Below are 72,089 nucleotides of genomic sequence, written 5' to 3'. Positions count from 1 at the left end.
CCTGAGAGCATTACCACCCAAAGAAAAATTTTCTGTCCTCCAGAAAAAAGTACAGGTTTTAAAGAGATATGTGGATACCGTCCGCAAAATGTGTTGCTAATAGATTTAGTAACATAGACGTATTAAATTTAAACGTCATGCATGATGCCTACATAAACAACGAAAATAAAGTAAATGATAAACTTCTTCCTTTCAATCCTTTTGCGGGGTTTCCAGGGAGATGGTTTTAAGTTATGTGTAAAGTTTGCTGCAAGTCAGTAAGTGCACTCATTCTCAAATTCGCTCGTCGTGGACTATATTACGTTTAGCCCACCCGGCTAGTCGTGCAGTCTAACGCACTGCTTACCGAACTGGAAGGCGTGCCGGTTCTAGGCACGAATCCACCCGACGGATTTGTGTTGAGGTCCGGTGAGGTGAGGTGGTTTTTACGGCGGTTTTCCATCTGCCTCGGCGAATGCGGGCTGGTTCCCCTTATTCCGTCTCATTTACGCTATGTCGGCGATTGCGTATACCATAATTACTCTTCCACGCTAGCATTGGGGTTACACTCGACTGGAATGAGACGGTCTCGGAGGGGTCCACTGGGGGCCGAACCGCACAATCGGTGTGGGGGGCGGTGGGGTGAGTGGACTGCTGTAGCCTGTTGTGGGGTTATGAACCACTGAGGGCTACGGCAGGGACAAAGCCTTTCCATAGTTTCTAGGTCCCCAGTTCAATGCATACATACATTACGTTCTCACCCCTACACCCACTCCTGTGATAGGTAAGTGGTTCTTACCTCCACAGTTATTATTTGCAGACTTTAAATGATAAGTAGACAAAGTTTGGTTGAAATCGGCGAAGGAGTTTACGAGGAGATGTGGAACATACATACATATATAGAGCAATATTTATAATTTGTGTAGATGGATGGGTTGTTATTCACCCTCTTTTCCATTCGCGGTGCTTATTGCTTATTACCAGTTCAAAAGATTTGGATTCCTACAGGGCATAGATTAAAGAAAATTTTAACACTTTCTCGCGATTCAGAGCGACAGTGGCGATCCTACTACGTGATCAAAAGTATCCGGACACCTAGCTGAAAATGTCTCACAAGCTCATGGCGCCCTCCAGCGGTAATGCTGGAATTCAGTATGGTATTGGCCCACACTTATGCTTGATGACAGCTTCCACTCTCGCAGGCATACGTTCAGTCAGGTGCTGGAAGCTCTCTTGGGGAATGGCAGCCTATTCTTCACAGAGTGCTGCACTGGGGAAAGGTATCGATGACGGTCGGCGAGGCCTGGCACGAAGTCTGCGTTCCAAAGCATCCCAAGGTGTTCTATAGGATTCAGGTCAGGACTCTATGCAGGCCAGTCCATTACAGGGATGTTACTGTCGTGTAACCACTCCGCCACAAGCCGTGCATTATGAACAAGAGCTCTATCGTGTTGAAATATGCAATCGCCATCACCGAATTGCTCTTCAACAGTGGGAAGCAAGAAGGTGCTTAAAACATCAATGCAGGCCTGTGCTGCGATAGTGCCACGCAAAACAACAAGGGGTGCAAGCCTCCTCCATGAAAAACACGACCACACCATAACACCACCGCCTTCGAATTTTACTGTTGTCACTATACACGTTGGCAGATGACCTTTCACCGGGCATAAGCAATACCCACACCCTGCCATCGGATCGCCACATAGTGTACCGTGATTCGCACTCCACACAACGTTTTTCCACTGTTCAATTGTTCAGACTTTACGCTCCTTACACCAAGCGAGGCGTCGTTTGGCATTTACCGGCGAGATGTGTGGCTTATGGGCAGCCGCTCGACCATGAAATCCAAGTTTTCTCACCTCCCGCCAAAATGTCATAGTACTTGCAGTGGATCCTGATGCAGTTTGGAATTCCAGTGTGATGGTCTGGATAGATGTCTGCCTATTACGGATTACGACCCACTTCAACTGTCGGCTGTCTCTGTCAGTCAACAGACGAGATCGGCCTGTACGCTTTTGTTCTGTACGTGTCCCTTCTCGTTTCCACCTCACTATCACATCGGAAAGAGTGTAAATCTCGCGTACAGACGTATGGCCCAAGTGAACCGAATCACTTGACCACGTTCGAAGTCCGTGAGTTCCGCGGAGCGCCCCATTCTGCTCTCTCACGATGTCTAATGGCTACTGAGGTCGCTGATGTGGAGTACCTGACAGTAGGTGGCAGTACAATGCACCTCTGGGGGTGTCCGCATACTTTTGATCACATAGTGTATATGTGTAGCAGTACACAGAATTGATCTGGATTCGCCAATGAGCCGGCCGCGGTGGCCGTGCGGTTCTAGGCGCTCCAGTCCGGAGCCGCGCTGCTGCTGCGGTCGCAGGTTCGAATCCTGCCTCGGGCATGGGTGTGTGTGATGTCCTTAGGTTAGTTAGGTTTAAGTAGTTCTAAGTTCTAGGGGACTGATGACCACAGCAGTTGAGTCCCATAGTGCTCAGAGCCATTTGAACCATTTGATTCGCCAATGGGCGTTTTCGAGAAAGTTTCTGGAGCAATGCGTGGCATATTTCGTCTTGCGTGCCGCATTGTGCTAAGAGGCCGCGAGGATGATTTCGCACTTTGACACGGAAGCTGCGACGAGGGAAGAGAAGGAACCTCTTAGATTACGTGGTACCGCAAAGCGATATACTTGCGGGTGTGTTTCATTTCGACAGCAATGTCTAAGTGCCTGAAGACAAAGCCATCAAAACCTTCAAAAGTCGATTGAAAATATGTAAACAAGAAGAAAAATAACCTGTGTACTCCCAGGCAAAAACAAATGAGAAAGTAGAACCGCGTAAGGAGGCGTTGGTGCTCTGTTTCACGTTTGCTCCTGTCCTCAATGTTCGGTGAGCCGGAAAAACACAGGTTCTTTTTTCTAGTTCCGATGGGCATGCAGTACCGTTCCTGCAACCTTCCTTACGAGAGTCTTGTATTACTCCATGCAGTTACATGCCGAAAACACGCAACGTGTTACCGTTTCTGGACTAAACGTTGACCAAGATACTTGCAAATCAGCTTGTGATACAGGGGGTGAAAATTTAATTCAGTAGCCTCTTTGTGAACAATCGAGTGTAAAGACAGAAAATTATCTTGTCACTACAGTTATGCCGAAAGAGATCGAGTCAGTTAGATTTGATGTCCGAGACTCCTAATAACGTTTTAATTCAACCATTCAGAGAAGAAAGCATCGGCGTCTATAGCTTGCGTCTGGAAACGTATGTAATCATTGGCGGAATATGAAATTTCGGAGACTTCAGTAACTGAATTGTGTAATGCACTGTATAAAACTTCAGCAAGCAGAACTCTGTAAAAAACGACATTCTATGTAAGGGGACGTGATTGACGTATTATAAAGTTTTTAACTCTTTTTGACGCAATCAGTTTTTTATGGCACACGACATAACCGGTTTCCGCCTACACTGCAGGCCAAACCTTTCATAATTGTGTCATAAAGAAGTAACTGGGTCAAAAGTAATAAAAAGAACTTTATAATGGAAAATGTTTTGCTGTGTTATCATTGACTGTGAAATGTGACGAATATTAACGTGTAAGTTCCCGTCGACAACGAGGTTATTGGAGACGGAACACAAGGTAGGAGAGGACAAAGATGGACAAGTAAATCGGACGAAGCTCATTTTTTCTTGTTGGCGAAGCGACGTGCAATTTGAAATTGTATGGGCAATCGGGGATGTCGGTTCCGCTCTCCCGAATAGCAGTCCAGTGCCTTGACACCTGCGTCGCCTCGCACGGTTGTTAGCCTTGAGTTACTGCTGTAACCGGTTCCTTTCTAGTGCTTCAGGGGGCACTGGATAACAATACCACTCTGCACTGCAAGAAATACGTTTCAAAGATACGAACTGAAGTCTGAAATGAGCTCTGGCGATACTGTAACGAGCTGCCTGTAGCGTAGCGAGCACCTTTAGACCTTGAAGTCAAAGTGATGTTCCTACTTACTGGCGTGCGAGAGGACTGCATAGATACAGTAGGTACAGAAAGAGAGAGTTCTCGACGAAACACCTTGTTCTGGTAAAAATCTTAGGCCATATATGATACAGACAGCGCATTGCGTTATTATGTTGAAATCAGCATGTCATTATTGTTTTTTATTACTACAATGGTGAAATCTTGTGTTTGTTTGGCTGCACCGAAAGACATAAGATTCATCAGGAGAAGTTGTATTATAAACACACACAAAAAATTTGCGAACAGATTTTTCGAGATCAAGTCAGCGAGTTTACAGGGCTGAAACTAAGGAGTGACATCTTAACAACGGAATACGAATGGTCTTCTGTTTGAGAGTTTTTATTTGTGTCTAAATATTGCGAATCGGATGAACAGAGTAGTGTTTCGACCGTTGCTCTGAGAAGGGAAATTTTAAACAAAACGTCTACATAACGCAATGCAGCAGACATCTTTCAGAATCCTTGCAGAGATATTTTCACGAAATGGAAGTTACGCTGTCAGATCAAAAACTCGACGAATGACGAACATTTTCAGACGACAGAACGTTAACATGTAGCTCACTACAACTGCCTATGACAGAGGTTTTCTTTTCTTGATGTCCTTTCGGTATCTGTACTGGTTAAGCAAAAATCTTAAAACATAAACGTTTATACTGTCAGAAATCCGGCTATTATGAATACAAATGAATGTTATTTCGTGTAGAAGCACGATAAACTATACGGGGCGATGAAAATGTTACCGTTGCTGCAGCGTATACGCAACGTAGCGCGACTTCGATGCAGGTGCACAAGCACCAACATGTAACCAAGGGATCAGGGTGGCGTTCGTGTCTTTCCGAGGTGCATGCGGTAAATGCGGATACGTGAACTACGGCGATATTATTACCATATGCGTCAACACGGGGCCAGTGTGCTGTTACGGTAATCGGTTCTTGACTGCCGAAGGACAAAGCGGCAGACATCCTTCGGAGAATGTAGAATGTGTATGGGGCAACACGTTTGCCGAAAACCAAACGGTGTCGAATGGTGCGACGAGTTCCACACGCAAGATGCATTCATATCGCAAATGTCGTAACGCAGAAGTTACGCAACTCAAGTGGGAGACAATCGAGCACCCTCCTAGTAGTCCAGATCTCTTCCTGGACGATTATCACGCGCCGGCCGCGGTGGTCTAGCGGTTCTAGGCCCTCAGTCCGGAACCGCGCGACTGCTACGGTCGCAGGTTCGAATCCTGCCTCGGGCATGGATGTGTGTGATCTCCTTAGGTTAGTTAGGTTTAAGTAGTTCTAAGTTCTAGGGGACTGATGACCACAGCAGTTAAGTCCCATAGTGCTCAGAGCCATTTGAACCATTTTTTGATTATCACGCTTTGTTCCGCTAAAAAACGCCTTGAATGGTCGACAATTCCTGTAGGACGAAGATTTGCAGCAAGCAGTTACAGTCTTCTTCACGCAGCAGGATACGGTTGAAGCAGCAGGACAAGGTGTTTTACCAAACGGATATTTTTAACCTGGTGCATCGGTGGGATGGCTGACTCAATGCTAACAGCGACTTTGCCTGATTGGGATAATGATTCTGTACTGTAAGGCCTTCGAATGGAAATTGTTTGATCGCACCTTATATTTCGCACTTATTGTTGAGGAACTATCAGGCAACATAATGCTACCGTTTACACATATATTTCGACTTTTACTCCGGTGGAAGCGGTGAAGTAAATGACTCACACTGCAACAAAAACGGGCATTCACTGAAGAACTGTGATACCGTCATCTGTAAAAAGAAAAAATCTTATCAGTAAGATGTTTACAACTGTTTGTTAGCCGTTCGTCTGGGCACATGTAAAAATTATAACTATCGCATTAGTACGGGGAATTCCGGAAAGGTTAATAGACACATGATATTTACTAACAAAACGTGTCGTTCAGTTGTTAAAAACGCTGCTTGATTTCAACTGTAACCGGGAAAAATTGCAAATGTCGACTACACTTGTCACAGTGCGTAATGACAGAAACTCGACTTTTTACTCGTCGTGAAGTGCCTTAGATGTTGGTTTCAAACCTTAACGCAACACAGACAGTTAGTGCCGTGTGCAGTCTGTATCCACCATCACTAGTCCCCATCCGTGTCATCAATGCTTGCTAATTTCAGATTCCCGCTGGAGGTGGAACGAAATTTGCCTGCGCACTGAAGGCTGTGGGTTCATAGCCCATCAAAACGAATCAGTTATATGAATGCGCCATGAAAGAACAGTCGCCACGCATTCATATAATTTTATTTAGTATTGCGATGAGGCATTTTTCGGTCAGCATAACCCTCTTTACTTCGCCAAAATCGTGATTGTTGTACTGTTTTCCCTTCACTACTTGTCCGTTGTATGAAGGATGTTCAAAGGTCCAGTGGCTGTTTCCGCAAAAAGAGGCAGTCTAGCGATATATCGTCATACGCCTTCAAAAGTAGATGGGAACGACCGAAGAGACAGATGAAATTTCTCAGTGTCTGTTACGCAATTGCATAATCTACGGGTACCACAAATTAGCAAAAGTCAAGGGGCATGCCTAGTAGATTTTTCGATTTAAAAACCTCTAATTTTGAAGGGAAGAGGACTGCAAGAAAGAAAATTAGAACATCCGGAATGGACTGCAAACCTTACATTTCAAGCGGACTTGCGAGATGCCCACAGTTAGACATTTCAACCAGAGAAACAATTCGTTTCTAATTTTATGGGGATGCATTTGAAAAGAAAATCGCGTTGTAGACGTGACAAATCCTCACAAACACAGCCCAGTTCCTTATACTCACTGGCGTTAACGAAAACGCAAGGGTCGAATAAATCATTTTGCAGTTGAAAGAATTTCAAGGATAGTTTTCTAAAGGTTTGAGGACACTGTCAACCTTACATCTGTTTTAGAGATCATTTGCCGTTTCATTTGTAAGCACTCCTTTGCCTGTGCATATGTAACTGACTGATCTGCAATATAATAACCGTTTCAAAGACAAATCCTTTCACGTTAAAACTGCCCAAGACGTCTCCATCGTTATTCTGAGGTAGTGTTTCCACGTCTCCGTAATGAGGTTGCAAAAGTGCTACAATTTTTCGATCAATATGTATGAGTGAAAGACCTTTTTCGATTATGAAATTAAATTAGTGACGGTTACGTCGCAACCTGAGTGTGAAAATCTGTGAAATTGTCTGCGTCTGACTGTATGCCGACAGTCTGCCCCAGATAAAAGTTGCGTCTTTCAGAGCACCAAAAATAATTAAATAATATTGAAAATATGTGTTGTTTGTGATCTACGTTGTTGAGAATCGTGAAATGTAAAACCATGTAGTATGCAGTGCGACTGCATTCCCTTTCAAATGCTGCGCATTCGCAGTTTTCCCAACTTCCCCTTCCTCACGCTCAAACAGCGTGCCGTGGCCGTAGGGGAAATGTGCAGCAAAGCCACGACTCGTGAGCGGAATTTTTTGGCCGCCACTAGTCTAAGGTACGACTGACCTCACGCTACGGGTAAGTTTAGTACGCTTCCCGGTTGCTAAAGTCTGGGATCACACTTGATTAATAATTATAATACAAATTAATATCTCCAGTTACCGTTACATTTTCAGCAAGTACACCAAGTCCTTTCATCCACACATGAATTTTTTCATCGTCATTAACTTTTCTACAAGAGCGTGTATATAATGTAAATGGCATGTTACTATAAACATAGATAGGTCTACTTTGGGTCTTCGGATCAATACCACAATCCCACGTCTTGTAGGCGATGACATCTCGATCGGCGGAAGATTCAAGTCCAGGAAGTGAGGCGTTCTCACAACGAACAATTGCTAGCGTGAACCAGATCACTGATATCCCGCAGCCTGAATTCGTTTCATCGCAGTTTTGACAGAAGTTGCGGACAGAAGTTGGCCACCTTAACTAAATAATGCCGTGTGACGAGGGCCTCTCGCCGGGTAGACCGTTCGCCTGGTGCAAGTCTTTCGATTTGACGCCACTTCGGCGACTTGCGCGTCGATGGGATGAAATGGCGGTTAGGACAACACAACACCCAGTCCCTGAGTGGAGAGAATCTCCGACCCAGCCGGGAATCGAACCCGAGCCCTGAGGATTGACAGGCCGTCGCGCTGACCACTCGGCTACCGGGGGCGGGCTGACCTAACTTGTTTGGTGGGAACTGGCCCATTGGCAGATGTCGGGAGTTTCCGTTCGGTTTATTCCACAACTGTGTTGTTCTGCTTGCTCTCGTGGAAGCTGTGTGGTAATTGCATTGACGTCAATCACGCAGCAGGTCCAGTGGCGCCGAGCTGCGCCGGGGCTTAGCTGGCGGTTCCGCCGCATCAGCTGTGCGGGCGCGGCGTCCTTGTACCCGCGTACGCAGGCAGGGCTGACCCACTGACTGGGAGCTGGCGTGCTCCCGGCTGCCTGTCCTTGGCAGACGAACGCCGTGCTTGCGCAAACGGCGCCGCCGGCTCGTAGCAGTTCAGCGCAGCTCTTCCACAAACACTTCGCCATTCGCCGGTCAGCAGCGGATCAGCTGGCCACCTGTCAAACGTCTCTGCGCCCGCCACACATATATACCTGCACTCCAGCAACTTGTCCGCCGCTCGTGGTCTCGCGGTAGCGTTCTCGCTTCCCGAGCACGGGGTCCCGGGTTCGATTCCCGGCGGGGTCAGGGATTTTCACCTGCCTCGAGATGACTGGGTGTTTGTGTTGTCCTCATCATTTCATCATCATCCAGGAAAGTGGCGAAATTGGACTGAGCAAAGATTGGATAATTGTACGGGCGCTGATAACCACGCAGTTGAGTGCCCCACAAACCAAACATCATCATCATCACTCCAGCAACTGCGAGACGCACTCCTTGTCGGTGAGGGACAAAAAAGATGATGGAATCAGCCACTTTTTATGCCCCGATTTTAATGTATCCGGACAAATCCCTGAACTTTCGGGGAGGTCGTGTAAAGAGTCGTAAAGAAGAGTGAGGAGAGACGCTAACAAGGTGACCGTACATACTCGTAATCATTGATTTCGTCCAAGTTTATTGTATACAGGGTGGTCCATTGATAGTGACTGGGCCAAATATCTCACGAAATAAGCATCAAACGAAAAAAACTACAAGGAACGAAACTCGTCTAGTTTGAAGGGGGAAACCAGATGGCGCTATGGCTCGACCGCTAGATGGCACTGCCATAGGTCAAACGGATAGCAACTGCGTTTTTTTTTTTAAATAGGAACCGCCATTTTTTGTTACATATTCGTCTAGTACGTAAAGAAATATGAATGTTTTAGTTAGATAACTTTTTTCGCTTTGTGATAGATGGCTCTATAATAGTCACAAACGTATAACTACGTGGTATCACGTAACATTCCGTCAGTGCGCACGGTATTTGCTTCGTGATACATTACCAGTGTTAAAATGGACCGTTTACCAGTTGCGGGAAAGGTCGATATCGTGTTGATGTATGGCTATTGTGATCAAAATGCCAAACGGGCGTGTGCTATGTATGCTGCTCGGTATCCTGGACGACATCATCCAAGTGTCCGGACCGTTCGCCGGATAGTTACGTTATTTAAGGAAACAGGAAGTGTTCAGCCACATGTGAAGCGTCAACCACAACCTGCAACAAATGATGACGCCCAAGTAGGTGTTTTAGCTGCCGTCGCGGCTAATCCGCACATCAGTAGCAGACAAACTGCCCGAGAATCGGGAATCTCAAAAACGTCAGTGTTGAGAATGCTACATCAACATCGATTGCAGCCGTACCGTATTTCTGTGCACCAGGAATTGCATGGCGACGACTTTGATCGTCGTGTACAGTTCTGCCACTGGGCACAAGAGAAATTACGGGTCGATGACAGATTTTTTGCACGCGTTCTATTTAGCGACGAAGTGTCATTTACCAACAACGGCAACGTAAACCGGCATCATATGCACTCTTGGGCAACGGAAAATCCACGATGGCTGCGACAAGTGGAACATCAGCGACCTTGGAGGGTTAATGTATGGTGCGGCATTCTGGGAGGAAGGGTAATTATCCCCCATTTTATCGATGGCAATCTAAATGGTGCAATGTATGCTGATTTCCTACGTAATGTTCTACCGATGTTACTACAAGATGTTTCACTGGATGACGGAATGGCGATGTACTTCCAACATGATGGATGTCCAGGACATACGTTGCGTGCGGTAGAAGCGGTATTGAATAGCATATTTCATGACAGGTGGATTGGTGGTCGAAGCACCATACCATGGCGCGCACGTTCACCGGATCTGACGTACCCGGATTTCTTTCTGTGGGGAAAGTTGAAGGATATTTGCTATCGTGATCCACCGACAACGCTTGACAACATCCATCAGCGCATTGTCAATGCATGTGCGAACATTAGGGAAGGTGAACTACTCGCTGTTGAGAGGAATGTCGTTACACGTATTGCCAAATGCACTGAGGTGGATGGACATCATTTTGAGCATTTATAGCATTAAGGTATTATTCACAGGTAATCACGCTGTAACAGCATGCGTTCTCAGAAATGATATGTTCAAAAAGGTACATGTATCACATTGAAACAACCGAAATAAAATGTTCAAACGTACCTACGTTCTGTATTTTAATTTAAAAAACCGACTTGTTATCAACTGTTCGTCTAAAGCTATGAGCCATGTGTTTGTGCCTATTACAGCGCCATCTATCACTAAGCGAAAAAAGTGGTCCAACTAAAACATTCATATTTCTTTACGTACTACACGAATATGTAATAAAAAATGGGGATTCCAATTTCAAAAAACGCTGTTGATGTACGTTTGAACTATGGCAGCGCCATCTAGCGGGCCAACCATAGCGCCATCTGGTTTTCCCCCTTCAAGGTAGACAAGTATCGTTCTTTGTAGTTTTTTCGTATGACGCTCATTTCGTGAGATATTTGGCCCGGTCACGATCAATGGACCACCCTGTATACCTGCACTCCAGCAACTGCGAGACGCACTCCTTGCCGGTGACGGACAAAAAAGAAGATGGAATCAGCCACTTTTTACGCCCTGATTTGATTGTATCCGGACATATCTCTGAACTTTCGTGGAGGTCGTGTAAAGAGTCGTAAAGAAGAGTGAGGGGAGACACTCACAAGGTGATCGTACATACTCGTAATCATTGATTTCGTCCAAGTTTGTTGCATATAACGGCTTAGCCAGAAATGAAATTGGAGCTCCAGGCCAAATGTTTAGAAAAAAATTCGGATAGTGCGAGTACGACAACCGCACGTACGCTTCCGTACAAACTTGATTACGAATAGAGGGTGTTTCAGAATTGACGGTCAATAATTCACAAATGGAAAGTACATGTCAAAAGTAACTAAATGCTCTAGTAAACATCCTCCCACAAATCAATCGTTGTCGAGATACAACACACATGGTTCAAATGGCTCTGAGCACTATGGGGCTTAACAGCTGTGGTCATCAGTCCTCTAGAACGTAGAACTACTTAAACCTAACTAACCTAAGGACATCACACACATGCATGCTCGAGCAGATACAACACATCTTCTGTTGCTATTCATCAGTGTCTAGGAACAAATGGCATCTATAAACGTTAAAGTAGGTGTTCCATGCGTCTGAATGCAACATTGAACTTGTCTCTGAAATGAGTTGCGAATCCTCTCAGGCAGTCTAGTAGAATGCTGTAAACGCTGGAAGGCTGCTTCAATCCGAAAGCCTAATTCCTAGAGAGAGTTGACCTTGGTAACGCAGACTAGGCTTTTGACGTGACCCCACACACAGAAATCCATGGCATTGAAATCCGGAGACCTTGGGGGCCATGGCACAGGTTTTCCTCTACCTATCCATACGTCCGAGTTATTAACCGGCGCACACGTAAATGAAAATATGCTGGGGCCCTGTCATGGACGAACCACATGTCTAGGCGTTGGTTCAGTGGGAAACCATCATGTACGAATGGAAATACAGTCCGTAGAAACCGCATATACTACTTTACGATTAGTCTCTGTCACAGGGAGTGGGGTCCAGTTATGCGGTCTCCGAGCGGTCCTAAAAATGGCTCTGAGCACTATGGGACTCAACTGCTGTGGTCATAAGTCCCCTAGAACTTAGAACTACTTAAACCTAACTAACCTAAGGACAGCACACAACACCCAGACATCATGAGGCAGAGAAAATCCCTGACCCCGCCGGGAATCGAACCCGGGAACCCGGGCGTGGGAAGCGAGAACGCTGCCCAGACGTTGAACGAATAACGTTGTTGATGTCGTGATACGTGCTTTGCATTAACATTGACATCGTCCCAAATGTGACAGTTATGGTAGCTAAAATTACTGTCCCTGGTAAATCCAGCCTCATCCGTAAACAGAATCTTGCTTACAAACAGGGAATTCAGGGTAAACTGTTGTTGTGCCCATCGGCAGCAGTTCTTTCCAGGAGGGAAGTCTGCACTGTTGACGGCTTGCAATCGCTGGAGATCATATGGCTAGGTTACGTGCCGATGCAAAATCCGCCACATACTGCTATGTCTCAGGACACGCACTTGGGTAGCAATCATCCTTGTTGAAGTACTCGGCCGTTCGTGTACAATGCGTCACATCTTTTCTCCAACACCGGGTATTACGGATCTGGGCCGATCTTCTCGTTCATGGTGTACGAAACCATGGGGCCGAGTCGCTACTTACAAACATTTTTAATTTGCGCAGTGATTTACTGTTCCGTCTGATCTTGGTAGAACATTTTATACACTGTGAATGAAAACGCACACGTCACTCGTGTACCATTTTACAATGTTTATTATTTATTCTACAAATCGTTTTCGGCTGTAATGCTATCAGCAGGTGGAAAATGATGGCGTAACAGCCTAAAACCGTTGAAATGAACATTGCTGGAAACAATCTTTGATGAAATTTAATTATCTGTTGATACTTCTGAAGAAAGAGTACAACGTTTTATCATAATTTGAACACAGCAGCTTTACTCTGTGAATTATTGAAAATAAAGAGGCCTTTAATTATTCACATTATACTAAGCAGAGAACACGCTACCAGTGGAAGACGGTACTATCACAAATAATGGGCCGGTCCATCCCAGATCCCGTACATCGCTTAAAGTGTTTAATGATTGAAGGGTCACAGCCGATTGCCTTTCTCTACTCGAGCTTGTCCGACCCTGAGTACTTGGTCGTCTACGGATGTTAAGCCCTTCCCAATTCTGATAGTAAATATGAGGATTTGCAGAGGAGGTTCTGCGGCGAAATCTTTTTAAGCCCTTTAAATATCGTTTTTGTGGCAATGCAAAGACAAAATACACTGAAACGCCTAGGAAACTGGTATATGCATGCGTTTTAAAATACAGAGACACGTAAACAGGCAGAATACGGCGCCGCGGTCGGCAACGCCTATATATGACAAGTGTCTGGCGTAGTTGTTAGATCGGTTACTGCTGCTACAATGGCAGGTTATCAAGATTTAAGGGAGTTTGAACGTGTTGTTACAGTCGTCGCACGAGCGATGGGACACAGCATCTCCGAGGTAGCGATGAAAAGGGGATTTTGCCGGCCGGAGTGGCCGTGCGGTTCTAGGCGCTACAGTCTGGAACCGAGCGACCGCTACGGTCGCAGGTTCGAATCCTGCCTCGGGCATGGATGTGTGTGATGTCCTTAGGTTAGTTAGGTTTAATTAGTTCTAAGTTCTAGGCGACTGATGACCTCAGAAGTTAAGTCGCATAGTGCTCAGAGCCATTTGAACCATTTTTTGAAAAGGGGATTTTCCCATAAGACCATTTCAAGAGTGTAGCTTTAATATCAGGAATCCGACAAAACATCAAATCTCCGACATCGCTGCGGCCGGAAAAAGGTCCTGCAAGAACGGGACCAACGACGACTGAAGAGAATCGTTTAACGTGAAAGAAGTGAAGCACTTCCGCAAATTGCTGCAGATTTCAGTGCTGAGACATCAACAAGTGCCAGCGTGGGAACCATCCAATGAAACATAATCGATATGGGCTTTCGGAGTCGAAGAGCAACGCGTGTACCCTTGATGACTGCACGACACGAAGCTTTCCGCCTCGCCTGGACCAGTCAACACCGACACTGGACTGTTGATGACTGGGAACATGTTGCCTGGTCGGAAGAGCCTCGTTTCAAATTATATGGAGCGAATGGACGTGTGCGGGTATGAAGACAACCTCATGAATCCATGGATTCTGCACAACAACAGGGGACTGTTCTAGCTGGTGGAGGCGCTGTAATGGTGTGGGGCCTGTGCAGTTGGAGTGATATAGGACACCTGATACGTTTAGATACGACTCTGACAGGTGACACGTACGTAAGCATCCTGTCTGATCACCTGCATCCATTCATGTCCATTGCGCATTCAGATGCACTTGGGCATTTCCAGCAGAACAGTGCGAGACCCTACACGTCCAGAACTGCTACAGAGTGGCTTCAGAAACACTCTTTTGTGCTTAAACACTTCCGCTGACCACCAAACTTCCCAGTCATGAACATTGTTGAGCATATCTGGGATGCCTTGCAATGTGCTGTTCAGAAGGGATCTCCACCATCTCGTATTCGTAGGGATTTATGGACAACCCTGCAGGATTCATGGTGTCAATTCCCTCCAGCATTACTTCAGACATAAGTGAAGTCCATGCCATGTCATGTTGCTTCTCTTCTGCGTGCTCGCGGGGGACCTACAAGATATTAGGCAGGTGTACCAGTTTCTCTGGCTCTTCATTGTAAAACCAACATCTCACTCACGGAAATGTCGCACTTCGTTCTTACATGTATGGAAAGGGTACTGAAACACGTGGTCCAATAAAACTTACCGTGTATCACATAATTTGATTTGATTTTTAGAGTATTGATGTATGGACGACAACTAGTCCCCACAGCCAAGCAATTTTATGAACCAGTACTTCTTTTCTGTCTTCAGTGCTCAATAGACATTTCCTTCTGTGCGTTATGGACTAGCAGATCTAAGAGAAAACGATGCGGCTGGGAAGAGCTTTGCGCCGCTACGTTGTGACTGTTTATGGAATGAAACTTTCTCTAAGCGGCAGAGGTTATGCTGTAAAGAAAGTTGCTGACAGATTAACGCTGGCTATGGGACCGGTACCCGAACCCGGACGTTAGCCTTTTGAGGGCAACGCTCTAGCAGCGGACATAGCCGAGAACACCAAAGGACTCACCCTAGAGATCCAGTTTTCCTACTATCTCTTCCAAAGTTAGCGTTGTTTTTGTGTTGTCGTCGACGAGTACAGTATGAAAGAGAAGAACAGAGTGGAATAACGCTTCTAGGTTCTATCAGCATCGTTGTTTGAGAAGCGGAGATTAATTTCCCCACGCGTTACGCGTTTCAGCACTGGGGACAGGACGGAGAGAAATGGTAGGTATCCAAACTGCTGCCGCGCAACCGAATTCTGCTGAGAAAAAGTTCCTCCACCACTACAGAAACAGTTTCGCCAGGTCAAGTCACGCCACCGCAGCACCGCAATTCCGCGACCTCGAACACAGAAGCAGGTCAGACTGGACTGCAATGCAGTCATTCGACCGGAAGCGACATGGCCAGCATTCGGAATATCGTTAGCAGCCTAAAACACAGGAAAGACCTGAAATTGGACCAACGGAATGAAATTAGAAAGCCGTTTATACTTCCATACAACCTGTCTGTCTGTCTGTACTCCACAACTCACTTTATGGTGTGTGACGGAGGGTACTTCGCGAACCACTGTGACTCTTCCCCTTCCCTGATCCTGTCGCGAATTGTGCACGGGAAAAACCACTACTGTCAAGCCTCCGCGAGAGATCGAATCTCTCTAATTTTAAATGCATGGTGTTTTCACGAGATATATGTAGGAGGAAGCAATATATTGGTTGTCACTGCTAGGAAAGTACGCTCACAGATATTTAACAGAAAAATGCACAACGCCTGTCATGTAAGGTCTTCCACGTGAGCTGAATGCTCATCTCTGGACGTTTTCCCTCTTTCTGCGCGAACTCTATGTTTCGTGTATCAATCCTATCTGGCCCGGGTCCCAGACTGGCGAGTAACATTGAAATATTCGGCAGAACGAGGGTTTTGTAGAGTGCCTGTTTTTCGGGTAGGCTCCGCTCCATCAATCTTCCAATGAATCTCATTCTGGCGTCTACCTTAACAACGATTAATTTTTTATGGCCGTTCCTCTTTAAATGGGTCTGTATTACGAGACGTTTAATGGACTGTGACTGCTTGCAGTGATTGTTCGGCTACAACAAAACCTCACAATAACGCCTTCATATCGGCAGCTACAATTTCAACTTATACTCGTATTTTACTTTCTTTATGAGGGATGGAGGGGTCTGCATACCTGGATGGACGTGCGTGCTACCGACCGAAAGCATTTAGTACAGACCCAAAGAGCGACTGAATGTTCAAAAATCGTGTGAAGCCGAATTTACTCGTGTTAGGTCACAGACAACGACTGTGGTACTATCAAATTTATAGGCCATTTCAGTCACTCAAAGAAACATGCATTATGATACTCTAAACGGGTCTTCAAGACTATATACAAATGGCGTGAATAAGGAAATACTGCCCTCACTTTCTTTTCAATCATTAGAAGCAGAATGCGGAGAAATATGATGCTGCCGGTTTTCAAATGAAGTGACTTTTCAGTTGACATCTGAGGACCGAATATACGCCGTTATCGTCGCCATTCTCCCGACAAGTCGATGAAGTTACCAACTCGTGTTCTTCGAACTGCAGTTGGCTAGGGTTGCAACGTCTCTGAGCATGACGGCGATGGGCTGGCGGAGACCATGGGAAAGAGCAACTGGGATAGCGAAGTCACCTAGAAAGCTCAAGTACCACCTACTGGCATCTGAAATCAGGTAGATCCGAATGCAACATTTTTCTTTATTAACGATAGTGTTTCACAGTCAGGGCTAATATCACTGTTTGTTGGTATCTTGCTTAGATTTTTTTATTAGTGAACGTGTTCCGAGGTGAAAAACATCATCATCATCATCATCATCATCATCATCGGGTGATTGCGGAAATATAAAAACGCGTAGTTGACGTACATTGCGATTTTTCTGCGGTGTCATTGCCTTGTTGTGTGCTGAGAACACCTGAAGTGAAAGACAACGACAATCATCATCTTTGGATGTTGCAATACTTCTTAATTACCTCGCTCGCAAAAAGGTAGAGAAATTTCAATTTATGTGAGAAAGATAAGGTTTCTTCATATTCGCTTTGCCCAAAAATGTTTCAGCAGCTTTTGTGATACCTCTAATCGGCCTTTGTTCATTATTCAAAAAGCTATCAGTTACCCTGTGCTGGTAGTTTTCATACATTGATGAGCCAATAGATTATGACTAACTCCCACCGAGAGATTGAGTGCCGCTTGGTGCTCATGTGGGCACGTGACGTGGTAAGGAAAGTATGAAGGTGTAAGTAAATTCCCTCTGAAGACTTTCAGGATAGGTTTCTTACACGACAACAAGAAAAAAGATGTTTAGTAAACATGGGCTCTGAAATGCATACCTTAAGAAGTATGAGCACTTGTTCATCTTCGATACTGTGAAATAGATATCTTCTACTGCAAGCGCTTTGCTTTCCATATTTTGGGAGGAGGCAGTGTGGATCAAACGAAAAAAATATCCAGCAAACATTGGCTTTAAAATACATACCTTAAGAGCTATTAGGACTTGTTCAATAGAAAACGTGTTCCTCTGTAGCGACGATGAATAAGTGGTCACAGCCATTAAGGTTTGCTTTTTAGAGACAATGTTTGGTGGACATTTGTTTTCTTGTTTTCGTCCATTCTATCTCCTCCCGAACAACGGAAAGCAAAGTGGCTCCAGTAAAAGTGATGTGTTTCAGCTATCGAAGATGAACAAGTTGCTCACAGCTCTAAAGATATGCAATTTAAAGCTCCTTTTTACTAGGCTTTTTTCTTGTTTTGGCGTTAAGAACCCTTCCTCAGAGTCTGTAAAGGGAATTTACTTACACCCTATACAAGCGGAACATCGACGAACGGTAATCTTTTCAGCGAAGATACGGGCCAAAAATGGGGAAAAATCTAATGACATGCGCAACTTTGACAAAGCGCAGATTGTTATGACCACAGCACTTGGGCATAACCAACTAGAAAACGGAGAAGCTGGTCTGCTGTTTGTGTGCTACTGTCACGAGCATCTGTGGAAAGTGGTTGAAGGAGGTGAAACCACGAGTAGGCGACAAGGTGTTGGACGACCACGCCTCATTACACAACGTGTCGGTCCGAGCCCTTTACTTACTGTTGTAGATTTGAAGATAGAGTGCAGTACTGCTGCACGTATATGAGTTTCGGACCACACCATTCAGCACACGTTGTTGAACACTGGGCTCCACAGCAGACGACACCAACGTGGTCCCATATTGACCAAACTACTCGTCAGTTACGATTGCATTGGGCGTCGGATCATCGAGACCGGACCTGGGATCAATGGAACAACGTGTCGTTTGGCCGATTGAATCGCATTCTTTATTGTACTAGGTAGATGGTCGTTTCCGGATTTAGTGGCATTCAGACGAGCAGCTTCTCGAAACATGCACGGACGCAGACCGATGGGGGGTAGTATTATGCCATGAGGGACAGTCACTTAGGCTTCTATGGGACCCGTGGTAGTAATCGAAGGCACCGTAACAGCTGCTGTCTTCGTGAACGCTGTTGCGGACCACTTGCATCCCTCCATGCTTGATAACTTTCCCGACGGCGATGACATCCTCCGGCAGGGTAACTGGACGTTGAATTATTTGGACACGAAATTTGCCTGATCTGATTCCGGGGGAGCAAATCTGGTAAGCTGTCTGACGCCAGCTCTGCGTGCAAAAACCCATGACCTGTAATCTACGTGTATTGTGTGGCCTGCGCGTGGAGATGTGGTGTCACATAGCTCCAGAAGCCTATCGAGAATTTCTCGAACCTATGTCACGCAATATCGATGCTGTGTTATATCTGAAAGGAAGACTATCTCGTTACCAATCAGATGCTGATAATGATTCGGCTCATTAGCGTATATTTGGTTAGAGTTGCGCTCTGTCAGAATTGTGATTCGGTAGTTAGGGTACACTACATAAATGATGTACTAAATGATAGGATTATCGGTTATATTTAGCATTGCTAGGGAAAGGAACGTAAATGTATGTGTGAGAGAGAAACTGGAGCCGACGACTTCTCTTTGGCTCTTTGTTTGTTTGTTAATGTTTTGGACAAAATTAGAACGGCACATCGTTGAACGTTAGTCAAATGGTTAAAATGGCTCTGAGCACTATGGGACTTAACTTCTAAGGTCATCAGTCCCCTAGAACTTACAACTACTTAAACCTAACTAACCTAAGGACATCACACACATCCATGCCCGAGGCAGGATTCGAACCTGCGACCGTAGAGGCCGCGCGGTTCCAGACTGTAGCGCCTAGAACCGGTCGGCCACCCCGGCCAGCGAACGTTAGTCCATTGTGTATTTTACACAATACAAATTGCATTAAATAAGTAATAAAAAGAAGTTGATAGCGGAAGTTCTGCCTTTTTATGTGAGCAAAGTAATTAATTTTCACGCTAGTGTAGTTTACATGCACAAACATAAAAAATCTGTGTAATTATTGTTGTTATTTTGTGCTCAATAGAACGTTTCATCATGACCAAACGCAAGAGTTTCCTGTCGTTATTGATAAGTGTGAAGTTCTTTATGAATAGCAGAAACATGTTTTAATAATCTCGATGAAGTATTGAAGCAATGTTTGATATGTTTTTGTTTCACGTAATTTTTAGCTTTACCTTATTTTCAGGAAATTGCGTTTTCTAGCACTATACGATAACTCTGTATTGCTTTCCATTTTTCACTACAACATCCAGCTATTTCAAATTGCAAATCAACGATTTTCGAAAAAAACCTGAATTAAACATCGATAATTTCAATTTACCTATAAATACTGTTCATTTTTAAATAACAGACTGTAGAATGACTATGTTTCATAGGTTACCCGATCCTCAAAAGATCGTCACTCATTTCCTAAAGAGGTCACCATTTCCACTTTTTAGGGGAATTTGGTAAGACACTGATCGCATACACAAAGAAAGCGATAGTTATGAGGCAATACCCGATAGGTATGCAACACACCCGACATATCGGTAATGCGCGTACAAACGTAATAGCACAAAGCTACCAGGGAAACAACCTTTTTAACCACAGCACACGCATTTTATTTATTTTATCACAAAATGAGCTCATTTGTCGGCAGCTCACGTGTTATTGTTGCTACTGGTTTGGGTTCTGTGATAAAAAAACACAACGATAGTAGAAAATGAAAACTCTGAACTCCATTTTGTTAAATTTTGCACGAGAAACAGAAACAGTTTCTTAAAGATAACATAAAGTGATACAGATGAAGTTGCTATATGTGTGTAACTATATAGTGGAAGCCTAATTAATGACAGATTAAAAAAATCCATGCACTTTCAAGCCTATCTTTGATAATGGAGTTACTGGTTGCTGGGATTACGAGGTTTTGACAGACAGGTGGAATTAAGAAGTTTTCATTGCCTACCATCGATAAAATGGATGTGTTATGGTTAAAAACAAGAAGAAAATAACAGTTTTAACAAGTCTAAAAGTAACAGGGAAGATGACTACACCATCAAAAACTTGACGAGCTGTATGCCGTATGGTAGATACAAAGTTACCAGCGCAAAATAACCGACAGCGTTATGAGAGAGAGAATGATAAAAAAAACCACCGAAGTTAGCAAAGAAAGCAATGAAACATGTTTGGTAAAGCAAAAATTACGGAACAGCGTAACTTGCATAAGGGGAAATGTCTGTGAGAGAGTCTCAAGTCTGAAGGAGTGTTGCTCTATTCTTTCGCACCAGATGTGCTGCTTTACTCCAAGTTAAAAATAAAACAGGCAAACAAAAATCACAGTTTACTCAAGAAATATATTTTTCTGCAGTGCTGCATTTGCCTGTCGATGAAGTTTCTTACCTGTCAATACTTTGCATTAGTAATGATCCGAGCTAGATACTAACAAACTGTGACTAGTAGGGGTTGGTGTAAAAAGTTAGTTATAACATCGGACACGGTAGGAAAAACTGCTAATCTGCCTCTAGTAGTTCGAAATGAGAGCAATATTTCTTTTCTAGAGTAATCCATCGGTTGGCCAGCATACAGTGGGAACCTGAACTCCACCAAGGAAATTATTGTTCTCTAGCGATATTTTTTGCTAATTAGATATAAGTGGTCATGTGCTGTGTGTCTCATTTCGAAACAAATTTGTTCCATTCACTTATAGCAATTGCTGTTGACGACAGTAATGTCCTTTATTCTTCGCTCTCAACCTTAGACTCAGCGTTTCTTGGTTTTGTCTCGAGTTCGTTTCTCCGGCACTGTTAGCTGCACGTTACCAACGCCACACATTAATATGGATAGGTTTAGCGATGAAGAGTTGTCCAGTATGCACCTACTATACGCTTTCACGAACTGAAATGGAAGAGCGGCACACGGTGCTATACTGAATTCTTGCAGCAGCGACGGCAGCCACATACAGCACTTTTACACCTGTACTCTGGTGCCTATTGTGTGTTTAGTATTGTAGGTTATGATGTCGTGAAGGCACTTTCAAAAATGGTTCAGTCCGCAGCTCGTGGTCGTGCGGTAGCGTTCTCGCTTCCCGCGCCCGGGTTCCCGGGTTCGATTCCCGGCGGGGTCAGGGATTTTCTCTGCCTCGTGATGACTGGATATTGTGTGATGTCCTTAGGTTAGTTAGGTTTAAGTAGTTCTAAGTTTTAGGGGACTGATGACCATAGATGTTAAATCCCATAGTGCTCAGAGCCATTTGAACCAAAAACCTCCCCATCGCACCCCCCTCAGATTCAGTTATAAGTTGGCACAGTGGGTAGGCCTTGAAAAACTGAACACAGATCAATCGAGAAAACAGGAAGAAGTTGTGTGGAACTATGAAAAAAATAAGCAAAATATATAAACTGAGTAGTCCATGCGCAAGATAGGCAACATCTAGGGCAGTGTGAGCCGCAGAGCGCCGTGGCCCCGTGGTCAGCGTGAGCAGCTGCGGAACGAAAGGTCTTTGATTCAAGTCATCATCAATATGTTATAGCCAGAGACCACATCTGCCCCAGGGAGATTTTACGTAGTTTCGAAACCTTTTTCTTGTATTGTGAAAGGTTTAATTTTTTATTTTCAGTTTGTGTGACAAATTCTTATATCTTCATCACTTTTTTGGGAGTGATTATCACATCCACAAGGAAACCTAAATCGGGCAAGGTAGAAGAATCTTTTTACCCATTCGCCAAGTGTACAAGTTAGGTGGGTCGACAACATATTCCTGTCATGTGACGCACATGCCGTCACCAGTGTCGTATAGAATATATCAGACGTGTTTTCCTGTGGAGGAATCGGTTGACCTATGACTTTGCGATCAAATGTTTTCGGTTCCGATTGGAGAGGTACGTCCTGTCGTCTACTAATCGCACGGTTTTGCGGTGCGGTCGCAAACACAGACACTAAACTTGTTACAGTGAACAAAGACGTCAATGAACGAACGGACAGATCATAACTTTGCGAAAATAAACTCTTCACTCAGGGAAGACTTGAATCCACGACCCCTCGTTCCGCAGCTGCTCACGCTAACCACGGGACCACGGCGCTCCTGAGCTCAGAGTATCCTTGATATTGCATATCTTGCGCATGGACTACTCAGTTTGTATATTTTGCTTTTTTTTCATAGTTCCACACAACTTCTTCATGTTTTCTCGATTTATCTGTGTTCAGTTATTCAAGGCCTACCCACTGTGCCAACGTATAACTAAATCTGAGGGGAGGGGGGGGGGTGCGATGTGGAGGTTCCCTTGTAAGCACTAAGGGACTTAACATCTGAGGTCATCAGTCCCCTAGACTTAGAATTACTTAAACCTAACTAACCTAAGGACATCACACACATCCATGCCCGAGGCAGGATTCGAACCTGCGACCATAGCAGCCACGTGGTTCCGGACTGAAGCGCCTAGAACCGCTCGGCCACAGTGGCCGGCGGAGGCATTTTCACAGTAACAAAGGAACTTAGGGTAACAAACCGAGTGGCCACCGGAGACCAGGAGTCTCTTGCACCAACATATTCAGAAAATATTCCTGAACAACCTTTGAAACATTGTCGGTAGAGTTCGGATCCACACTGGAGGCAGTACCTTCTCAGCCACAGCCTTGCTTGGCTTATATTCCTACCAGCGATCATCTGATGACCTGATGGTCTCACATAGCGCCAGGCGCTTAAGTGTGAATGGCAGAGCAGTCATGCAAATGATTAAGCTGTAACTGACGGGTTTGAGTAACGTTTCATCGTACCTCATCTGACGTTGTTCTTCAAGGCACTCATGTCTCAACTGTTTTGGAGGATTGTGTTACCATCTCGTACCTCTGACGTTCTGCATGTCTGAAGTCAATTGCTCTAGTGGTTTAGCATCTATAGGATATGTCACATTCACAGAGGAGAAAAAAATATACAGGACTTCGTAGGTTCCATTCGCACTTGGTATTACTCAGACCATGGACCACGAACCTTGCGGCGGTTGGGTGGTTTGTGTGTCTCTATGATACAGACAGCCGTGCAGTAAGTGCAGCGACAACTGAAGGGTATCTCTGGAGAGGCCGGACTAATCTATAGTTCCTTAAATGGGGCAGCCGTCTTTTCAGTAGTTGCAGGGGGTACAGTCAGGATGATTGGCTTGATCAGTTCTTGTAACATTGGCCAACAAGGCCTTGCTGTGATGGCAGTGTGAACGTTTGAAATCAAGGATAAACTATAGCCATTGCCTTTACTGACGACATACACTTTAATATATGGATTAACAATGATGGTTTTCGCTTGGGTGAAATATTGCATGGGTAAAAAAGTCCCCATTCGGGTCTCCGAGTAGAGAATAGGCAGGTATATGTTATCATTGGTAAAAACGAATCTGATATTCTACGGGTTGGAGAATGGAATGTGAAAACTTTAATTAGGTTGATAGGTTAGGGAATCTAAAAAAAGAGAAATGGACAAGTTGAAAATAGACAAAGTGGAATTTAGTGAAGTGAGGTAATAGGAAGGGAGAACTTCCGATCAAGTGAGTAAAGGGTTATTAACAGAATATCAAATACGGTTAAAATAGGAGTGGGTCTCATAATAACCAATAAAACATAAATGCAGGTGAGCTGCTATGATTAGCACAGTGAACGCATTACCACACCCAAGATAGACAAAAAGCCAGAACCCACAACAGTAGCACAAGTTTATATGCCTACAAGTTCCACAAATAATTGGGAGCACATGTGGTGGGATAAAATAAATTATTCACATTGTTAAGGGAGAGGGAAATATAATTATGATTGTGGACTGGAATTTGGTAGCAGTTGAAGAAAAAGAAGAAAAATAGCGGGAGAACATGGACTGGTGGAAAGGAATGAAAGTGTAAGGCGCTGCCGTCATGGACTGTGCGGCTGATCCCGGCGGAGGTTCGAGTCCCCCCTCGGGCATGGGTGTGTGTGTTTGTCCTTAGGGTAATTTAGGTTAAGTAGTGAGTAAGCTTAGGGACTGATGACCTTAGCAGTTAAGTCCCATAAGATTTCACACACATTTGAACATTTTTGTGTAAGGTGCCTAGTAGAACTTTGCGCAGAGCATAATTTAGTTATTGCGAATATTTGCTTTAAGGATTACGAGAAAAGTGTTGTTTACGTGGAAGGAAGCTGGAGACACTGGAAGGTTTCAGATAAATTACATAATAGTAAGGCAAAGATTTTCCGGGCGGGAAGGCGTGTCGGTCCCCGGCACGAATCCGCCCAGCGGATTAGTGTCGAGCTCCGGTGTGCCGGCCAGCCTGTGGAAGGTTTTTAAGGCGGTTTTCCATCTCCCTCGACAGATGCGGGCTGGTTCCCCTTACTCCGCCATAGTTACAATTTGTCGGCGATTGCTGCGCAAACACTTTCTCCACGTACGCGTACACCATAATCACTCTATCACGCAAGTATTGGAGTTACACTTATCTGGTGTGAGACGTTCCCGGGAGGGGTACACTAGGGGCCGAACCGCACAATAACCCTGGTTCAGTGTAGGGCGGCGGTGGGGTGAGTGGACTGCTGTACCCTTTTGTGGGGTTATGAACAAATGAGGGCTACGTTGGGGACGAAGTCTCTCCGTCGTTTCTAGGTCTCCTGTTCCATAAAATACAATACAATACAATACAAGAAAAAGGTTTCGAAACTACGTAAAATCTCCCTGGGGCAGATGTGGACTCTGGCTATAACATATTGATGATGAACTGCAGATTAAAAGACAAGAAATTCCAGAAAGGTATGAAATTAAGGACATGGGACTCAGATAAGTTGAAAGAGCTCCATGTTATTGAGATGTTCAAGTGGAGCATTAGGAAAGTGAAATAGGGGAAAGGAACACAGGAGGGAATGAATGATTGCTCTGGGATATGGTATAATTAAGGCATCAGAGGAACAATGGGCAAAGAGACAAGGTCCAATAAAAGTCCTTCGGTAACACACAAGATACTAAATTTAATTGAGGTAAGTATCCTAGCGGTTCTAGACGCTCAGTCCGGAACCGCGCGACTGCTACGGTCGCAGGTTCGAATCCTGCCTCGGGCATGGATGTGTGTGATGTCCTTAGGTTAGTTAGGTTTAAGTAGTTCTACGTTCTAGGGGACTGATGACCACAGATGTTAAGTCCCATAGTGCTCAGAGCCATTTGAACCATTTTTTGAGGTAAGTATCGAAAATAGAAAATTCAACGAATGATGCAACCGAAAGTGAATGCAGACGTCTGATGAGATTCACAGAAAGCGCAAAATATCGAAACAGCAGCTGATAGAGGACAAATGCAAAATTGTGGAAACATGCATGACTATGGAGAAGATACACTCCTGGAAATTGAAATAAGAACACCGTGAATTCATTGTCCCAGGAAGGGGAAACTTTATTGACACATTCCTGGGGTCAGATACATCACATGATCACACTGACAGAACCACAGGCACATAGACACAGGCAACAGAGCATGCACAATGTCGGCACTAGTACAGTGTATATCCACCTTTCGCAGCAATGCAGGCTGCTATTCTCCCATGGAGACGATCGTAGAGATGCTGGATGTAGTCCTGTGGAACGGCTTTCCATACCATTTCCACCTGGCGCCTCAGTTGGACCAGCGTTCGTGCTGGACGTGCAGACCGCGTGAGACGACGCTTCATCCAGTCCCAAACATGCTCAATGGGGGACAGATCCGGAGATCTTGCTGGCCAGGGTAGTTGACTTACACCTTCTAGAGCACGTTGGGTGGCACGGGATACATGCGGACGTGCATTGTCCTGTTGGAACAGCAAGTTCCCTTGCCGGTCTAGGAATGGTAGAACGATGGGTTCGATGACGGTTTGGATGTACCGTGCACTATTCAGTGTCCCCTCGACGATCACCAGTGGTGTACGGCCAGTGTAGGAGATCGCTCCCCACACCATGATGCCGGGTGTTGGCCCTGTGTGCCTCGGTCGTATGCAGTCCTGATTGTGGCGCTCACCTGCACGGCGCCAAACACGCATACGACCATCATTGGCACCAAGGCAGAAGCGACTCTCATCGCTGAAGACGACACGTCTCCATTCGTCCCTCCATTTACGCCTGTCGCGACACCACTGGAGGCGGGCTGCACGATGTTGGGGCGTGAGCGGAAGACGGCCTAACGGTGTGCGGGACCGTAGCCCAGCTTCATGGAGACGGTTGCGAATGGTCCTCGCCGATACCCCAGGAGCAAGAGTGTCCCTAATTTGCTGGGAAGTGGCGGTGCGGTCCCCTACGGAACTGCGTAGGATCCTACGGTCTTGGCGTGCATCCGTGCGTCGCTGCGGTCCGGTCCCAGGTCGACGGGCACGTGCACCTTCCGCCGACCACTGGCGACAACATCGATGTACTGTGGAGACCTCACGCCCCACGTGTTGAGCAATTCGGCGGTACGTCCACCCGGCCTCCCGCATGCCCACTATACGCCCTCGCTCAAAGTCCGTCAACTGCACATACGGTTCACGTCCACGCTGTCGCGGCATGCTACCAGTGTTAAAGACTGCGATGGAGCTCCGTATGCCACGGCAAACTGGCTGACACTGACAGCGGCGGTGCACAAATGCTGCGCAGCTAGCGCCATTCGACGGCCAACACCGCGGTTCCTGGTGTGTCCGCTGTGCCGTGCGTGTGACCATTGCTTGTACAGCCCTCTCGCAGTGTCCGGAGCAAGTATGGTGGGTCTGACACACCGGTGTCAATGTGTTCTTTTTTCCATTTCCAGGAGTGTAGATGTTAACTAACAAAATTGAAGAAATCTTTGAAGAAATGAGCAGCAGCTGTATGAATATCAAAACGTTAAATGGCGAGCCAGTACTAAGCAAACAAGGGAAGGCACCAGGTGGCTAAATTTATAGAGGGGCTACAGAAATGAAACGAAGTTAAAGTCAAGATTATGAAACGGAAGTAGATTAAGGGGAAAATGAGATACTATACTTTGAGAAGAATGAAATACATAACAGAAGATCTTAAACATAACAAAGCACCTGGAGTGGACAACATTCCCTCAGAATTACTGAGATCCTTAGGAAGACGTAACATGACAGAAATGAGTCACCTGATCAACAAGATATATGAGACATGAAAAAGACCGGCAGATTTCAAAAAGATTGCAACAATTCCAATTCCAAGGAAAGCATATGTTGAGATTTTTGAAAATGACCGAACCATTACTTTAATAAGTCACATTTCAAAATACTTATAGAAATTTTGTGCAGAAGAATATGAAGGCTAATAGAAACCAGCCTTTTATTACTTTGGATCCCGTAGAAATTTAGGAACATGCGAGACAATACTATTTTCGAAGATAAAGTGAAGAAAGGCAAAACCTCCGTTTATAGAATTTGTAGATTTTGTGAAAGCTTTCGATGACGTGAAATGGTACGCATTCCTTGAAATTATGAATACAGGGAGCCGAAGGTTATCAATTTGTGCAGAAACTAGAATTGTTACGAGAGCTGAAGGACATGAAGGAACGCTGTAGTTGAGAAAAGAGTGAGATAGGATTAAGAATTATTCATTGTGTTCAATGAGCAAGCAGTAAAAGAAAGCAAAAATTAATACGGACTGGGAATTAAAGTTCAAGGAGGAGAAATCTGAGCCTTAAAAGTTTGCCAGTGAAGTTTTAATTTTTTATATGATTGCGTCGTGTTTAGGACATATCATAAAATTAATTTACCTCGATAGGCAATGAAGCCACCACCTCGAGTCTGGATGCACAATTACGTTCGACCTCCTGTAGGAGTCACAAATTAGTGAGCATGGAGAACACGGACGGGGAACGCAGATAGGTGGCACGAAGTGGGAATGTGGGTCGGCCGGGAGGCGTGCCAACATAATCTACACAAATTGCGATAAACACTGTATCTGGGTGGTGCAGTGGTTAACGCAACGGCCTAGAAATCAGGAGATCCCGTGATCTAATCCCGGTCTGGCGAACATTTCCAGTCGTCGGCGCTGATTTCGCCTCAAGTCCCGATGCACTTGTTATAAATAGCCTTTTCCTTTTCCTTTCTCCCCCTTTCAACCTTCAGTTTACAATACACATTACAATTTAGTCAGAGATGGCAAAGGAGTTACAACATCAGCTGAACGAAATAGCTCTTGTCTTGAAAAGAGATTATAAGATTAATAAAGAAAAAAGCAAGATTAATGGAATTCATGCAGGCGATGCCGAATTAAGCAATTAGGAAATGAGGCATTAAAAATAGTAGGAGAGTTTCACTATTTTTGCGAAAAAATAATCCATGAAGGCCGAAATATGGAGAGTATAAAATGCAGACTGGCAGCAGCATGCGTTTCTGGAGAAGAGAAAGATCATAACAGCGGATATAAATTTAAGCGTTAGGAAGTTATATTTGAAGGTATTTGTCTGGAAGTGTAGTCTTGTAGAGACGTGAAAGGAGTTCGATAAACAGTTTATGGAAGAACAGAATAGAAGATTTTGAAAGAAAAAAAAAAGGAAATGATCGTAGGGTGGTAAATTCGACTGCCGAATTGCAAATCTTTTCAGTTGACACCATACAGGGTTGGGGGGGATGGGAGGGGGGCGGTGGGGAGGGGGGAGGGGGGGGGGGCGAGGAAGGAGTACTGTGCAGGAAAGGCAAGGCTTGCGTACGGTAAGTAGCTTCAAACGATAAGGCTGCGGTAGTTACATAGATATGAAGAGAATTGTTCAAGACAGAAGTAGAGCAAGGACAGTTGCATGAACACACGCTGAAGAAGACAAAACAATAACAACAACGAGTAGAGAGATTGTAGCTTGTGTTTAAAATGCTTTTAACTAAAAAAAAGTGCTTTCAGCGACAACCAAATTTCTTTACTTACGGTTTATGGACCCTGTAACGTTGCGATTGTACGAGCGAAGCTCTTACCTGAAACAAAAATAGAATAGATTATGGCGCGTTGCGAATATTGCTCTTTACAGTTACAATAAATTCATGTAGATAGCTTCTAAAACGGCTGAAAATAAATTTTGAAACTCTCTGGGTCATTGTCTTTAGCTATCTTGATAGCGGACTGCTCTAAGTATAAGTAGCTTACTTTCTACCCCTTTCTAGAAATTTTTATTTGTAAGTTACTTTATTTTCAGAGATGAAAGGTGAAATGGAAGAAAATGCAGATGTGAACTTTAGGCTGACAACCAGCTGTCTTACTAAGTGGGCAAGACAACGTCTTTGGCTCATGTTCCCTGAGAATCCAGCAGACCTCGAGCGACCCAACAACAACGTTTATAATACCTAAGAATTTACAAATAAGAAACAGATTCCGTGTAACATTTATTGTAAGACATATATTTCCTCAGTTACGTCTGTTTTTTAAGTGACAGCCTTCTATGGTCAGTGTCAAACTGAAAGAAATAACTTTGAGTATTAGGCCACGTTAGCACGAAACACTAAAACCTATATTAAACCGACGTTTCGACCGTCTTTTCTGCGGTTGTTCTCTTCAGAACAACGAAACTGTTTCGTCGCCCTAAGGCAGAGTGCTGAAAAGACGATCGAAATGGTTTAATAGTCGTGCGTCCTACTACCGAAAAGGATTTTATTCAAATGTATTTTATGCGTTTTACGAAATGTACGGGTACACTTGTATCGTTTTCTATACTGCTCAGCGGATGGCCTGTTTCTTTTATTGTAGGCCCTACTGGAATAATCAGTCTTGCCAGCCTCGCGAATGGAACGGGGTTCACCTGTGCGGTCTTGTCAGTCGCACGAACGGCGAGGGATTCACCTGTCAAAATATCGACGACCTTCAACGTTTCAAACCGAATAAGTCATGTGAACTTTTGAAACAGCAAATATGCCAGTAAAAGCTCAAATTTTAACCTCCTTTCTGTTTATTTATTTCGCTTTCGAGTAGCTATAGATTACGACCTACATCGGTAAGCGTCCTCATCTCTCTTTTCTTATTCTTCTGACACACTGAGGAAGCTGTAAAATCGTTGCACAAGTTTTCCCCATTACCTGTCCCATAAATTTATACGAGAGAGAAACATGCGAATCTTCTTTCCTCGAATGATTCTCATTAAAGTCCCTTGAACATCTCTGACACACTGTCGTATCGACTGTTAGTTCTCAGCAGTGTACCTATGAATACGTCGGAGGTATACTGTCATGCGCGCTTAATAAAATGTGCAGTGCTGGAGCAATAGTTTAGAAAGTGTCAACCAAGAGTCTTGCTTGTGGTTTCCTTTACATATTCACCGTACTACACTCATAAGACCTCTTTATGTGATCCTCTCCCCTCTCCGCTATTGACTTCACTTGTTCATGCAACTTAATTTCGATTTTAGTATAATACTTCGATATTTAGAAGGGGTGAAAAGCTCTATATAACATCACGTAGTATTTAGATATTTTTCTTTTCTTTCGAAGTAACTTCCGCTCGACAACACACAGTGGTGAGCACTACAATATCTAATGAAAAGTATCCGGAAATCCTAACGTAATGCGTAGTTGACCACCAGTTATGACGAGAGGCTGACCCGCCAGGACGGTCAAATGGTTCAAATGGCTCTGAGCTCTATGGGACTTTACTTCTGAGGTCATCAGTCCCCTAGAACTTACAACTACTTAAACCTAACTAACCTAAGGACATCACACACATCCATGTCCGAGGCAGGATTCGAACCTGCGACCGTAGCGGTCTCACGGTTTTAGACTGTGGCGCCTAGAACCGCTGGGCCACTCCAGCCGCCCAGGACGGTCACGGGAGTCCAGTGACTTGGAACGTGGTCTAGTCATTGGATGTCACCTGGGTAACCAGTCTATCATGGACATTTTAACCCTTCTCAAGCTGCCAAGACATTAGTGATGTCACTGTGAAGTGGAAACGCGAAGAAAGAGCTGCAGCTAAACCACGACTGGGCAAACCGTCGAACATTGCGGAGGGTACACGTAAAAAACTGCATAAAACCAGCTGAGGGAATCATTCGTGAGTTCCAAAGTTGCTCTAGTGCGAAGGTTGCCCAGAAAGTAATACACCGCATTTTTTTTCTCAGCCCAAAACAATGTTGCGAATGAGAAACATTACGTATGTATTAGTTGAAGTCTATTGTGTGAGCGCGTCAAGTTTGTGTCACTTCCGACAGATAGCGTAGCTGCAGAACAGTTTCAAAATGGCGTCTGCAAGTGATATACGTTACAAGCAACATATCGTCATTGAATTTCCCACTGCAGAGTAAGAAACTGTGGGGAATATTCGAAAACGCTTGTGCAAACTCTATGGAGCATCTGCTGTCGTCAGAAGTACAGTTAGCCGCTGGGCACGGAGAGTGAGGTCATCAGAAGGCGGTTCGGCGGAGCGCCACGATTTGCAGCGGTCGGATAGACCATCCACGGATGTTACATCTGACTTGTTGCAGCGAGCTGACGTCATTCGCGAGGACGGACGCATTACGACTCGGCAGTTGGCGCTGCATCTGCCAATCAGCAAAGGAAGTGTGGATGGAATTATCCGCATTCTTGGACATTCAAAAGTAAGTGCAAGATGGATTCCGCGGTGTCTAACGGTGGATCACAAATCGCACAGAAAATTTTTTTGGCCTGATTACGCTCTGAAGCTGAGGGGGAGGCCTTCTTGTCCCGGGTTTTGACAGGTGATGAAACCTGGGTTCTCCATTTTGAGCCCGAAACAAAACGACAGTCGATGGAAAGGCGCCATTCCCACTCACCACAGAAGAAAAGGTCATGATCACCGTGTTTTGGGACTATGAAGGTGTGATTCTCATTGACGTGATGAATGTGATGCCAAGAGGAAGAGGCATTAATTCAGAAGCATATGTCAACACATTAGCAAAACTCAAGACGCGCTTCCGGCGACTTCGTCGCCAAAGCAACACAGGAGATGTTTTGCTGCAACACGATGAAACTGGGCCCCACACAAGTCCGAGGACTGCTGAACACATAGCAAAACTGGGTTGGTCACAGTTACCCTATCCACCCTACAGCCCTGACCTAGTCCCCTCGAACTTCCACTTGTTTGGGCCATTAAAGTGTGTCATTCGTGGAAGATTTTTTGAGATGAGGAGGTGGTTCACACAGTGAAGCACTGGCTCCACAACAAGAACAAGGATTGGTACCGACAGGGTATACGCGCCCTTGTTTCGTCTTGGAGGTAGGCCGTAGAACGGGATGGAGATTACTTGGAAAAATAGGGCGTGTAGATAAAACACCATTCTTTCGCCTGTGTAATCCTCATTATGTCCAATAAAGAATTGTTGAAGAAGAAATGCGATGTATTACTTTCTGGGCAACTCTCCTAGTCCAGCTAGCACAATGATTTTGCGTAGTCAGTTAAAAAGAATGAGGGCAATAGTCGAACAGCTCCTCCTAAGTGAAGGGGAAAAACGAGTGTCACGAATGAATTAGTGACACCACAATCCGAAGAAGCAGGAACATATATTTAACAACCTTAAAATCTGTGCTGCGTCTTTGGGAAGTCCTCCTCCCTAGCCTACAATTGTGCTGATTTCCGCAACCCGGTTATTTCCCCTGCATTCTGATTACTCCGTGATTTGCGCATGACATTATCTTATCTATCTATTCATTACGTGCTGATTGCGGTATTTATGGCTACCTTGTACTGGCACAATGTGCCAACGGCCTTGCCGCAGTGGTAACACAGGTTCCCGTCAGATCACCGAAGTTAAGCGCTGTCGGACTGGGCTAGCACTTGGATGGGTGATCATCCGGTCTGCCGAGCGCTGTTGGCAAGTGGGGTGCACTCAGCCCTTGTGAGGCAAACTGAGGATCTACTTGACTGAGAAGTAGCGGGTCCGGTCTCGTAAACTGAGATACGGCCGGGAGAGCGGTGTGCTGTCCACATGCCCCTCCATACCCACATCCAGTGGCGCCTGTGGGCTGAGGATGACACGGCGGCCGGTCGGTACCGTTGGGCCTTCGTGGCCTGTTCGGGAGGAGTTTAGTTTAGTTTGTACTGACACAATGATGATTTCGGTACGCTAGTGGCTGGGGTCGCGGTGCGCAGACTGTTACGCGTCCTCGTAAAACAACCGTGCAGCTGCAAACGATCCTTGAGGTGGGAACTCCTATGAGTGGCTGCTGTAGGTGCGCTGTTCGGAATTCTCTTGGCCAGAGGTATGCGAGTCGCAGTGCACGCTTTATTAGCTGGATGTCCGAGTCTGTTACGTTTCTGCATACTACCGTAGTGTACCTTACTACCAGTCGGAGCAGCGACTCGTACGAGATGTAGCTCAGGTTTTCCGGTAACGTCGACGTTCGTCCAGCAGCGTATCGGAAGATAAATCTTGCATTAATTAGCTCTTCTGTCGGTTCTTGGTAGAATATTTTACGTGTTATGAATGGGAAGACACACGATGCTAGTGTAATATTCTACAATATTTATTCTTTTACCAACCGGTTTCCGCCGCGCGGTATTAGCCGAGCGGTCTGGGGCGCTGCAGTCATAGACTGTGCGGCTGGTCCCGGCGGAGGGCCCAGTCCTCCCTCAGGCGTGGGTGTGTGTGTTTGTCCTTAGGATTAATTTAGGTTAAGTAGTGTGTAAGCTTAGGGATTGATGACCTTAGCAGTTAAGTGCCATAAGATTTCACACACATTTGAACATTTTTGAACAAACCGGTTTCCACCTGTTACGCCATTGTGAACTACAAAGATAAATATCTGTAGCCGTGAAAGTTTTGTGGGATCAAAGACTGTGATCTACGGAAATCAAATGGAATACTCTTTAGTTGCAGTGATCCAAAATATTTTTGATTCCAAAAAAATGTTAAATCCACACACATTTATCTTTGTACCTGTCGATGGCGAAAAAGCTGGTAACTGGTTTCTACAATAATAAATATTGTACAATATTACACCAGGTAGAGTGTTTTTTCATTCATGATGAAAGATTATTACTTTTACAACTCCATTCGAAACTTCCCAGCCGGCCAGTGTGGCCGAGAGGCTCTAGGCGATACAGTCTGGAACCGCGTAACCGCTACGGCCGCAGGTTCGAATCCTGCCTCGGGCATGGATGTGTGTGATGTCCTTAGGTTAGTTAGGTTTAAGTAGTTCTAAGTTCTAGGGGACTGATGACCTCAGATGTTAAGTCCCATAGTGCTCAGAGCCATTTGAACCATTTTTTGAAACTTCCCACACCAATAGCTTGATACTACGGAATTAACGAATACCTAAAAGGGAAACTTCCCATCGCACTCCCTCAGATTTAGTGGTAAGACAGCCCAGTCGATAGCCCGCCAAAAACTGAACACAGATCAAGTATGGAAACAGGAAGAACATCTACATCTACAAGGATACTCTCCAAAACACATTTAAGTGCCCGGCAGAGGGTTCATCGAACGACCTTCACAATTCTCTACTATTCCAATCTCGTATAGCGCGCGGAAATAATGAACACCTGTACCTTTCCGTATGAGCTCTGATTTCCCTTATTGTATCGTGGTGATCGTTCCTCCCTATGTAGGTCGGTGTCAACAAAATATTTTTGCATTCGGAAGAAAAAGTTGGTGATTGGAATTTCGTGAGAAGATTCCGAAGCAACGAAACACGCCTTTCTTTTAATGTTGTCCAGCCCAAATCCTGTATCATTTCTGTGACACTCCGATATTTCGCAATAATACAAAACGTGCTACCTTTCTCTGAACTTTTTCGATGCACTCCTTCAGTCCTATCTGGTAAGGATCCCACACTGCGCAGGAGTATTCTACAAGAGGACGGACAAGCGTAGTGTTGGCAGTCTCCTTATTAGGTCTGTTACATTTTCTAAGTGTCCTGCCAGTAAAACGCAGTCTTTGGTTAGCCTTCCCCTCAACATTTTCTATATGTTCCTTCCAATTTAAGTTGTTCGTAATTGTAATACCTAGGTGTTGAGTTGAATTTACGGCTTTTAGATTAGACTGATTTATCGTGTAACCGAAGTTTAATGAGTTCCTTTTCGCACTCATGTGAATGACATCACACTTTTCGTTCTTTGGGTCAACTGCCACTTTTCGCACCATTAAGATATCTTTTGTAAATCGTTGTGCAGTTTATTTTGAACTTCTGGTGACTTTATTAGTCGATAAACGACAGCGTCATCTGCAAACAACCGAAGACGGCTGCTCAGATTGTCTTCCAAATCGTTTATATAGATAAGGAACAGCAAAGGGCCTGGGGAACGCCAGAGATTACTTCTGTTTTACTCGATGACTTTCCGTTAATTACTACGAACTGTGACCTCTTTAACAGGAAGTCACTAATCCAGTCACATAACTGAGACGTTATTCCATAAGCACGCAATTTCACTACGAGCTGCTTGTGTGGTACAGTGTCAAAAGCCTTCCGGAAATTCAGAAATACGGAATCGATCTGAAATCCCTTGTCACTAGCACTCAGCACTTCATGTGAATAAAGAGCTAGTTGTGTTTCACAGGAATGATCTTTTCTAAACCCATGTTGACGTGTACTGAACTGTGAAAAAAGAAGCAAAATAGGCACAGAGAACTGTCCAAGCTCAAGATATGCGACATCGAACGGCTCGCAAAAGCCATGGCGTCATGGTTGTGCGGCCTCGCAGTTGGACTGCGAAGTGTAGGATCCTTGTTCAAACCTCCCTCGTGCTCCATTTTTTTTTTCACAAATTTATCAACTGTCCGTCCGGTCATTGAAGTGTCTGTTGTCCTTCTGTAGTCTCGGGAACTATCATTCTATACATTGGTTATAGAATATGAATCATATGGTAAAAATATATTACTGTCGAAAGTAGACATGATGAATAGTGAGAGCAAGCAAGATGCTCCACAGACCTCTCACTGAAATGAAGACAACAAATAAACTGGCGTGAACTATATTAAAACGAAAGAATTCAAGAGTCAATTCTTCCAAAACGGAACGTAAGAGGCATAAAATGTGGCACTTGTGCAGAACAAATCGGAGTTACACATATCTGGAGGCCCCTTTTTTACACGTCACTGTTGCAAACTGACGTTACACCACAATACAGACACAAAGTTGATTACAGCGAACAGGCACGTCAACGATCGGACTGACAGTTCATAATCTTGTGGAGGAAAAAAAAATGAAGTCTGGCAGGAGGAAGATTTGAAACCCGAAATCTTTCTTTATAGGTCAACATCGTGACCACATGCCTACGACGCCACAGCTATTCAGAGCCGCTCGTTGTTGCATATGTTGATCTTGGACCGTTTACTGTTCCTATTTTGTTTCTTTTCTCAGAGTTCAGTACACCTTCTTCCTGTTTTCATGCTTCATCAGTGTTCAGCTTTTGACGGGCTATCTAATAGGCCATCACACCACTAAATCTGAGAGGGGTGCGATGGGTAGTTTCCCTTGTTAGTATCGATACCAACACGATACATATCGAAACGAAATTACCGATATTTACTCATCTCGGACGTGGCTACCAACATAAGCGTGAGGTGACACGTGCGGCTGCATACGTGCTAATTAGGCGTCAAGTGGTTCTCAAGGTGCGAGCATTACAGACCGTTGTTTGGAAGCCTCTACGTTGTAACGACGAGGCTCTACCAAGAACGCCGCCAAAGCGTTACGAAAAGAATCGTCTTAAAATTCAGATACTCGTCAAAAATAAATAAAAGTTAACATTGCTATATAAAACTTTCAGTTCGACACGAAAGGAAAAAAGTTTATAACAAAATATCTCTCACTTGCTAACAAGTCACCTGAGGCGACGAAATGAGGTTCATATGTAGACAGGAGCAATACAGGAATCAAGCTGCGACAATAGTTACAAGTATAGTACGTAAAACTACACTTAGTCTTCAAAGTCTAGAACAAAACTATTGTTTAAGTTCCTAAACATGTAAGGCCAGGCTGTGAATGATTTCTTATAAAAAAGAAGTAACTAAACTGATTTATAGCCTCTTTGAATGCCATCATCTTTATCCATTCGACATTCACTGCTAGATGATCACTTCCTGTTGGCTTTTCCATGCGTTATTGTCATCAGCTGTATGCATCCATGTTTCTCTGGTCTTTCTTCTAAGGGCATCCACTCGCCTTCCATTAGGTTGTCGTCTCAGTCATTCAATCCCTGGAACCCAACAGATTACTTTGTTGGTCGTGTATGATCCATTCCCTTGGTTAAAAATAACGCCTCTTCTACTTCATTTTTAAAAAATATTCATTCTTACGTCCCATGCGCCAGTCTGTTCCCTAATATGTTTAGTTTTTTTTTTGTTCCTACTTGTAGGTCCCACCATGTATCTTTCTATGGCTCGCTGAGCAACCTCCAGTTTTTAGGAGGTTTTCTGCTGATTTATTTTTGTGAACAAATTAAGTTAGTTGTATGTTTAAATCGTTTAATTAATGTATTTACTTACATTTTTGCTGGAAATTAATTTTTCTGGCACACAGAGTACATTAATAGGCACATCCCTTAAGTTAAACACTAAAATAAATGGATCTATATGTACGTGGTTAAATTTCGTTACATAACCTCACTGGTACACCCAGAAAATTATTTTCACCACAATGCAGATTAATGTTATGTACCTGTAACTGTAATGCACTGCAATGATAGCGGCATGCTGCAGAAACGCGTCATGCTAATTAATATTAGCAAAAAGTGACTGAACCAGTAAAAATTAATTCTTAAGTTTATACTACAGTTGTGATCTCAACCAATTCCATACAATGTGGGCAAACTTAAGTTTGACCGGAATCTTTGTTTTGAAAACTATATTTTACTAAAGCCACCCCAGGCTTTTTATCTTAATTTCTTTTTGGATCCATCCAACCGTCGTCTTGAATACTCCCAAAGACAAAAAAGTTAGCAACCATTACTTCATTATTAATATGTATAATTTTATCCTCTGTGTTCTGTTAATGCTATAATAATTTTTATTTCCATTTCCAAAACAGTATTATTAAGCTCTTCCGTTTCTTGATGTTTATCTGCTGAGACGCAGTACAATGTCATCAGCAAAACGAAGATGGTTTAGTTATGTTCCATTAATATGTATTCCTTTAAGGATTTGAAAACTTACTCTACGCTGCTGAGAGTTGTTTTAGTGGTATAGGCTCTATTGAACAGACTCTTCTGTCAATCTTCAATTTTTTACTGTCCTGACGGAGTCTAATGAAAGAAACAATATTGACGTGTGTGTAATTCGGTATATTAAGATATGCTGAAAAAGGCCTGTTACTGTAGATTTTATTGAAAATGACCCGAAACATTTCTAGAAACATATAAATCCCAAACAAAATTGTAATTCATATTCAAATTGCCTCGTAACACATTTTCGTTTACGATTTACAAATGGTTCATTTTACTGCATACACTTCTTAAGTCGTCTTATATCTTCGTCTGATTAAAGTCGAAGGACTTTTTTTTTTATTCTACGTAGTTGGAACAATTTTAGTGAATCTTTTGTACACTGCTGAATGGAATGTTCTGTTTGTCCCTTTGTTCTGAAAGAGAATAATTAATGGATGAAAATACTGAAGACAGAAGTAAAATGAAGTTCACAACAAGGTTAATGCAAAGACTTCTGTAACTAGAAAGTTTAAAAATTATGTCAACCAGGAGTCTTACAATTATGGGCGAGGCTTCACTAGGGTATACGAACGTAGACAAACTGAGACAGAACCTCATAAGAGTTAAAAGAAAGACCATTTCCTTCTAACTGACATTTGGTTGACTACAGCAGTTCACCAATTATCTGAAGTCGCTTCCACCTTTTTTATATTAATCACACGTTAACGTGATCACAAAATGTTCCAAGACGATGTACATTCTACTGAAAGGTGCACGGCCATCCCAAAATTTAGGGGGAATCTGTGAGCGATGAAGATTCTTTTTTTATGTCCTGGACATCCTGAGTTTGTGCTACTTTGGGCGATCAGCTGGCAGCTCAGAGCCTTCCGACACAGCAGTGTTATTCCCACTTCCATGCAGTGAGTTCTACATAGCAAGATGTTTTGGTTTCTGAAAAAATTATGCACAAGGTAAGAACGATGAGTTCTCGAAGTGAGGTTATGTTTCTGTAGAGCGTTAGTTTAGGAGAGGAAAACAGAGTTACGCATAATATCTTTTCCGATGGTGCCTCCCTCTTGTACGTTTCGAAGTGAATAGTTCACGTCGTCACTCGTAACTGAAGCTCCTGGAAAAGATTAAATATCTCGCCGAAGTCGTAAGTGGCTTGAGAATTGCGGCAGATAAGTACGACTCATCATTTCGTGAACCATGACAGTTGCCTGTCAAAAAATGTAATAGTTGCAGCCTACAGGAAGAAGAAATATCAGAACAAGGTTTTCTGGGTCAAGTTTTATGACATATGTTTTGTCCTAGCACCACAGTTTATTATGTGCAATGTCAGTTGCAGCATGATAAAATACAGCCTTCATACAATGTTCTAAAACTTGTGGTGTGATAAAAAGAAAACAATAAAACTGTAAGTTGATCAGGCTGACCATTTCTTGGAAAACAAGAGACAGTGACGCATCCGTCTTCAGAGCGTCACAGAACGCCACCGCGCGCCCACCAGCTTGCGTGATTCAATGAAGTTTCTGTTGCAACAGCTTAGAACACATACAACAGATCGTCATACTCGATCCGCAGGTCCCATGGTGTAATGGTTAGCACTCTGGACTTTGAATCCAGCGATCCGAGTTCAAATCTCGGTGGGACCTAACATTTTAAGTATAGGATATTGCTATGGAAAACGTGTCGAATGCAGATTTTCCAAGAATAGGAAAAAGTCACGCACCATTTGCAAGGAAATGAAAACTGTTGATATATGCAACAGAGGGTCAGCAGTGAACAGCCGACTACCAGCGTGTGCTGTAGCGCGATAAGGCCAGTGTGCATAGCAGATGACCTTTCAACGAGAAGCTGATATACTCGTAAGGGGGCTCTAGCTTTTCAAAGACAGCGGTGAAGCAGCTGAACCATACTGCGACTACTTCAGATATTCCGACTTACACCAGAGAAAAATACAGCAACAAACTATTTCGTTCCAATAGAAGTACTGCATAAATACTTCCGTTAAGGCGCCTAAACGGAGCAACGTTTTCACAGAATTGATGCAAAATCTTAGGAAGGTGAAAACAAAACAAAAATTAAATTTCTTATGTTTTTTTGTACATAACTGCTGATAGCTGTAACTTCCATAGTCTCTCACTTAATGTAAGAGCCTAATTCTAACTCCTTTGGTTTTAAGCGTTACTGTGATTGTGGAGGATCCTTACAATTACCTAAAAGCAGCCATATCTTGAAACGTTTGTGGTGGTTCTCAGCATTCGCAAGTATCTCCTAACAAATTTTCAGTGAGCAGGTAATTGAATTAATCCTGCAATAAATTATGTTGTAAACTACATAGGTGAATATCTGCAATTAAAAAAAAAACTTAGTACGGTAGAGACAACCATTTTTTTGTTTCTTTGAATATAAAAAAGTAATTCTTTCATTCGCAAACACATGGTATCTCATCATTTCATGTATCTTCTATATTAGCTGCACGTCATTTTTATCTGTGATTGCTACGTGCAGTTATCACCTGACGATAGTCTAAGAATCCGAAAGACGGTTAGTGATCAAATAAATAATATTTGCGGAACACCAGGAAAATGCTTCCTATTTTAATGTTAAAATACTTAAGCCTTTTTTTTTTGGAAAGTACAATCCAATAATGTTTCATGAATATATATGCGCTGGTGCTAAAGGAACGACATAAAGTTGTAATTTCCAAATGTGTCTGTGGTGGTCACATTTCTAAAATTTACAGGAGCTGAAAATAGCAGAAGACTGTAGGATAAAGCATTTGTGCATATGACAAAAAGAAGGAAGTTTGAAATGTGAAACGCTTACAATGCCTATCGGTTCCGACAAAGACATGGCGAAATAACATCGGCAACAGCTAGAACTGGAACATAGTGTAATAAGAGAAAACGGAAGACAATCAGACTGGTTCGAATGAGAATAGGAAGCAGAGAGATTAGAGAAAAATGGAGAAAGACAAAAGTGAGAAGTATATGCAGCTTGTACAGGGGCAGGATATTGGATTATTTAGATAGCGCAGGAAAAAGAAAAGCAAACGCGATAAGATGAGAGGGAAAAAATAAAACTTTTATAAAAGTTGAAGGAATGGATTGGAACCAACAAAATTTATACAACAGGGGAAACTGGGTCTGAAAGCTATTCCTATTTTATTAAAATTGGTAAAAGTTCCAAACAGAATAGGGGCAATGAGGCCGCAAAACTTGGCAAATCCACATAAATCGATATGAAATGACGGAAAGTAAGGTGACGAAATTGCAAAACTCCTGAACAGCAGAAGAAATTGGATTACAAGTTGCTTGTTTTGGATTCCAAAAAAAATGGTTCAAATGGCTCTGAGCACTATGGGACTTAACTGCTACGGTCATCAGTCCCCTAGAACTTAGAACTACTTAAACCTAACTAACCTAAGGACAGCACACAACACCCAGCCATCACGAGGCAGAGAAAATCCCTGACCCCGCCGGGAATCGAACCCGGGAACCCGGGCGTGGAAAGCGAGAACGCTACCGCACGACCACGAGATGCGGGCTTTGGATTCCATCACACTTCCGGTCTGGTTCATTTCCGACTCTTTCTAACGTTGTTCCGCGTTCTTCTTTTCTATATGCCTGCTAAACACTTCGTAGAGTGTCACACATATACCTTCTTTGTCTGTACTCACAACTTTACCGCATACTGCTCCTTACAGTTGGAGGTTCATTGTTTCTGGATCCCGTGTCAGGCGGCCCACTATCCTATTTCTTCCTCTACTATATGGGGAGAGGATGTACGATTCCACATCTTCTCTTCACAGAAGTTGTTCCTTTTGTAATTTATTCGCCCACTCATTTCCTTCTATAGCACCGTTTTCCAAATTTATTCGTGGAAGAAGAATAAACTGTAGAACAAGTCGTCCAGGTGAAGAAACACAGGAGGAGAATAGCAACACGTTTTCACCATCGCAGTGAGGTAGCCGATTTTTTCGGATGACGCTAACGAAGGAAATGTTGCAGGATAATTCATCGTCGGATTTATCTTTCGTCTCTTAAATACCACGGTCACTCGGCAACTGCTTCATAGTCCCATTTATCTTTCAAGAGGCGAGCGTGTGATGGATGACCCGAGTGGGGTAAGGTGTGCTGTCACGTCTTGACATCTCAAGCGGTAATGAGGATTTCTACCTGCCCGATTTTTACGAACTATTTTCTTACACAACCCTCATAGACCGCATCTAATGAAGCCAGCCTCACCACTGAGGAGAGTTCAACGAGGAGTGATCTTAACAGGCGCCTACTCACTACCCTGAATAATACTTTGTAAGTAATTGTAGGAATATGGCCAATGGACATGGAAATTAGGAAAAGGGGATCCTTTCACTGGTTATAGAAAGATGATCAAAGGGAAGTACGAGGAATGCTTGGAGCTGAGGCCAATTCGAGAAAGTTAATAAAAGATCGCATACCACAGCTGTGGCAAAACGAATGGGACACGTCAGGCACAGGTAGGAGAACATACGAATTTCTCCATGACATCAGGGAGGGACCAAAAATGAAACTTCTGAACCCGTCGAAAGGTTTCATATAACACTTGACTGGCCATGGCCCATATGCTACGTATCTATACAAAATCAAAAGACAGTTGAGTGATAGCTGCGCTTGCGGCAGTGTGGACTCAACAGAACACTCGTTGTGAGACTCTGCACTCTACGAAGATGTGGCTGGTAATGGCCATCAGGCTATAAGAACGTTGGATCCCAAAGTCACGTTAAGGAGCGAGTCGACCTGGTGCATCTTGGATGATATACTACAGCCGCAGTATCCAGGAAGGCGAAGGAAGACTACACGAGGTATTTAAGCACAAGCCAACCTGCTGCCATTCTGACTAGACAAAATACTCTGCAGATGGAGGAAAACAACTGAGGTCAGCGATCATCGAATGAAATAGTGAGCCGGCTGGAGTGGCCGAGCGGTTCTAGGCGCTACAGTCTGGAACCGCGCGATTTACAAATGGTTTCATTTTGCTGCATATACTTCTTAAGATATCTTGTATCCTCGTCTGATTAAAGTCGAAGGACTTTTTTATTTTTATTTATTATATTCTACGTAATTGGAACAATTTTAGTGAATCTTTTGTATACTGCTGAATGGAATGTTCTGTTTCTTCCTTTGATCTGAAAGAGAATAATTAATGGATGAAAATACTGAAGACATAAGTTAAAAAAATCACAACAAAGTTAATGCAAAGACTTCTGTAACTAGAAATGTTTAAAAATTGTGTCAATCAGGAGTCTTAAAATTATGGGCGAGGCCTTACTAGGGTATACGAACGTAGACAAAATTGAGAGAAAACCTCATAAGAGTTAAAAGAAAGACCATTTTCTTCTAACTGACATTTGGTTCACCAGTTATTTGAAGTCGCATCCATCTTTTGTACATTAATCACACACTAACATGGTGCACGAAATGTTTCAAGACGGTGTTCAGTATACTGAAGGGTGCATGGCCATGCCAAAATTTATGGGTAATCTGTGAGCAATGAAGACTCTCTTTTTATGTCCTGGACATCCTGAGATTGTGCTCCTTTGGGCGATCAGCTGGCAGCTCAGAGCCTTCCGACACAGCAGTGTTATTCCCACTTCCATGTATTGAGTTCTACACAGCAAGATGTTTTGCTTTTTAAAAAAATTATGCACAAGGTAAGAACGATAATTTCTCGCAGTGAGGTTATGTTTCTGTAGAGCGCTAGATTAGGAGAGGTAAACAGTGTTACGCGTAATATCTTTTCCGATGGTGCCTCTCTCTTGTACGTTTCGAGCTGAATAGGTTACGTCATCACTCGTAATTGAAGCTCCTGGAAAAGATTAAATATCACGCTGAAGTCTTAAGTGACTTGAGAATTGCGCCTGATACGTACGACTCATCATTTCGTGAACCATGAGAGTTACCTGTCACAGAATGTAATAGTTGCAGCCTACAAGAAGAAGAAAAATCAGAACATGGTTTTCTGAGTCAAGTTTTATGACATATGTTTTGTGCTAGCGCCACTGTTCATTACGTGCAATGTCAGTTGCAGCGTGATAAAATACAGCCTTCATACAAAGTTCTAAAACTTGTGGTATGATAAGAAGTAAAAAATAAAACTGTAAGTTGTTCAGGCTGACAATTTCTTGGAAAATATAGACAGAGGCGCAACCGTCTTCAGAGCGTCACAGAACGCCACCGCGCGCCCACCAGCTTGCGTGACTCAATGATGTTTCTGTTTCAACATCTAAGAACACGTAGAAATGTTTCAGATCTACCACAGCCGTCCAGGAGGTCCCATGGTCAGTTCCGCTCAGGACGCGACAGCGATCGGACGTGTCGGTACTCCCGCGTAGTCGTAGCGCCGCAAGCCGTGTTTATAATAATTCTTGGATTGTGACCTGTGATATTCTCAGTGCTTCACTACCGTCGTACACAAGCTTCTTAATTTACTCACAGCGGTCCCGACCGCTCATAAAGTGCAGTTATGGCTCCCAGTGTACCTCGTAAGAATACCCTGTGTTTTGCATTCGAGAAATCTTCCAGGAATGTGCAACCGAGTTCTCTAGAAATCCATGACTGGTTAGTAGATATTATTGGCATCACATCCGATCAGGTCCACACAGCATATTATGACATGGCGGAATACTGTTTCTTTGTGAAGTTTTTAGACCAGATACAACTGGAGAAAATTTTGGTGAATACTGGTGGGAAGGTAGAGTTCCGACATCGTGATCAGTCGGTGAGTACAGTTTCAATATCTAACGCTGACATTGAGTATAAACAAGTGCGAGTGTTCAATTTGCCACCTGAGGTTGAGAATGTCCTCGCCAAATACGGTGACATCCGACAGATTAGAAACGAAAAATGGTCGAGCCGTCACAAACTCCAATGTTATAGTGGGGTTCGCTCAGTTCACATGGCTTTTAAGGTCAATATCCCATCCTATATAATGGTTTGTGGTTATAAGGCTCTTGTCATTTACGAGGGGCAAGTAGGCACTTGTTTTATCTGTAACACGTGTGGCCATTTACGAGAGGATTGCCCACGGCGAGTTGTCGTACTTCGAAACAACCTGCAACAACGACAGAGATAAACAATGGCTGATGTCCTAACTCAAAATCAAACGCCCTCTGTGACTGACTCCCAACCGAGTGCATCTGTGTCAGAGGACAACGATCTCGGTAACAGCACCTTCCCACCCTTGCCTCAAAAACCAGTGGCCAGTCACCCCTTAGCCACAGGTGTTGCATTATCTGTCGGTAACAAACGACGACATACTATAAGTGACGGTAGTGGTTCCGGCGACCAGGTAGTAAAAAATCAAACCGATGACGCGGAGCCACGGGCCTCCACACAGGACACGCATGTGTCGGATGGCTCAGTTACGACCCGCCAAATTCCCATTCAACCGCCCGACGCAGAAACTGTCAATACGAGTGCAGCCGAGTGTTTACAGCAATCCGTTCCGATGCCGCTTGCCGACTCACCGCAGGTGGCCAACACACAAGAGGCGGCAGTCAGTCAACTGCAACTCGTAAACACAGCGGATGAAGCACGCGGTGTAGAGCATAACATAAACAGCCGCCACCTCGAAACTGCTTCCAAACAACACGAGGACCCGGACAGCTGTATACAAACAGCCAGTACGGATCCAAACAAACACAGTGAGCCTACTGAAGCCGCGTCTTCGGACTTGCCGTCACCCGTTCCGAAGCAAGGACTTTCACATACTGCTTACAGCCATGACTCGCCGACTCCGCCGTCTTCAATGACACTTCGGACGACTTTGCGACGGCAAAATAAAGTTAAACCAAAGGACTCCGTGGCTCGAAGTAACTCAAAAAGTAAAGTCAGCGCAAAAACTGGTACAAAACCTGCGGATGTAGGTTCCAAGTCCGACGGTGAGATGGACTGGGCTTCCTACGCTTCCCATCACCCACAAGTCTCAGACGATCATGAGTCAAGCTTATAAGTTTTTCTCCCTGAACATTAACAGAGTTAGGACAGATTTAAAATTAGCAATGCTACGGCAGTTTATATATGAGTCCGAAGCTGATATAGTTCTGTTACAGGAAGTGTCTAAAGTTTTCATGTATCAGGATTTGCAACAATCGTAAACACCGTGGCGGACGGGGGTACAGGTACGGCCATTCTATCACGAGACGGTAGTGAGCAATATCGAAATGTTGGACTCCGGTAGAGGCATAGCTTGCCAAATTTTTGACGCCTCCCTCGTCAATATCTATGCTTCATCTGGAACGACCTTAAAATCAGAAAGAGCTAACTTCTTTAAACAAGACATCATATACTTGCTACGCCGCAACCCAACCCAGTTGATAATTAGAGGTGATTTCAACTGTGTGATCCACAGGAAAGACCAATCGCCAAACTTTAATTACTGTAGGGAACTACATGATCTGGTGCGTCACCTGCAGCTGAAGGATGCGTGGGAACTAAAATTTCCTACCCTGGTAAAGTACACGTACCTGACCTCCACCGCATGTAGCCGTCTAGACCGTTTGTACATCTCTGAGAACATTTGCCAACATGTTCTGGACGCCGATGTCATTCCGGCTAGCTTCTCCGACCACTGCGCCCTCTGTGTCACGATAAATCTGGCCAAACAGCATACTAAATGGCATAGGATTCCGTGGAGTCTAAATGGTTCTATTCTCGCCGATGCCTTGCTACAAGAAGTCATCTGCATGACATGGGCGGATTGTCTCAAGCAATGCTGCAGACATCCGAGCAAGATAGCCTGGTGGAATGCTGTGGTCAAACGGAACTACAATTGGCAACGGGCGCAAGATGTCAACCGCACGATTGATTTTTACCAAACAGTTCTGCGAGAGTTGTATGCGACTACGACACCAACCAACACACAGCTGACGACCATCAACCAAATAAAGGCGAAGCTTATAGGCATAAAGCGAACGCAGCTTGAAGGACTGAAGATCAGATCTAAAGCAAAATCGCTTCAAGAGGACGAACTTGCATCGCTGTATCACCTCATAAAACATCGTGCCCATCGCAAGCGAGCTTTTATCGGGGAGCTGGACACAGGTGATGGACTCCGTTTGACCCGACAGAGTGATATTCTTACTGCAGTTTACCGGTACTTCACAGAACTGTACTCGCAATGCGATACATATGGTGATGACGGCGGCGATATCGTGAGTGCTCTGCCCACCGTAGTCACGCCTGCGGACAACTCGGCGGTCGTACACGATTTTGCTCCAGACGAAGTCCTTGAACTGATTTCTGGCTCGCCATCGAACCCTGGCCCTGATGGTTTGCCACGGGAATTTTATGTGCGCTTCTGGCCCATAATCGGACACGCATTTACAGATGTTCTCAATGAAGTGATGCGAGGGAGTGACGTGCCGGCCGAAATGAAGGAAATTCGAATTGTATTGATACCAAAAAGCAAACACCGAAAAACCTTAGATAACTTCCGACCTATTACTTTACTCAATTTTGATTACAAAACCTTCGCCAGAGCACTCAACAGCAGAGTGTCTCCGTTAATGAAACAAGTGACTCACAACCATCAATCATGCATCCCTGGTCGCACTATTATGACGCCCCTTTCGGAATATAGAGATGTAATAGCCATAGCGTCAGTCACTAACGTGAATCTCGCATTGCTGTTTATCGACTTTTGCAAGGCTTTTGATCGCGTCCGCCACGAGTACCTCCTACAGCTACTGCAGCGGTGTGGTTTTGAGCAACGGGTTATTAGTGTCGTGCAACATTTCGTCACGGGCATTACAACCAGAATCAGGGTAAATGGACAGCTTACTCAACCCATCGAGGTCCAAAGAGGAGTGCCGCAGGGGAGTCCTCTCTCCATGATGTTATTTGTTTTATCGCTCGAGCCGCTCTTACGCTCTATTCATGACAAACTTGCAGGCCTTTCGATCGCCGGGACGTCCTTCGTGGTTCGTGCTTACGCCGACGACGTCGGAGTGTTACTGCGTAACGACGGAGACGTATCAACCCTCAAGACCGCGGTAGACCAGTACTGTCGTGCTTCCGGTGCTAAAATCAACGCCGGTAAATGCACCTTTGTCCACATTCGAGGATTCGACGCAGTTATTATACCTTGGGTGAAGCGTGTCGAAACCCACACCACTCTCGGAATGATTATCGACGAATGCCCGCTAAAGATGAATGCAAAAAATTGGAAGTAGGTCACCAATAACATGCAAGGTGCCATCTATGAAAACAATTGGCAGTCCGTTAAGATTCTCCAACGCATACGACTCCTCAGCAGTTATATATTCAGTAAAGCGTACTATATGGCCCAACTATTACCAGTCCCCAAGATGCAGGCCAAACACGTGATGAAACTCTCTAACAGATTTATCTGGCAAGGGCATCTGTTCAAAGTGAAATACACCACGCTGACGTCTTCAAGACAGGCCGGCGGACTAAACATGCCTGACATTAACCGAAAGTGTACTGCGTTATATATTAAACGAATCACCCATTTGTTGGACAAGGAACCTCTCAGCGTAACCAGTTGGCTCTTCCGAACCTTACAACCCACCGATATGCATCCACCCACTGATATAGGTAAAATACATTACAAACTACGACATGTCAAGCAGTTTTTTCTTGAAGTAAGCTACATTGATGGACATTATTTCACGCAGGATTTACCGACGACGCACCTGTTATTAAAAAGATGGACATCTCCAATAGTCCGGAATCCCATTGAACTTAAATACCCGAGTGTTCATGGGAAGGCAGTTTGGGACAACATAAGTTTAACTGTCCACACTGCTGAAGTGGCGTCCACATGGTATAAAGTGGTAAACGATGTTATACCCACTAATGAAAGGTTGCATAGAATCGGATTAAGTGACAGTGATAAATGCGTCCGCTGTGGTCTGGTCGACACCTTACGCCATTGCTTCACTTGTGGCGGCCATCTCATTAACTGGAAATGGGTGCAGCAGAGGCTGGGCCTGATTACCCGCAGCAGCCCAGCCAGCCACTGCACCGACATCCTGCTCTGGCCGGACGCGAAACATTTTCCCGCCACCAAGAACAACACCGTGATGTGGATGTTAGGACAGTTTGTGACATATATCATCATCCACAATAGTGAAGATAATCTCATTAGTTTCGAGGCTTACATGAGAACGGCACGCTGGAAGATGAAACGTTACCCAAATTTCAGGAAGATGTTTGCTAACATGTTAGACATAATTTTTGAAAAACAAGGCGTAGGGTAATTCTCGATGCCGGTAATGGCACAAATCACATGCAAGACTATGTAGCGAACAAAATACACAACGAGTAAGGGGTTATACCAGTTCCTAGGACTACTCCCGACTTCTCAGTGGTGTTATTAACTTCATTATGACGTTTTCATTAATTTATGTACCTGTGCATCTCCTGTTATCCGTTTGTGTGCTCCGAATGACTTTGAGTTTGGACGGTTATGAATCAAATGACAGAACTGTCATTCCAGTTAAGACAATCAATTATATATATGATTGCGTTTCGGATCTATGTCTCTGTCTGGACTGAAGAGGCTACTATTTATGTTCTATTTTGTAAGCTTACAAATGGCACTATATTGAAATGCGTTCTTCAGTCTATTGTAGGATACAATTCGTGTTGAATCAGTTCCAGCACTTCAATATTTTGTTTTTGTGCGTATGTACATATATGGTTGTTTTAATAAAGGAAAAAAGGTAAAAAAAATGGTGTAATGGTTAGCACTCTGGACTTTGAATCCAGCGATCCGAGTTCAAATCTCGGTGGGACCTAACATTTTTAAGTATTGGGTATTGCTATGGAAAACGTGTCGAATGCAAGTTTTCCACGAATAGGAAAAAGTCACGCACCATTTGAAAGGAAATGAAAACTGTTGATATATGCAACAGAGGGTCAGCAGTGAACAGCTGATTACTAGCGTAAGCTGTAGCGCGATAAGGTCAGTGTGCATAGCAGATGACCTTTCAACGAGAAGCTGATACAGTCGTAATGGAGCTTTAGCGTTTCAAAGACTGTTGTGAAGCACCTGAACCATACTGCGACTACTTCAGATATTCCGACTTATACCAGAGAAAAATGCAGCAACAAACTATTTCGTTCCAATAGAAGTACTGCATAAATAGTTACGTTAAGGCGCCTAAACAGAGCGACGTTTTCACAGAACTAATGCAAAATTTTTTGCTTGTGAAAGCAAAGTAGCCTACTGCACTACCCCGAATAATACTTTGTAAGTAATTCTAGGAATATGCCCAATGGACTTGGAAATTAGGAAAAGGGGATCCTTTCACTGGTTATAGAAAGATGATCAAAGGGAAGTACGACGGATGCTTGGAGCTGAGGCCAATTCGAGAAAGTTAATAAAAGATCGCATATTACAGCTGTGGCAAAACGAATGGGACACGTCAGGCACAGGCAGGAGAACATACGAATTTCTCCATGACATCAGGGAGAGACCAAAAATGAAACTTCTGAACCCGTCGAAAGGTTTCATATAACACTTGACTGGCCATGGCCCATATGCTACGTATCTATACAAAATCAAAAGACAGATGAGTGATAGCTGCGCTTGCGGCAGTGTGAGCGCACCAGAACACTCATTGTGAGACTCCGCACTCTACGAAGATGTGGCTGGTAATGGCCATCAGGCTTTAAGAACGTTGGATCCCGGAGTCACGTTAAGGAGCGAGTCGACCTGGTGCATCTTGGATGATATACTACAGCCGCAGTATCCAGGAAGGCAAAGGAAGACTACACGAGGTATTTAACCACACGCCAACCTGCTGCCATCCTGACTAGACAACATACTCTGCAGATGGAGAGTAAACAACTGAGGTCAGCGATCATCGAATGAAATAGTGATGATGGAAGCGTGACTTAAAGACGTAACACAGATTGGTGGAATTGCTTCTTATAATGAAAATGCTGCTGACATGTGGCCCAATAGCCAAGAAATCCAGCAGAGAATAGATATTGCGGGGGTAGTAAGAGGGCGGATCCAGTAGCGGAAACAACCACCTGCAGGTTAAATGCACGATAATAATAAAAAAAGCAGAACATATTCCCTAGTGCTGACAAGAGTATTAGTAGTTCGGTAAATGATTGGCGGTTTTATTGTAGTTTTATAGTGGTAGAAGTAGCTGTAGTAGTAAAAACATAAATATCAGAAATAAACAGTTAATATATAAAGTTACTACTATTCAAGAAAATGTGATTTGTATGCCCTATTTCATCAGCTTTTCAGATAACAGGTAGTAATTATGAAGAAAAAATAAAAGTCCCAGAGCCAGAGCTAGAGCCAAATCACACGTTCCCTCACGTTATGGTTCGCGACAGCGTTGCGCCACTGCCAGTTTGAAACGCTGTGTTAGACTTATGTGTGTTTGCTATTCTGTACGATGGATTTCAAGCAACCCAACTGTTTGTCCGATATAGGACTTCCCATATACACGCAGAAAACAAGATATTTCGAGGTTCTGTAGACTTACGTCGCACTTCATGCTACTTGCTGCTGCTGCTGATTATGTCTTTATGGAGACTAAGATCTAATGTCATCAGTCTATTGTTCACTGTCTCCCCCCAGTGGACCCCATCTGTCTGCGTCTGTAGCAAATTCATTGTGCAAGTGGGAGAAAGTGTAGTAAATGTTTGCATAGTGTGTATCTGAGGCCGCCTAAAAACCACATCCAGGCTGGTGGCATACTGGTCCTCGTCGTTGATCCACCAGGCACATTCAGACTGCGCTATCACGCCTCCCCGTCTCCGAAGCAGGCGCTTTATACGAAAGGCTATCCAGTGGGGTTTTATTGGAGCGAGACGACACTAATCTAAGTTGGTAACCATGACAAACATGTCAGTAAATTCCTCTTCAGAAAACTGTTCATCTTGATGGATATAGATACAATGTAGGGAAGACTCGAAGACCTAGGAAATTAGAAAGAGAATTTGTGCAACATTTGTTGTAGGAGAACCGTAATGCTTCCCACCATGTTAAACACAGTTTTCGATTTCGTTTAAAAAGCTTTTATAAAAATGTGTGGGGTCTCTTTCGCAAAATTTTTAATAAGAATCTCACTATTCTCTTTAGCATTATTCGTAAGAAGCGCTGATAGCCTCGTCGATGAGCGTCCGGAGCCCCCCTCCCCCTTCCTCCCCTCCCCACACACACACTATTCGTAAGACAATGTATTTACTCCAGTTTAATTTTGTTTTTGCAATATGTACGGCGTATGCTCATACCATTTTCTATACTGCGGAGTGCGTGGTGTGTTACATTTATCCATTCAGTAACATAAATTATAATGTCAAGATGATCCACAAAATTAGGAAAAGAAAAGAATGGATCGAGAAATACATCAAAATTTTTCAAGGAAAAAAAACAATAGTGAGAGTATATATGAAAAAACCAGGTTTTTATGCACAGTCTGCAATGCTGTTTATGGTTATTGTTGCTTACTTCCTGAACCCGATTAGATCTTTGCTGCGAAACTTTACGCTTTCTTGCTCACGACGACCTGGAATCGCTTGTTTATTTATATTCTCTGAATATTTAGTCCTATGTACTTAAATGTACTTAAACTGTGTCAAATTAATCTCCATCTAGTGTACACAGAGAACGTGGAACATATGCGTACGAACTATCTTCAACATATAGCTCGAAAGTTGTTGGAGTGTATGTTGAAGGAATGTTTTAAAGACGTTCAGTTCATGTCATACGAAATGCAGTTACACAGCAACGGGCCACTGAGAACGATCTGTTCCATCTTTTAAACCAGTAGTAAACTTTCCTAAATATCATGTCTGTAAAGATACGTATTCAGACACTTCATAATTTTCGGCAAACCTTCTTCGATACAGACAGTTCAATTTTGTTTGCTGGTGAACATTTTTAAATAAAATTACTCTGTTTTATAGCAGATAATATTCATTGCCTTTTGCAAGTCTGGATCTCTTGGATCTCCCTACTTGTCTTTTTGTTTTGTTGTTCTGAGAGTTCGATTTTCATCCAGACAATTTTTTCTCTCTGAAATTTTTCTAAAGCAGTGTTTTTACTTAAGTGTTCTTTTGGTGTTCTCTCGTTAGCCTGTATTTAATGTGTGGATTCCAGAAGCTTTGGCTTTAGAGATATTTGTTCTCACTGCAACATTTGAATATGGGGACGTTATTTCATGGACGAGCTAAGTGACACAGGGCTTAAGAGGCTGGCCTCATATTTGAGCGGAAAGAAATTGAATACCCACCTGAACATTCAAATTTACGTTTCCGTGGTTTCCATTACACAACATTAGACAAATGCTGTGATGATACTTTCAGGACCGATTCCCTCTCATATTCTTGTCCAGCTAAGCTTTTAATTTGTCTTTAACGTCCTCCATGTGACTTTAAGCTAACTTATGCCATACAGCTGTCGATCTCTGTAGATCGAATGGTAATGAGGTGGCAACCCGGGTAAGCAGTAAGACGTTCGAACTTTGGCCCGGACTCCGTTCTCACTCTACAAACACACCTACATCGATTTATACATCTATACTCCGCAAGCTACCTTATGGTATGTCACAGACAACTTTAACAGTAGACTATAACGAGATGCACAACGCCTCTCTAGCAGCATCTGCCACTGGAGTTGACTGAGCATCTCCGTGACGCTATTACACTTACTGAAAGTACCTGTAAGGAAAAGCGCAGCTCTTCTTTGTATACTCTCTATTTCCTCTATCAATCCTACCTGATACGGATCCCAGACTGGCGAACAGTATTCAAGTATTTGTTCAACGAAGGTTTTGTAAGATACCTCCTTCGTGGGTGGACTAAATTTCCGGAGGATTCTTACAATGACTTTCAGTCTGACATCAGTCTTGCCTGCGATTAGTTTTTTTGTCGTCATTCTACCTTATACCGTTCCTTACACATACTCCTAGTGATTATCCTACAATCGCTTAGTCATCGAATAATGTGTCTTTCTGCATACGTATTTGCAGTACATTATATTTGTTTACGTAGAGAGACAACTACTAACCCCTGCACCGAGATTCGATTCTCTGCAGGTGTACCTGCATTTCGCTAGAATTTTCTAGCGTTGAAACTCCTCCTTATGCAACACATAATCCACGAAAAGCCACGTGGAACTTTCAGCGTTATTCACTAGGTCGATTATACATATTGTGAAAAGTAAGGTTCTACAACCTTCTCTTGCCTTTATTTTCGATGGTACGATCCATATCCACATGTGCGTAGGTGTAAGTGAAGTATATAGATGATTGCCTTGAGTATTGCCAACATAATCATGATATTCATGGGAATGTTCTAAATACTACACCTAAACACACCTGAAGAGGGAAGGTACCTTTAGAAACACATAGTGTGAGGAACAGGTCGAACATTTAATTACTTTTTATTACGATATATCTGCATTTCTCCTATTTTGTCACGACGTAGAGTAACTGCCCTCAGGCACTGATGTATGGCAAGATCGTTTTAAAATCTGACTCCCCACTTCTGCAGGTATTGGGTTGTAACGACAGCACACTCGTCTAGGGTGGCGTCAGAGAGGTACGTTCTGAGGAAGTGATATAAAGTCTACGTTTTCTGAGCACAGTTCATTCCTATTATTTCGGTGTTAAGGTACAACCCGTATGGACGCTCAGACACTCAGAAGGCAATCCACCATTACCTCGGAATGTATCGCGGAATTTATTAAATTTAAATAACTAGTAGTTCGAAAGAAAGCGTAAGATCTCTCCTAATTAATAAGAATCTCGTAAGATCTGAGTGAGATATTTGATCGCCTTCAGGGAGATCGTTTTGATGCCCGGCGCTCTGAGGACCGTAAGCGAGTAGCGTGCGTGACTCATGCAATGTCTGTGACTCCAGCGTCGTAACGGTACTTGAGATACTTGATGGTTTTCAGTAGATTCTGCCAGGGTTCCATGGTGTAATGGTTAGCACTCTGGACTTTGAATCCAGCGATCCGAGTTCAAATCTCGGTGGGACCTAACATTTTAAGTATAGAATATTGCTATCGAAAACTTGTCATTCGCGAATTAGTTACAACTGAATGAATAAAATCACTTGAAAATGCGAGGGAATTATGAATACCCTTTTGGTAACATGAGCTAAAATTCAGTAAGGTAAGTTCGAGCTTCACAGCAGCTGAACTTCCAATTAAACTTAAAAATATACAAACCTGTGGCTCTATGCACCTTGATAATTTCAGAAAATTTAGGTTACCATGACCAAGAAAAAGACATGTTTTCTTGAGAGGACATCCATAACTTCTATGTGTATTATCCATGATTATCAACATACACCACGTTTGTAACAAATTTTTATTTTTAATAAAAGGAAACGGCCAGCAGGTTTCAGGACGAAATTTCAATCTACAGGCGCATCTGAAAAAATTACGACTAAAGTGTGACGACTATATCTATTGTAAAACACTAAAAAACGCAACAAAACTCGTGGTAGTATTCTTAAGAGAATACTACATACGAGTACAAAATATGCTTACGTGCCAGTTACCAGAGAATCACTATTTCAACCCCTGTTCACTCGTGTGGACAATCTAAACATATAAGTGGTATCCTCTTTAGAATATTTATACAAGTTCTGATGGGTTTATTAGAGTTTGACAAGTTGTATAGGTGTTACGTTTTACTTATAATCTTCCAGATGCACCAGAAGGCGGGACTGTTGTCCTGAAACCTGGCTATGCTTGCCTTTATTGGGAATAAAAGACTATTACAACTATAGCAGATATTATCAATCATGAATAAAAGGAAAAAAGTACAACACTAGTTCTCTCTAGTGTGTCTTGCAGAGGCACTCAAAGAACTCACAAATTATACGCCACAAAGTCCACTCGAACTGCATTAGCTTTGGAATCGTTGAATGTTTCTTACTTTACGGTTTCATTGAGGCAGTACAAACTTACATATATGTGAATGACTGACAGAATGAATTTGTCTGTATTGTCTCTTTTGTTGTTTGTATCACTAGGTAGACACAGCTTGTAAGTGTATGCGTTCTAAACGGGTTTAGCGGTGATAATGATTCTACTGCGGACGAAATATTATGTTCAAAAATGGCTCTGAGCACTATGGGACTTATCATCTGTGGTAATGAGTCCCTAGAACTTAAAACTACTCAAACCTAACCAACCTAAGGACATCACACACATCCATTCCCGAGGCAGGATTCGAACCTGCGACCGTAGCAGTCGCGCGGTTCCGGACTGAGCACCTAGAACCGCTCGCCACCGCGGCCGGCGAAATGTTATTTATTATTCATTTAACTTGTAATCAGATTTATTATGAGATATCATGACGAATGGAAAACCTGGGCTTTTATCATTTGTAGATTTAGAAAAAACTGCCGACACTATTGAATGGAATACATTCCTTGAAATTCGGAAGGTCGTGGGGATAAAGCACAGGAAGTGAAAAGTTATCCACAACTTGTACATGAACCATGCTGCAGTTATAAGAATCGAAGACATGAAAGGGAAGCATTAGTTGAGGGCCGAGTGAGATAGTGTTGTAACTTATCTGTTAACTTATTCAATCTGTAAGTTGAAGAAAAAGAAAAAAAGGGGGAGATATTTGCAATGGTAACTAAAGTTCAGTGAGAAGAAATAAATATTCTGCAGTCCGACAACTGACATCGCAATTGTTTCAGAAACAACATACGACTCGGAAGAGCAAGTGATCGGAATGGATAACGTTTTTAAAAGAGTTTATAAGGCAAATATCAACAAAAGTAACTCAAGGATAGAGCAACGTTGCGGAATTATATGTGGCGATGCTGAGGAAATCGGGTTAGGAAATGAAATACTTAAAGTACTAGACGAGTTGCGATATTTAGGTAGCAAAGTAGATGACGATAGCTGAGGCAGAGAGGAAATAAAATGCAAATTGACAAGAGCAAGAAAAGAGTTTCTGAAAAAAGGAACTCTTTCAACATGGAATATAAATTGCAATGTTAGTAAGTTTTTCTGAAAGTATTGTTCTGGAATGTACGGAAGTTAAATGCGGACGATAAACAGTTCAGACAAGAATAGTGTAGAAGTTTCTGATAAGTGTTACCCAAGAGTAGGTGGGTCGATCGAATAACTAGTGACGAAGTACTGAACCGAATCATCGAATAAAGAAAGTTACGGAACAACTTGACTAAAAGAAGGGATCAGTTGATAGGGCATGTCCTGAATCATTAGGGACTCGTCAGTTTCGTTATGGAAGGAAGTGTATAATAACTGTTGAGTCAGACCATAGCCTGAGTACAATAAGCAAGTGCCAACGGATGTTGGTTGCAGCAGTTATGCAGAGATGAAGGGGCATTTACAGGATAGACTAACATGGAGAGCACCATCAGATCAGTCTTCAAACTGAATACCACATTCAACAACAAACTTATACTTTTCAACTGAATTGCTCAGCATGAATACTGGAATACGTCCCGTGTTACTTAGAGTAAAATTCGGTGTTTGAACTGAAAGAGAGCAAGGAAACTTTGAGGAAATTGATACATTTCAACAACTTGCAGGAATAACAACGTTTGATTTTTTTAAATTTTCATCTGCTATGCAGGTTATTACAGGAGTGAAAGTAAATATTTTACGAGGTGGTAGTATAGACTCATTCCAATAAAGCATTCTGTACAAGGTGTGTGCAGTTTTTATTGGTTACAGAGATACAGCTGTTAGAATGTAAACCAAACGGGGACGTTGGTGGTCAATAAAACTGAGCATTTTTGCCTATCCATCTTTTAGATTAGATTAGATTTACTTTCATTCCAATTGATCCGTAGTGAGGAGGTCCTCCAGGATGTGGAACATGTCAGAAAAACAACAATACATGACAAATATTTACAACTAAAACAAATAAGCTAATGTACCATTCCACAGGTCCCAAGTGGAATGATTGTAATTTTTTAATGAACACTAAGAGTCATTTTACAAATACTAATGCACTGAATTTAAAATAAAAAAGTTTTTTATTTCTTTATAAGGTAATAAACATGTAATGCAACTACTGTAATACTTATTTACAATGAACACATTACTGCACTGAAATGGTGCAGAAGTTAGATTATAGTTACACACACACACACACACACAAATTTTCAATGAACACATTACTGCACTGAAATTGTGCAGAAGTTATGTTGTACTTATATACAAATCAGTTGGTTTTGCTAAGAAATTCATCAATGGAGTAGAAGGAGTTGGCCACCAATAAATCCTTTAGGCTTCTCTTAAACTGAATTTCATTGGTTGTTTTGCTTTTTATGGCTGCTGGCAAGTTATTGAAAATGTGTGTTCCTGAATAATGCACACCTTTTTGTACAAGACTAAGTGACTTTAAATCCTTGTGAAGATTATTCTTATTTCTAGTATTGATTCCATGAATTGAGCTGTTGGTTTGAAAAAGTGATATATTTTTAATGACAAATTTCATTAAGGAATAAATATATTGGGAAGCTGTAGTTAGTATCCCTAGTTCCCTAAACAGGCTTCTGCAGGATGTTCTTGAGTTCACACCACATATAATTCTTACTGCACGTTTTTGTGCCCGGAAAACTTTAGCTTGGCTTGATGAATTACCCCAAAAAATAATCCCATATGACATTATGGAATGAAAGTAAGCGTAGTATGCCTGCTTTTTCATTTTTATATCCTCTACGTCTGACAAAATTCGCATTGCAAACAGAGATTTGTTAAGACGCTTCAGCAGTTCTGTGGTGTGCACCTCCCAGTTGAATTTATTATCAAGCTGTAATCCCAAGAATTTAACACTGTCCACTTCTTCTATCTTCTTGTCATTGTATGTTAGACATATACTCTTGGGACACCCCTTACAAGTTCTGAACTGCATGTAGTGTGTTTTTTCAAAGTTTAGTGACAAAGAATTGGCTAGGAACCAGTGATTAATGTCCACAAATATTTTATTGGCTGATCTTTCTAAGACTACACTTAATTTGCTATTTATTGCAATGTTTGTATCATCAGCAAACAAAACAAACTTGGCATCTGGTAATGTTACTGATGAAAGGTCATTGATATACACAAGAAAAAGTAAGGGCCCCAAAATGGAACCTTGTGGGACCCCACATGTAATTAGTTCCCAGTTGGATGATGCCTGATAGCTTGATACATGTCTCTTTCCTAATAACACCCTTTGTTTCCTGCCAGAGATATAAGATCTGAACCATTTTGCAGCATTTCCTGTTACACTATAATATTCTAGTTTACTTAAAAGGATATTGTGATTTACACAGTCAAATGCCTTTGACAGATCACAAAATATACCAGTTGCCTGCAATTTTTTGTCTAATGAATTAAGTACATTTTCACTGTAAGTGTAGATAGCCTTCTCAATATCAGAACCTTTTAGAAATCCAAACTGTGACTTTGACAGTATGTTATTTGAGATAAGATGGTTATAAAGACGACTGTACATTACTTTTTCGAAAATTTTTGAGAATGTTGGCAACAGTGAAAATGGACGGGAATTTGATGCTATTTCTTTATCTCCCTTCTTAAACAGTGGCTTAACTTCAGCATATTTCAGCCATTCAGGAAATATTCCACTGATAAACGACTGCTTACACAGATAGCTTAGTATGTTACTTAGCTCAGAATCACATTCTTTAATTAACTTTGTTGATATTTCATCATACCCACTAGATGTTTTTGATTTTAAAGATTTTATGATGGACATTATTTCTGTTGGGGTAGTGAGGGTCAAATTCATATTATGGAAGTTACTTGAAATGTCTGGTCTAAGGTAATCCATAGCAGCATCTACCGAACCTGACAACCCCATCTTTTCAGTAACAGTTATAAAATGTTTGTTAAAAAGTTCTGCAACACTATACACATCTGTCACCAATGTATCATTTACTCTTAATGCTATTTGTTCCTCTTCATGTCTGGTTCTACCGGTCTCCTCCTTCACTATATCCCATATTGTCTTTATTTTGTTATCTGATATGACTATCTTTTCCTTGTAATATATTTGCTTTGACATCCGTATTACAGTCTTTAATATTTTGCTTCGGGGGTATGTCTCACCTGACAGCTAGAATAATGCAAAAACATACCCATGCCTGTAGCCGACAGAACTTCTTCCAATACACAATGCTGAAATCTCGTTTTCAAGTAATTCTAGATAACGGGTTCCTGTGAGGAGTTATGGTAAGACAACAGTCTGCACTCAACTCAATATTTGCCACACCACACCAGATAAACATAGAGAAGCGTTCTCGAAAACGTGACTCCACAAAGGCACAAAGGTTTTCATCAGCTCATCGATGTGAGTTATGAGTGGTACTAATACTGCAATCAGTGGAACTGGTTTCACTGGCAAGGCGTGTTAATGAGGTTTCTCAGCGATTTACAATAAGCTAACTAGAAAATTCAATTCGTCTGGTTTCATCTCTTGTGCCAAGGTGTCAGTCCGCTGTAAATGACAGGGGTAGAGGCAGTGAATTCATAATGTCCACCAAATTCTTGTATGCGGAATAATAACAGATGGTATCACGCTACCGCACCACAGGCGGCAACGCGAACAGACATCTTAGACTCTAGCGAGGGCTTGCTGCAATCCACACCAACATGTGGGATGTGCTCCTGAAGACTACGCCTTCGCCCTCACACTGACGTCAATATAGTGTTGAGCTAGCAACAGCTCTGCCAAAGTTCGAGATGTTAGCTGCAGCAGTCAACATTTTCGAGTAGGAGAGAGCCAGTTAAAGTTTCTGAAGAAAAGTACTTCGCAATTAATAAAATGTTCCAGGCTATTACGCTGTGGTATTTTACAATACCTATGACCTCTCTGTAACACCTTTCATGGTATGTCCCACCAAAATAAATGTGGTGGTCGCCTGGCTGCAAAACATGTTCCGCAACAGCTGATCCGTGTCTTTTCTCTTCTCAGCCGTCCTTGTCCTTTTCTAGTCCTTTTTTGGCCATTCTTTTGATAGTACCCACGTACACCTCCACACAACTATACGGGATCCTATAATTTATTGATTTTTCCAGCGGTTGACCAACATCCTTGGCCGATTATAGATGATGTTCTATCTTCCGAGTGGGTTTGGAGGTTACCGCACGGTTCCGCTTTTTTGAAGATTTTTCCTATGCGGTCAGTAACGTCCTTAATGAAAGACAGGAAAACTTTTGATATCATAGGTGCTTGGGCATCGCAGTGGTACCTTCGCGATGGTCTAAACGTCTTTTCACCTCAACGAAAGAATTACCATTTTTGAGGAATGCGTCGGTGAGATGTTTTAATTCCGCGTCATGCAGCTCTGGTTTGAAGCTTTTTCTTTGCTCTATCCGCCCACGTTTCTACGATGCCTCGCTTTTGATGTGGGAGGTGGTTCGAATCCCGGTGTAGGTAACGATCTGTGTGTGTGTGTTTTCGGTAAATCATTTGGCCAAAGCTACCATCTTCTTTCTTGAAAACTAGCACAGCAAGAAAATTCAATCTTCCGCCTGCCTGCTCCTCCACGGTAAACTGAATCTTCGGACTGATCCCGTTGAGATGCTTGTCAGGACGACCCAGTTTCTCCCTGCCAAGCCGCCACAAAACAAACGTATCATCCATGTACCGGAAACAAAGATTCGGCTTCTTCTTCGAAGTTTCTAAAGCATGTCCTCTAATTTTTCTCTTCTCGCGCGTTCAAAACATGTGACGTCACGTCACTGAACAGAAGCACGCGCAAGCGGAATTTTGATGTAGTCATTAACTAGCCAGGGTGTGAATCGCATATTCAAATAAGCTACGATCCCCGCTGAAAATTTCCTCAGAAGATGGGGATGAAACGTTGGGTTTTAAGTTGAAATCCATTCGACTGGGGCGTAATAGCCCGGAATATTTTATTAGTTGTGACATTGCCGCCCGCGAAAGTTCACATGTTACAATTACGAAATGTACCGAACATTGTACCTCAAGAGAACAGTTGTTGATTAGTGCATCAAGTGATGCTTTGCTAGTCCAGCACAGTTGCAAATTATCCAGTACTTCTGTGGCCAAGAAGTGTGTCAAAGGTAAGTAAATCTATTATTCATTTATGTAATAAAGTGAATTAATAATTCATCTGTTGTAATTAAAAATGAACAATCTCCTATTGCGCTACAAGAACCCACAGTTGTGGTCAGACGATACTAGTTTCGTCAGGTCACAACTCAATAACTGCAGAAATTCAGCGTGTGCTTATTGAAGGACTGTGGTCTACCAGCTCTGTCGCCTACTTCATCGACACTGTTCGTTTGCACGTTAAGATGAAACAATTGCTGGGCACTGCGCGAGTCTCACGCAGTTTGGTTCAAAAATGTTCAAATGTGTGTGAAATCTTATGGGACTTAACTGCTGAGGTCATCAGTCCCTAAGATTACACACTACTTAACCTAAATTATCCTAAGGACAAACACACACACCCATGCCCGAGGGAGGACTCGAACCTCCGCCGGGATCAGCCGCACAGTCCATGACTGTAGCGCCTTAGAGTACGCAATTTGGTTAAAACATGAATAAATACCATTGAATCTGGTACTCTGAGTTTTGGAAATCTTCTGCGTTACTCACTACAAGTAGTAGCAGCAGCGTTTCCATTACAAAACCCGTACGAAGCTGTTATATAGGCGTACTCAGAACATGTCAATATCTGCGGCTTAAACGGTAGAGTAGATTGGAAGGTTTTAAAAATGGCTGCACTTCAGTAACTGTGCGTGAAGAGCTTCACTGGACTGGAAATAACAGCCAAACAGGCGCAAAATACAGGTTTATTAAACCTTGACCATGAATTGTACAGTTTTAAAACTGTCTTCTTCAGAAAGTATAGTGCCTATTAATAAATATTACGACGTCGTGTGTGGAACACAGACGTATCATTACAAGAAGCCAAAGTACAAAAAATATTTACAAAGTATTTCCATGAAGTATACTCACATAGAATCACATACTATCTATGTCCGACGTAGGAATTCTCTGTCTAGAACAAGTGCGTGTCATCCACTCAATGAACATTTAAAACACATAATTTAACCGTAGTGGCCCCCTAATGCACGGCATTGTCTTCAATTTCTTTAAATATCAGCCGGCCGAAGTGGCTGTGCGGTTAAAGGCGCTGCAGTCTGGAACCGCAAGACCACTACGGTCGCAGGTTCGAATCCTGCCTCGGCCATGGATGTGTGTGATGTCCTTAGGTTAGTTAGGTTTAACTAGTTTTAAGTTCTAGGGGACTAATGACCTCAGCAGTTGAGTCCCATAGTGCTCAGAGCCATTTAGCCATTTAAATATCACACATATGGCAATGAATACAACTTGAAAGATTAGTATATATTTGAAATTTAAATATGAAACGTCCTACCCCCATGAACCATGGACCTTGCCGTTGGTGGGGAGGCTTCCGTGCCTCAGTGATACAGATAGCCGTACCGTAGGTGCAACCGCAACGAAGGGGTATCTGTTGAGAGGCCAGACAAATGTGAGGTTCCTGAAGAGGGGCAACAGCCTTTTCAGTAGTTGCAGGGGAATAGTCTGGATGATTGACTGATCTGGCCCTGTAACACTAACCAAAACGGCCTTGCTGTGCTGGTACTGTGAACGGCTGAAAGCAAGGGGAAACTACAGCCGTAATTTTTCCCGAGGGAATGCTACTTTACTGAATGAGAGTAGCATGGAGAGCTGCATCAAACCAGTCTTTGGACTGAAGACCACAACAACAACATATGAAACGAGGCATTGGATCGTACAAAGCGTAAGTAAATCGCGTACAGAGCTTTCTGACGTGCGCTGACTGCTCCTTAGATAGCCTCTGGTAGGTGCTGCTCCTGGACGTCCTGTATGTGCGAACTGCAATGAGCAGCTCACAAGTACAAACACTGAGGTGACTGAAGTCGCGGGATACCGATATGTACATATACAGATGGTGGTATTATTGCGTTCACAAGGTATAAACGGCAGTGCGTTGGCGGAGTTGCTATTTGTAATCAGGTGATTCATGTGGAACGGATTCCGACGTGATTAAGGCCGCACGACGGGAAATAACAGGCTTTGAACGCCGAACAGTGATTGTAGATAGACGCCTGGAGCAGTCCATTTCGGAAATCGTTGGGAATTCGATATCCCGACATCCACAGCGTCAAGAGTGTGCCGAGAATACTAGATTTCAGGCATTACCTCTCATCACGGACAACACAGTGGCCAACGGTATTCATTTAACGACCGAGAGTAGCGGCATTTGCGTATAGTTGTCAGTGCTAACAGACAAGCAACACCCCGTGAAATAACCGCAGAAATCAATGTTGGACGTACACTGAACGTATCCGTTCGGATAGTCCGGCGAAATTTCGCGTTAGTGAGCTGCGGCAGCAGACGACCTGCGCCACTGTCTTTGCTAACAGCACATCACCTGCAGCTTTCCCCCTGGGATCGTGACTGTATGGGTTGGATGCTAAACGACTGGAAAATGGTGGCCTCGTCAGATGAGTCAAGATGGTTCAAATGGCTCTGAGCACTATGGGACTTAACATCTGTGGTCATCAGTCCCCTAGAACTTAGAACTACTTAAACCTAACTAACCTAAGGACATCACACACATCCATGCCCGAGGCAGGATTCGAACCTGCGACCGTAGCAGGATGAGTCAAGAGTTCAGTTGGTAAGAGCTGATGGTATGGTTCGACTGTGGCGCAGACTCCACAAAACCATTGACCCAAGTTGTCAATATAGTTCAAAAATGGTTCAAATAGCTCTGAGCACTATGGGACTGAACACCAGAGGTCATCAGTCCCCTAGAACTTAGATCTACGTAAACGTAACTAACCTAAGGACATCACACACATCCATGCCAGAAGCAGGATTCGAACCTGCGACCGTAGCGGTCGCGCGGTTCCAGACTGAAGCGCCTAGAACCGCTCGGTTACAGCGGACGGAGTCAATATGGTACTGCGCAAACTATTTGTGGCTCCATATTCATGTGGGCTTTGTTCACGTGGAGTGGAACGGATCCAACTGAACCGATCGTTGACTGGAAATATTTATGTTCGGCTACTTGGATACCATTTGCAACCATTCATGGACTTCATGAACCCAAACAACAATAGAATTTCTGTGGATGACTTTGTGCCATGTTGCCAGGCCACAAATGTTAGCGATTGGTTTTAAGATCGGTATGGACAATTCGACCTAATGATTCGATCACCTACATAGCCCGACATGCATCCCATCGAACATTTATAGGACATAATCGAGAGGCCAGTTCGCACACAAAATCCTGCACCGGCAACACTTTCGCAATTATTGATGGCTATAGACACAGCGTGGCTCAGTTTTTCTGTAGGGGACTTCCAACGACCTACTGAGTCTTTGCCACGTCGCAATGCTGTACTACTCCTGGCAAAAGGGGGTCCGACGCGATATTAGCAGGTACCCCATGACTTTCGTCACTTCAGTGTACTCACTACTAGAATTAACATATTAACTTAAAAGCCGAAAAGATGGAGAGGAGAGCGACTAAAAAAGTATGCCATTAAATACGTATCGCTTATAAGGAGCACGCAGACTCTGATGAACAGAGTAAACTCATTACAATATGTGCACAAACGCACGAGAAGCACTTGTGCGCGAATACGCAACTGTAACAAGCGTTTGTGTCAAAGCAAAACCTCTCCAAGGAAATATTATCATTGAATAAGAGGCCCGATACTTGACACATTAAGTTGACCACTAACGTGAATAAATACTGTAAAAGGAAACACTGTGCCGGAGAAACTGAACATATTAGAAGGGGTGATGGGACATGACTAAAGCGTTGAAGAGCAGCTTTACAGTGGATTACTAAGTGCACATCGTAAAATAACAAAAAAGGCGTATTCTTTTTATTTTTATTTTTAGTGTGTGTTTTATGCTGCCAATAATATCGTGATTTCTAGGAATAAACACACGGCTTAGTGATGCCTTGTCTATTCATTATTTTATTTGCTGTTTCATAAAACCTTCCTTTTAGTATATTTGCTCATATAGCATGCTTTATCAGTACGACCACTTCCCTTTGCATGATGCTAACCCCCTTTTCGTCCCCCCCTTCTTTTCCCCTAATCTGAATTTGTCTTTAAGGAAACAGGAAGTCTGTAAGAGAAAAGCAGCGGGTGGCCATCAACTTTTCAGGAACAGATGAACGGGTCAGGGAAATATTCTTAGGAAGACTACAAAAATCAAAGCCTCATGCCAGCCCCTGAGCTAGGAATTCCACAACCAGCTGTTTGGAAAGCGCTGAGAAAGCGTTTGCAAATGAAATGGTATCGGATCAGTTGGTCCAAGTCATTACACATGGCGGCAAAAGTTAGCGGAAACAGTTTTGCACTGATAAGCGGCACTTAATGGAAGACGACGATTTCACCCGCATGCTGATTTTCAGCTATGAGGCTACTATCTTTCAGCTGAACGGCGCAGTAAACCGTCACAAGGTATGAATATGTTGAGCAGAGAATCCCAACGCTGCTGTCGAACATCACGGTGCATCCCCAAAGGTTAATGTGTTTCGTGCTTGGTCAAGGCATAAAGATTTTGGTCCCTTCTCCTTTGCAGGGGCGACGATCGATGGAGACTCTTGCCTGGACATGTTTCAGGTGTAGCTCATGCAGCAATTGCAAGACGGCAGTGATAATTTCATTTGACGTCACGACGGTTCTCCACCACACTTCCACAATGATTTTCATGAGTTCTCGGATACTGTGCGACCACATCGATCAATCTGATGTGCATCAGCTGGAAATCTGCAGTTGCTGGCATGGTCGCCAGGTTCACCGAACCTGACACCGTGTGATTTGTACCTGTGGGCTTCCATGAAAGACTGTGTTCGAAAAACACACCTCCACATCTTCGAAACATCGCTGACTTAGGGGGAAGTATAAGGGGGAATGTGAGCCAAACTGGACTACAGACTGGACGTGTTCCGTGTGACTAACGGTTCACGCACTGAACATTTGCGAACACAAATGATAAAATTCTTAAATTGCTGTTTCTATAATTATATAATACCTTAACTCAATACAAAGAATATTTTTACAACCACTTGAAAGTGTCTCGATTCTTTTGAATAGCACTGTATTTACTAGGTTGGTGCATAAGATCGTAGCGTTTTTCCATAAGGTTAATAAACACAACAGATACTTTAGTCAACAATAATAAATACTCCTTCACTGTTACAACAGTCTGCCAACTCTGAGGTAACTTTTCGAGTCCACGACTGTATAAATCACATGGTTTTATGGTGAAGATCGCATCGAGCCCATATTCAGATCGCCTTATGATTAGCACTGGAAGTTCTTTGAAGGTTGTTCGATAGAGCCGGAAAAGTGAAACTCTGAGGGCGCAACTCCTGTATAGTGTTCTTTGTCAGTGTAGCAGAATGTGGGCGGGCTTCATCGTGGAACAGCATCACTGCACGGAGTCTGCCTGGGTTCCTGTTCTGTATCTTTCCGCTATTGTGCCGATCAAAACGGTACTCAAGAGCACCGAACGGTCGAGTGCTCGAATTAGAGCCCCTGCGTTATTCAGTATGCATTTCGGAAGCGATACCGTTCGAGTCTAGAGAGCCGAAGCGCTGTTGACGGTTCGCGTCGTGCAAACCAATCAAAAGCAAGCGGCCGCAGATCAGAGCATGCGCACTGCAGCGCGCACAGCACCACGAACACAAAGCGGCTGGCAGACGACACAGGCGCGCTATTCATCTTATTGTCATTCACACTGACATCGTGTTTTGGATTTTACGTTTCGGAAAAGGAGTTGGGAATAGTGTGTAGTACCACATTGTACTAATACACCTATAAAAACACCCGAAAAATTCATTCTGAGAGATTCAACAAATAAGAAGATAAACAGAATGTGATTATAACTCGCTCCAAGAGATCCAAATGATTAAGTAGCCCACTTCCATATATGATACGTCAGCGATTTGGGTATTAAAAGCAAAATAGAAAAAACGCATTTTCGAGAGCTCCTGCAGTTCGTCGGAGTTTATAACATGCATCTCGTGAATGAAAAAGTTTCGTATATGGTGCTACAGTCTAAAAATATTACGGCGGAAATCTTTCATCTCTGTCTACTGTTGTTGAGGATTCGATCGCAGATAAAAACTTGTGACAAGCAAGATTATGAAGATGACTACTGCTAGTCACATTCCCAGTATTTTAAGTTGGGCTCTTAGATTCCTGTCTAACTGCATACTCGGAAATCGCTACATATTCGGAAAAAATGGTAAATTATTTCTGACAAGAAAAAATATAAAGGTCACTGTCGGTTGTTTCACTCACAGCAATTTCATAATTCGATTTTTAAACACACGGAAATCACGAAATCATAACTGAGGAAGTGCGCTCTTACATGTAAGTAATAACAAATATTACAGAAAAATCTTCACTTGCACGAATAACATTGCCTTAGAACGTGTTGCATATATGAAGAAGAAAAAAAAATTGTACCACATCCGTGGTACGGGTTCTTCCGTTTCGCATACCAACGCGCTATCTACTTAGCTACGCCAAACATCTGTAAAACAAGTCTCACATCTTGTACTATTACGGAGAGGAGCGTAGGCTGACTTCGTTGCCAAACGGTGCTGCGTAAGTCATAAATGCGTGATAGTTTGGAAGGTTTCCAATGTCAGGCTTCACATAATTGCTTTCCATTGTTACTTGAAAGTTGTAAACACGTTTCAATAACTGCTAACTAAACTTCTGGGGCAAAAAGTACACAAAGTCACTAGTAACATCAGTTTACACTCATGTAATATACGTAAGCAGAGCCGATGTCTTGATATTTAATTATCTTTAAACTCTTATTTGCATAAAAAATAACACGTATTTTGAGAGAATATTGAGCGAAAACGTTTTTTTCTTTTTTTGATGTAATCATTCACAGTAACAACCTAACCTAACCATATTTCTAACAAAGGAAAACAGTCTATTATGAACTCACTTTCCAACCAGATGTGTCCTCTGGTGATTCTTTAGTAACACGATCACTAAATTCAACGCTAAAACCGCTAAATATGTTTAAAATAACAAATTATAGGTGTACATAAATCACAGTTCATTGATCGACAGGGCCATGCCGAAATCCAAAACCTCTCGGTACAATTGTCCTAAAATCGGTGGGAGGACCGTTCGGTAATAGGTTTCAGAAGCTTACTGAATAGGATATTTCGATAAAGAACCGAAAATGACGTCACTACCGAGACTAACCTACTACACGGATCGGTATGAACGATACAGAATAGGGCCCCTGGTCGTTGCTCTTGGGTTGCGTCGGCACAGATGCCTCAGTTCTTTACAATAAATGTCAGCAGTGATGGACCTACATCGGGGAAGCAATTCCTACTACATCACATTGTCGCTGTTCCACCAGATGCATAAGATTATCTTTTGTGAATGCGCGTGGGTCTTCGTATTTGCTGCTTTGTTTTGGCTCAGCCATTCCTTTCCTTTCCTTACGTTAGCATGAAGACACCAATGCTCGTCACCAGTAAAGATTCAGGATATGAATGGTCGATGTCGTTCACGAGCCAGTTGATAACGATAAAGAAGAGATGCACATTTGGCCACCCTTTAAGTTTTATGCTTTCGACTTAGAGCATACGGCACCCAATTTTTCAACCTTCCTCAATGCACGCAAATGTCGCATGGTTGTGGAATGATCACAGTTCATCACATTTGACAGTTCTCAACTACACTGACGTGTATCATTGTGGATTAATGCGTTTAAACAATCTTCATCAAAACCCCAAAGATCTTCCTGAACGTGTAGAGTCACTAATGCCAAAGCGATCTTTCTTAAAACGAAGAAACTACTTTCTTGCCGAGCTCTGTCCAGTGGCATTATCCTCATACACTGAGAAAATGTTTCTGGAGGCCTCCGCTGCTGCCACCCTTCTATTGAACTCAGACAGAAGAATATGTCGGAAATGTTCCGATTTCTCCACCTGGTACTCCATTTTCTAGGGTCCACGCCTCTCCTCACCATCTTTAAATGTCAAAATGGCAATATGTGAACGGAAATAGCAACAGTGATCTACACATAAAAAATGACAAATACAAATAAACCCCACGGCATCATACAAAACAAAAACGCTACGAACTTATGCACCAACATAATAAATGTTGTTAAGAATTTACGCCCATGTAACAACCTCTAGCGCCGGCCGGAGTGGCCGTGCGGTTCTAGGCGCTACAGTTTGGAGCCGAGCGACCGCTACTGTCGCAGGTTCGAATCCTGCCACGGGCGTGGATGTGTGTGATGTCCTTAGGTTAGTTAGGTTTAATTAGTTCTAAGTTCTAGGCGACTGATGACCTCAGAAGTTAAGTCGCATAGTGCTCAGAGCCATTTGAACCATTTGAACAACCTCTAGCCACTTTCCACTCCCACCGTTTTCTGTACCACACAACAGATCCTGACTGCGGCACAACATACTTGAAAAATAGTATTACGTTTTATTGCAACGTTTTTGTTATGCCTTAGTGATTCATAGGGCGATTGCGTACTTATAACCAAAAGAAAATAACATCTTGAAAAACCAACATCTTGATAAACCACCGTCTTATACTGTTTATAACAGAAATGTAAGTCTCGAACAAAGTGGTATATGTATCTCCAGCTTGACTAAGCTCATATCTCATCCAGAAATAAACTACACGTGTGACCGCACTGTCGGATGAATCGAGCGGTAGCGGTTGTAACAAGACACGCGACCAGCGAGCGTGACTCAACCCAACACCTCTTACCGGTTAAACCGTTACAAGTAGTCATTCTTCGGCTATCTTACAGACAGGGTCCCATGGTGTAATGGTTAGCACTCTGGACTTTGAATCCAGCGATCCGAGTTCAAATCTCGGTGGGACCTAAAATTTTAAATGAAAGTTTTCGATGTACGACGCTTGCTGTATGATGCAAATGTGTTCTGCAGGAAGAACATGTCGCAATCAGTTCGCGAAAAGGATGAAAGCAATAAGCGGAAAAGCTCATTTATCGCTTGAGCGGTAGCAAAATACGATACAGCAAATCTCTGCAGCGGCTGACCTTTGACTCAGAGGCGATTATATGTTTACAGTATTTCAGGCGTGAGACATGGATAACCTAAGATGAACTGCAGCCTAGCAGTCCAGGAAAGATCAATTGATGGTCGGGAAAGAACTTTATCCAACTGCTTCGTTTCAAGTTGAGACTTTCACATTAATCTAGACCCCTAAACTTATTGCATTTCAACAGTATAACGTGTTCGTTGACTCGGAATTATTTTGGGGAATATAACGTTAGATGGAGAGATCTTTCGTATCAGTACCGAAAAATCATATATATTTGCATCTGATGCGTGACATCATTTCAAACAGTTTAGCGTTCGTTATTAACTGTTGTTCATAGTTGTTCAGTTAGTGCGAAAGACATTTTTACTTAACGCTCC

At 43.2% G+C, this 72,089-nt stretch overlaps 3 non-coding genes and 1 pseudogene across 3 annotated transcripts; all 4 read left to right on the top strand.

Annotated features, from left to right (window-relative positions):
- The first annotated feature begins 33,210 nt into the window (after positions 1-33,210).
- Positions 33,211-33,328, top strand: LOC126164331 (5S ribosomal RNA; annotated as a pseudogene).
- Positions 33,329-40,178: 6,850 nt separating this feature from the next.
- Positions 40,179-40,250, top strand: Trnaq-uug (transfer RNA glutamine (anticodon UUG)). Its single transcript has one exon. It is a non-coding gene; the product is annotated as a tRNA-Gln (tRNA).
- Positions 40,251-55,549: 15,299 nt separating this feature from the next.
- Positions 55,550-55,621, top strand: Trnaq-uug (transfer RNA glutamine (anticodon UUG)). The gene has a single exon. It is a non-coding gene; the product is annotated as a tRNA-Gln (tRNA).
- Positions 55,622-71,459: 15,838 nt separating this feature from the next.
- Positions 71,460-71,531, top strand: Trnaq-uug (transfer RNA glutamine (anticodon UUG)). Its single transcript has one exon. It is a non-coding gene; the product is annotated as a tRNA-Gln (tRNA).
- The last annotated feature ends 558 nt before the right edge of the window (positions 71,532-72,089 follow it).

Source organism: Schistocerca cancellata, chromosome 2, assembly GCF_023864275.1.
Source record: "Schistocerca cancellata isolate TAMUIC-IGC-003103 chromosome 2, iqSchCanc2.1, whole genome shotgun sequence".
Lineage (NCBI taxonomy): Eukaryota > Metazoa > Arthropoda > Insecta > Orthoptera > Acrididae > Schistocerca > Schistocerca cancellata.
Note: the sequence above shows the minus strand (reverse complement) of the source record. Positions and strands in the feature narration are given on the sequence as shown.